The sequence below is a fragment of the Phocoena phocoena genome, chromosome 14 (genome assembly GCF_963924675.1).
Source record: "Phocoena phocoena chromosome 14, mPhoPho1.1, whole genome shotgun sequence".
Lineage (NCBI taxonomy): Eukaryota > Metazoa > Chordata > Mammalia > Artiodactyla > Phocoenidae > Phocoena > Phocoena phocoena.
The window spans coordinates 67631698-67703786 of record NC_089232.1 but is presented as its reverse complement, the minus strand read 5'-3'; positions in this window follow the sequence as shown (position 1 = coordinate 67703786).

Genomic DNA, 72089 nt, shown 5'->3' with positions numbered 1-72089 from the left:
AAATCACAGTTCTGTTTTGTTCAGGTTTCTAAAGCTAACCACCCCTTCCTCCAGCACACTCAAGAGGAGGGAGAAGGCCAGGGTCCCAATATGGAAGCAGAAAGCGCTGCTGGTGTTGCCATTGGCCCAGGTGAGCGAGGGTTGGACTGAGTTTCCCAAACAGTGTTCCAGGAGATGTTAACAAGTGTGTCAAGGCAAAAATAAAAGGGGGAAGGGTCCAAAATGTTTGGAAAATTCTGCTTTTAATAGTTCTCATCTGGAAATTCACATTGCATATTTGCATATTAAAGGTGCTGAGGACTCCTGTAATAAAGGAACCTGTATAGCTTCGTTTAATCCAGCATTTCCCATCTTTATTGAGCACAGACCCTTCTGTCTTGACACACTCAGAAGCATCCTATGGAGCAGTGTTCTGCAGACTGTCAGCTCGGGAAACACAGGGCTACAAAAATTGTCAGAGACATCCTTTGCACTCCACCTCCTGCTTCTCTTACTGCAGTCTACCGGCCTGCTTGCCTTCCGCCATGGATTCAGACCAACCTAAACACTTAAACCTAGTTTTGTCTTGGACAGGAAGTCTAAAAACGGCCTCTGCTTTATGCAACCCTAGTTAGAGTCGGTCTCGATGCTTGGTATTCTTGGTCTCTTGCCTAGACACTTTTTTTTTTTTTGCCCAGGCTGTTTGTTGCCAGACATGAGTCCTTGACAATTCTTCTTCAGAATTCTGGGCCTGGGCTCTGAAAACCCAGACTCTGGGCCTGATGTGCCTCCTGCCCCAGCTCTTCCAGACCTGAGCCTGGCCTGCTGGGTGGCACACCCCTGCCCGCTGCTCCCTACATCAGCTGTCTCTGGGCATGACCTTGGACCTGCTCTTTTCTAGTACCTATGCCCCTCCCTCTAGAAGCATTCCTGCCCCTCCCCTGGGTGTTCCATGTCCTGTTCTCATTCAGATGCCAACTCAGCTCCCAGAGCACTTTGGTTAATTTGCAGGTGTTTTTCTAAAGACTTGCATTTGGGGGTAATAAAATAAGGCATGACGGCTACTGGTAATAAATCCGCCAGGGCTTGGATGGAATGCCCCTCTGAAAGTTCTTTGCTGGTTGGTGACACCGTGCATTCAAGGCAGGTGACCACCATAGCATGTGCATGTGACCAAAGAGCACCAGAACTGGGGGCAGACAAGTTGCATTATGGACCTAGATCTGTGACCTTGAGCAAGTCCGTTAACCTCTCTGAGCCTCAGTTTTCCCATCTATAAAATGAGGTTAATAATACCTGTCCTGCCTAGCTTAAAAGGAGGCATCAGGAGGAGTAAGATGAAACAAAGTCTTACGGGCTAATCAGAAGGTGTACATCGCCATAACAATGTAAGGCATTCTTATCAGTGTTTTACAATTTAGCGTCTTCTGCCCACATCACAGGCTCAGGATGGGAGCAGGGTGAAGGGTGTTGTTGCTTTTTTTTTTTTTTTAGGTACAAATAAATGTCTTTCAAAGGTTGGCTCTACAAGCAGTCATGAAGTGACAGTGACATTGCTGACCACTTCCCCCTATCCACCCCACTGAAGTAAAAGTTTCAACGAAGTGACCATTCAGCTTGACGCTTTGGCACAGAAACATGGCCATAAATGAATGGGGTTGGCCACTGGACTCAGGGAGATTTCAGTTCCCTCTCTGGCTGGATAAGCACCATGCCCAGGGGAGGATGAATCTGTCCCTCTCCACGGAGCAGGCCCTCCCTGCCAGGGTAAAACCACCGATGAGACTGGAATAGACTGTACGGCCCCTTCGAGGAGACACTGGAAGAGTGGGTGATAACACTTGCTCTGGAATCAGATGACACTGATTTGTGTTCTAACCCTGCCACTTACTAGCTCTGAGACCTCAGACATAGAGTTTAGTTTCTTTTGCCCTTATACTTCTTTTAAATGGAGGTAACAGTGCCTACCACACAGGTTGATATGACAACACTGTGAAAACTACCAAAGCTCTATGTGAGGGCTTCTCTGGTAGCGCAGTGGTTGAGAATCCACCTGCCAATGCAAGGGACACAGGTTCGAGGCCTGGTCCGGGAGGATCCCACATGCCGCGGAGCAACTAAGCCAGTGCTCTACAACTACTGAGCCTGCACTCTAGAGCCCGCAAGCCACAACTGCTGAGCCCACATGCCACAGCTACTGAAGCCCCACACACCTAGAGCCCGTGCTCCGCAACAAGAGAAGCCACCGCAATGAGAAGCCCATGCACCACAATGAAGAGTAGCCCCTGCTCGCCGCAACTAGAGAAAGCCTGTGTGCAGCAACGAAGACCCAATGCAGCCAAAAACAAATAAAAAATTTTTTAAAAAGCTCTATGAGTGGAAGCTAGAGGCAGTGGAGGTGGAGATGATGGAGTTGGTGCCATGGTGCCAGTGATGGAGAGGCAGCAGCAGAAGTAGCAGAGGCAGTGATGGAAGTAACAAGTTGGCGGAAACAGAAGTGATGGTGGTTGTGTATAGCTGGATTGGATTCCAGAAGAAAAATGGGTCTGTCCAAAATCTCCGGGAGTAATGTCCATCCTAGAAAGAGAGCCTCAGAGATCCCAGAACAGACGAAGTGAGAGAGTGGCATGGACATATATACAGTACCAAATGTAAAATAGATAGCTAGTGGGAAGCAGCCGCATAGCACAGGGAGATCAGCTCGGTGCTTTGTGACCACCTAGAGGGGTGGGATAGAGAGGGTGGGAGGGAGATGCAAGAGGGAGGAGATATGGGGATATATGTATAGCTGATTCACTTCGTTATAAAGCAGAAACTAACACACCATTGTAAAGCAATTATACTCCAATAAAGATGTTAAAAAAAACAACAAAAAAGCTCCCAAAACAGAGAAAAGACACCTAACATACCCATGGGATCCTAACAACCACCTCCCTGGAGTTTAGGAAGGTTTTGGTCACAAGGGGTGCTCGGTGAGGCTGCAGGACACAAACCTCTCCACCGCAGGGATGTCCCAGGGGGCCAGCCGTGGGAAGAGGGGAAATGCTTGCACTCTCTTTCTGTCTGGTCCTGGGTCACTGGACCACAGAGTTCAGCAAGTTGCAGACAAGGCTGGGAACTAAGTTCTTTTTGAATTCCAAACTATAATCTTCCACTTTCTGGTGAAGGAGACTTCAGCCTTTCTAACCACTTCTCAGTGAGGCCCACGTGGGCCTCACTTCTGAGGTCAGGGGGATGCTAGATCAAATCAGTAGATGACTGACCAGCTTTTAGGAAAGATGAAGATCTCTGCTCAAAGAGTGGCCCACGGACCAGCAGTATCGGCATCATTTGGGAGCTTGTTAGAAATGCAGAGGCTCAGGCCCTGCTCCAGACCTACTTAATCAACATTTAAATAAGATTCTTTGGAGAGTAATTGTGTGTGTGTGTGTGTGTGTGAGCAAAACTGTATTCCTTCTGGAGGCTCTAGGTGGAGAATCCATTTCTTTTCATTTTCCAGCTTGTACAGGCCACCTGTATTCCTTCGCTGTAAGACCCCTTACTCCATCTTCAAAGACAGCAATACAATATTCAAAAAAAATTTAAGAAGCACTCATATAGTGAGCTATGTCTGGACTGAAGTCCTTCCTCAGTCTCTGGTGTCATTTTTTCACAGTATTCAATCAAATATTCATTCCTGTTCATTCAATAGATATTTACTATGCATCTACCTTGTGCCAAGCATTGCACCAGACCCTAGGGACAGGGCAGTAAACAACGCCAGTCTAGGTCCTGAAGAGCTTGTGGTGATGTCTTCCAAAGGAATGGAAACCAAGGCCATGGCCATAGCCAGTCCTCCAGGGCAGATGCTTCCCTGGCTGCATTCACGGAGATGTCCAGAGCGCTGGACATTCACTGTGACACATTCCCCTGTGGAAACCTCACCTTGCTGCTGACAGCACAGCACAGTGAGTGTTTATGGCTGCAGGTGCTGGCATTCGTACCTGGCATACAGTAGGGACATACTGTATGCACATAGAACTGGATCACTCACTTACGGCTGACTGCCTCTCCTCCGCCAGCCTTCTCTCTTCTCCCCTTTTCTTCATCCCCTCCGTCCCTTTCCTTCCTCCTCCAGAATTGTCTCCCAAAAGGCCTCCTTTATTCTTTCCTACCATTTTCCCCTACCTCTTCCAAAAATCTCCATGTGCATTTTACCAATCTGTGTAACAAAAACAGCTGGGGATCCAATGGCTCTCAAGAGTCTGTTTTAAGCCAGGATGACATACACATATCACGTACCCCCGACGCACAGCACTTAGGAACATCTATAGCTTTGTAACGTGACTCTTCCTTTTGAAGGCTCTTCAATTCAAATGCATAGTTGGGGCAAGCCAATCACCCGCCCACAGGCGCCAGGACGCTGGGGTGCCTCAGCTGTCCACTCCAGGAAGATTAGATGCAGCTGTAAGGCTCTGATATGCCAGGCGGCCCTGCCACCGGATAATATTTTGAAGGGCCAAGGGACCTCCCCTTTTTGGCTAATAGCAGCAAACACAGCTCAAACCCAAGGCGGCATTGGGGCATAGGCGGGGCACACAGCAAACAGGGCTGTTTGAAGTGGTATAATCCAAATTCACACCCTGGCTATGAGTCGGAATTTAGAAATTCATTCCTCCAGAGGGGAATGAAGTATTGGGCTGTTCCAAAGTGGTAGCATAGAGTAGATGGTCTAAGTGCCTGAGCCCACACCCCTTCCTGGTTCTCACCAACATGCAACCAGAGCTAGACTCCACATCCACAATCAACATCGTGGGTGAGGCCCAGACCTCGGCCTTCCCTGTAATTTCTATGGATATTGTGTGACTCCTTGCCCAGAGGACTGAACTTGATCTCTCGGACAGAATATCCAGCATAGATCCTCTCTTACGAAAAGGAAAGAAAAGGAAAGAAAATTGCCTCTGGCTTTCCAAGTGAAAGAAATAGATTCCCTCTCCCCAAGCCCCTGTTTACAGCAAAGCTGACACAGAGGGCTAACGTGTATTTATTCAAGGCAGTCACTCGGGTTTGCAAAATACAGAGGGCTCAAGTCCCCTGTACAGGATGTGGGCTGGGAGGGGGGAGAAGGGGCCTTCGTGATGAAGTAGGTGCTTGACCTCCCTCACCCTCATAACTGCACTATTTGTGAAGTAGGCATGAGGGATTCCATTTCAGAGATGAGAAAACTGAAACTCAGCGGGATGAAGAGAAATTCCCTCAAAATACCCAGATTCACAGAACAAAACCAGGGTTCAGAGGCTGGTTGGCCCGATTCCAAAGTGCTTTCCTCTACAACCCTCCGCATTCGCTCCAGAAACCTCCCCCAGGGAGGGCAGGGGCGGGGCGCACACGTGGAAGGTAGACTTGTAATTAAAGCTCGGAAAATCCATGACCTCCTTGGAAACTATCTAACTGATCATTCACTCCACGTTGTTTCCCAGCAGTGGAATTGGGGCTCAGGCATCAACAGTCCCACCTCCCTCAGCACCCCCCCCCCCCCGGCACCTTTGCTCGTCTGCAGCCAATCCTGGCAGGTGTACAACCTCTCACCCACCAGCCGTGTGAACTGGAGTCACCTTTCCAGGCACACAGCTGTTGCAACAGACACTCACATGTCCACTTACCTTCTCTGAACCGTCCAGTCACCACCGAGTTCTTGGGTAGCTCCTGTTTCTAGGCCTGGAGTCCCTGCCTCTTTGGCTGGTCCCTGCTATGAAGCCTTGCCCTTGGCCCACCCAGCTCTAAGCCCAATGGACTTTCAAGTGGCTACCTGTCTACTCTTGCTTCTCCCCAAGACCAAGAGACTCCCCCTTCCGTGCCCCACACTTGGACACTAGCAAACCCTTGTCATTTGTCAAACCCAATTACTGATGTAGACACAGTAAGTTTTTGGTCACCTCCCTCAGAATCCAATTCCCCAAATGTGTGCCTACCCCTTCCCCATGCCCAGCGTTAAGATCCTGGCATTCCTTCCAGCCCCGCCCACCTGAGCCACCACCTTCACAGGTGCAGACACAATGATGGTAATGTGACTGTGAGGACTGGTGCATTATTTACCCTCAATGTTTAAAACACATAGGCTAGAACTTTCACTGCCTGCTAGTAAACATGGAGTTACAGGATTGAATTACAGCACTGGGACAATTGATTTTTACCAATAACTTTTCATAATATGATTTATTGATTTTAATATGACACAACTAACTCAGGCACACCAGTTCCTGACTGCATGTAATACTGATATCCCATTCATCTTCCCGTCCCTGGAATGACAAAGCACTGGCAGGTAGAGATGTGAAACAAAAGCCTGAAACCCCAGTCAAGCCGACAGTACTCATGGCATAACATCCAAGTGCACCCCTTCCCACGGAGGTGCTGCCACACATCACCATGGCAAGGAGCTAGAGGGAGACGGGTAATGAGAAGTATGGGAGGTGCCGGGCATATTGTGAACAGTGGAGAATGCCAGTTGCTCATTGACAGTGTTTGCTCATGCAAGGCAACTAGGAAGGGTATTACCAAGTAATAGGGCACAAACTGATAACTCACTGACAACCAGGCAGCCTAGAATCTTTGGCCCGTACCCAAGAGCACAAGAGAAAGCTGTCCGAGAGACCAACATCCACTCTGGCCCGGCCTGCACGTTAGGCCCTGCTGTGCCTAACCGGACCTGCCTGTCCTCGCTGGCTGCCCACCCTCCTCCATGGCGGGGTCCCACCAGTTCCCTTACTTGTTGCCGCTGGCTGGCCATGGTTCCTCCTTTGGGATGCGCCTTCTCCTCTCAGGAAGCAGCACGCACTGGACAGACACCTCAGTGCCTCTTCAAAGCCAACACCCCAAACAGGCCAGGATATACCTGAGCAGCCTGCCGAGACGCTCACTGCAGCCCGAGGAGCCCGCCAGCTCTTGCTTCCAACACTTACAACTTTCACCTGGGTGCCTACTAGAGAACTGTTTCTCAGAATCACCTGGAGAGCTTAAAATTCAGATTGCTGCTAATTTAGTTAGCCTGGAGGGAGTCCAAGAATTTGCCTTGCTAACAATTCCCAGGTGAAACCGATGCTGCTGGGCCCAGGACCACTTTGGAGAGCCGACCACTGTGTGAGTGAAAGCCTGAGAGTGCTTTGAGTCAGTGGAAGGCACAGCTAGTGCTTCACTCTCTACCAAAACTTGTCCTGGGCCCAGGATGGAACTAGACAGGAAAGCACGTCAACAGCCCTCCTCTCTCGTCCAGTATGAGACGTGGTTCCCCCGAGCGAAGCCCGGCACTAATATTGTTCTTGAGTTCCGGTTTGGGGGCAATCAACAATTAAATGAGAACTTTATGGCACTTTCAGAACACACTGTGTGGGATGGACCCCAAGACAGACTTCTACTGAAGTCCAGGCAGCTGTAGATTACAGGTCCTGGGCCTCCCATGAATTTACAAGGCTGGTGATGGACAGAGGCCAGACAGCCTGGTGGGGTGTCCCCGTCTGGAGAAGGCACATTCTGAAGCTCCTCTCTGGGCCTCCCTGGAGCTGCTGCTTCGCTCTGAAGCAGGCCTCCAGGACTTCATTTATTTACAAAGCAAAAGGAATCTGGAGCTGGGGCACTGGAGGTAGGTGATTCAGCAGTCTGCTCTGGCCTCCCCATTCTAGGGAAGAGATCACTGGGCTTGGAGTGAAGGAATGCAGGCTCCAGGCCTCCTCAGCACTAAATGGATATGTGACTTCAAGCATCGTCTCAACATCACTGAATAGCTTATTTCTGCTCTTAGTGGGGGGAAAATATATCTGTCCTAATCACAAATGCATAATGATGTTCTAGGACATTATTTAATTTCATTAGTATTATTGTTATTTTTTCTAGGAGAGGATTATTTACCCCAAAGAAGCTTCTTCCTTGTTCAGGGACACTTTCCTGGCCCCTCCCTCCTGTATGATTTTTGCCTGTGTTTCGTCAAACACTTGTTGAGCCCCATCTCCTTGCCAAGCACTGCACCAAATACCAGAGCACAAAAATGAAGCAGACAAGATTCTCAGCCTCAAAGAGCTCTCAACCTAGTAGGAGTGACAGCAAGTGTCAAATAATCCCATTCCAATGGGATGTGTTGATACCAGGGTGTGCAGAGGGCACTCTGAAGCAGAAGAGAAGCCTAGTATTCCTACCTAATATTTAGTCCTCCATCTTCCTTAGTAACAGAACTCCCAGTTTTTAGTTTGATATGGGGTCACCCAAATAAAGATGATAGTTTCCATCCTCCCAGGTAGCTAGGTGTGATTATGTGACTAAGCTCTGGCCAATGAGATATAATTGCAAATGGCATGGGGATAATTCTAAGAAATGTCCTTAGACAACAATTAGCATGTGCCCTTTCTCCTTACCCCTTCCTCCATCTTGTTGCCTGGAATGCAGATGTGATGGCTGGAGCTCCAGCTGCATCTTGCACCATGAGGATAGAGATGTCCTTGAAATGATAGAGCAGTGAACTAGAAAGGAGTCTGGGTCTCTGACAGCTTTGTGTACCAGACCTGGGTTGCCTATCTCCAGCATTCATTTGCATGAGAGAAAGTAAATAAACTTCTATCTCATTTTTAAGCCACTATTATTTTGGCTTTTCTGACACATGCAACTGAGCCTAATCCCAACTAATTCAAAGCCAGGTTGTGAGTGGCTTGACGACTCTGGACTTCATCATATAGGCAATAAGGAGCTACAGACAGTTTATAAGCTGTGGAGTAACCTGAGGGGGAAAGATAAAGGGAGAAGGAAAAAAAAAGGACCCAAGATGTAAAGAGACTATGGAAATTTATTTCTGCTGATATTAGTGAGGAACCTCTGATTTGAAGGGAAGGTAGGTGAGCATGATCTTAGATTGTGGTCTTTGAGGGGACTGCAGTGATTCAATGTTAGAGAATCCAAAGGTAACTGCGGGTGTAGAAGTGAATCAGAAAAGAGAGGTAAGCACTGGATCTGTAGGAATTACTTGTATAAAAGTAATAGCTGACATACTACAACATGGATGAATTTTGAGGACATTATGCTGAGATAAGCCAGTCACAAAAGGACAAATACTGTTTGGTTTCACTTCCATGCGGTACCCAGAGTAGTCAGATTCATAGAGACAGAAAGTAGCACGATGGTTGCCAGGGGCTGGGAAGGTGAGAATAGGGAGTCAATGTTTAATGGAGACAGAGCTTCAGTTTTACGGGGTGAAAGGATCTCTGGAGCTGGATGGTGGTGAAGTTTGTACAGTATGAATATACTTAGAATATACTTAACACCACTGAAGTGTACACTTAAAAATGGCTAGGATTGTAAAAACATATACGTCTGTGTGTGTGTGTCTGTATGAATAAATAAATAAAGGAAATCTCTATTAACTTTTAAAAGTAATAGCCCAACCTCAAGAGGAGATGAGGTTTCCGGGGAAAGAGGGAAAAGTGAGCCAGAAGGGGTCACCTTTGGGAAACAGAAGAAGGAAGCTGGTCTAAAGAAAGAGAGACAGTTGGTCTGAGAGATGGAACGAGAGGGAGGAAAGGCTTTACGTCACAAAAGGCAAAGAGGGAGAGAATTTGTGACATGATTCAGAAACGTTTGGCAAGTAGCAGTGCCAGAGAGAGAGAGAGAGAGAGAGAGAGGGATTGTTCAGCAAAGTCTAACCAAATTGTTTTGGTAACAAAAGAGTCTGTGAGTTAGCATTGCATGCGAGACTGAAACTGCAGGTGGTGATCATCTAAATTGGATTTTTCAAAGGTGGTCAAAGAAAATGTCATGTACAGACAGACTGGGCCTGCGTGAAGAGCAACCCAGGCACCCATTCCATTGTAATTATTTTCGAAGTAAAAGGGCTGCCTGCATGAAGCGCAATGGAGAATCCATCCAATCAGGAGTCAGTTTCTGAGCTATGGTAGGAACCCGGAAATGCAGGGTAAAATGTGGCAGCAGCACCCTGGGGGAAATGCCCAGGAAGAGGGAAAAACATGGTCCCAGAGAGAAGAGAATTCTAGTAAAGAATCTTCACTGTCTTAAAACTGCTCCCTCCACTTTGAGTCGGTCTGGAGAGGTAACATTTAACACTTGATCCATCTGGGATCACGTTAAGAACCAAGGCCTGTGGAAAAATCCTTGGCTTAATGTCTGGTAACAGAATTCCGCTCAGGGAGGAGACCGTCTTCCCACAGGATAGTACCTATATCAGCCTTCAGATGGCAGGTGTGACTGGAAGCATAGGCTAGCAGGAGACAAGCTTATGAAGGAAAAGGTTAAATAGGGCTGCATCGGCGAAGGGATGGGAGAACAGAGTGGGGCACCAGCAGGAGTACAGAGTCCCCAAAGGACTTCTAAAAGTAGAGGGCTTGGGCTTCCCTGGTGGCGCAGTGGTTGAGAATCCACCTGCCAATGCAGGGGACACGGGTTCGAGCCCTGGTCCCAGAAGATCCCACATGCCGCGGAGCAACTAGGCCCGTGAGCCACAACTACTGAGCCTGCGCGTCTGGAGCCTGTGCTCCGCAACAAGAGAGGCCGCGACAGTGAGAGGCCCGCGCACCGCGATGAAGAGTGGCCGCTGCTCGCCGCAACTAGAGAAAGCCCTCGCACAGAAACGAAGACCGAACACGGCCAAAAATTTAAAAATAAAAAAAAATTTTTTTTACATGTAAAAGTTGAGGGCTATCACAGTCCACTGTTTGCAACTCTGTAATGAAAACGCACTCCTTCTGTCTCCTCAAACTTTATTGGAGTAGGGAGGTTTGGGTAAAAAGTATTACCGAGTAATAGGGCAGAAATCGATAACTCACTGACAACTAGGCAGCCTAGAATCTTTGGCCCGTACCCAAGAGCACAAGAGAAAGCTGTCTGAGAGACCAGCATCCACTCTGGCCCGGCCTGCACGTTAGGCCCTGCTGTGCCTAACCGGACCTGCCTGTCCTCGCTGGCTGCCCACCCTCCTCCATGGCGGGGTCCCACCAGTTCCCTTACTTGTTGCCGCTGGCTGGCCATGGTTCCTCCTTTGGGATGCGCCTTCTCCTCTCAGGAAGCAGCACGCACTGGACAGACACCTCAGTGCCTCTTCAAAGCCAACACCCCAAACAGGCCAGGATATACCTGAGCAGCCTGCCGAGACGCTCACTGCAGCCCGAGGAGCCCGCCAGCTCTTGCTTCCAACACTTACAACTTTCACCTGGGTGCCTACTAGAGCAGTGTTTCTCAGAATCACCTGGAGAGCTTAAAATTCAGATTGCTGCTAATTTAGTTAGCCTGGAGGGAGTCCAAGAATTTGCCTTGCTAACAATTCCCAGGTGAAACTGATGCTGCTGGGCCCAGGACCACTTTGGAGAGCCGACCACTGTGTGAGTGAAAGCCTGAGAGTGCTTTGAGTCAGTGGAAGGCACAGCTAGTGCTTCACTCTCTACCAAAACTTGTCCTGGGCCCAGGATGGAACTAGACAGGAAAGCACGTCAACAGCCCTCCTCTCTCGTCCAGTATGAGACGTGGTTCCCTCGAGCGAAGCCCGGCTCTAATATTGTTCTTGAGTTCCGGTTTGGGGGCAATCAACAATTAAATGAGAACTTTATGGCACTTTCAGAACACACTGTGTGGGATGGACCCCAAGATAGACTTCTACTGAAGTCCAGGCAGCTGTAGATTACAGGTCCTGGGCCTCCCATGAATTTACAAGGCTGGTGATGGACAGAGGCCAGACAGCCTGGTGGGGTGTCCCCGTCTGGAGAAGGCACATTCTGAAGCTCCTCTCTGGGCCTCCCTGGAGCTGCTGCTTCGCTCTGAAGCAGGCCTCCAGGACTTCATTTATTTACAAAGCAAAAGGAATCTGGAGCTGGGGCACTGGAGGTAGGTGATTCAGCAGTCTGCTCTGGCCTCCCCATTCTAGGGAAGAGATCACTGGGCTTGGAGTGAAGGAATGCAGGCTCCAGGCCTCCTCAGCACTAAATGGATATGTGACTTCAAGCATCGTCTCAACATCACTGAATAGCTTATTTCTGCTCTTAGTGGGGGGAAAATATATCTGTCCTAATCACAAATGCATAATGATGTTCTAGGACATTATTTAATTTCATTAGTATTATTGTTATTTTTTCTAGGAGAGGATTATTTACCCCAAAGAAGCTTCTTCCTTGTTCAGGGACACTTTCCTGGCCCCGCCCTCCTGTATGATTTTTGCCAGTGTCTCGTCAAACACTTGTTGAGCCCCATCTCCTTGCCAAGCACTGCACCAAACACCAGAGCACAAAAATGAAGCAGACAAGGTTCTCAGCCTCAAAGAGCTCTCAACCTAGTAGGAGTGACAGCAAGTGTCAAATAATCCCATTCCAATGGGATGTGTTGATACCAGGGTGTGCAGAGGGCACTCTGAAGCAGAAGAGAGGCCTAGTATTCCTACCTAATATTTACTCTTCCATCTTCCTTAGTAACAGAACTCCCAGTTTTTAGTTTGATATGGGCTCACCCAAATAAAGATGATAGTTTCCATCCTCCCAGGTAGCTAGGTGTGATTATGTGACTAAGTTCTGGCCAATGAGATATAATTGCAAATGGCATGGGGATAATTCTAAGAAATGTCCTTAGACAACAATTAGCATGTGCCCTTTCTCCTTACCCCTTCCTCCATCCTGTTGCCTGGAATGCAGATGTGATGGCTGGAGCTCCAGCTGCATCTTACACCATGAGGATAGAGATGTCCTTGAAATGATAGAGCAGTGAACTAGAAAGGAGTCTGGGTCTCTGACAGCTTTGTGTACCAGACCTGGGTTGCCTATCTCCAGCATTCATTTGCACGAGAGAAAGTAAATAAACTTCTATCTCATTTTTAAGCCACTATTATTTTGGCTTTTCTGACACATGCAACTGAGCCTAATCCCAACTAATTCAAAGCCAGGTTGTGAGTGGCTTGATGACTCTGGACTTCATCATATAGGCAATAAGGAGCTACAGACAGTTTATAAGCTGTGGAGTAACCTGAGGGGGAAAGATAAAGGGAGAAGGAAAAAAAAAGGACCCAAGATGTAAAGAGACTATGGAAATTTATTTCTGTTGATATTAGTGAGGAACCTCTGATTTGAAGGGAAGGTAGGTGAGCATGATCTTAGATTGTGGTCTTTGAGGGGACTGCAGTGATTCAATGTTAGAGAATCCAAAGGTAACTGCGGGTGTAGAAGTGAATCAGAAAAGAGAGGTAAGCACTGGATCTGTAGGAATTACTTGTATAAAAGTAATAGCTGACATACTACAACATGGATGAATTTTGAGGACATTATGCTGAGATAAGCCAGTCACAAAAGGACAAATACTGTTTGGTTTCACTTCCATGCGGTACCCAGAGTAGTCAGATTCACAGAGACAGAAAGTAGCACGATGGTTGCCAGGGGCTGGGAAGGTGAGAATAGGGAGTCAATGTTTAATGGAGACAGAGCTTCAGTTTTACGGGGTGAAAGGATCTCTGGAGCTGGATGGTGGTGAAGTTTGTACAGTATGAATATACTTAGAATATACTTAACACCACTGAAGTGTACACTTAAAAATGGCTAGGATTGTAAAAACATATACGTCTGTGTGTGTGTGTCTGTATGAATAAATAAATAAAGGAAATCTCTATTAACTTTTAAAAGTAATAGCCCAACCTCAAGAGGAGATGAGGTTTCCGGGGAAAGAGGGAAAAGTGAGCCAGAAGGGGTCACCTTTGGGAAACAGAAGAAGGAAGCTGGTCTAAAGAAAGAGAGACAGTTGGTCTGAGAGATGGAACGAGAGGGAGGAAAGGCTTTACGTCACAAAAGGCAAAGAGGGAGAGAATTTGTGACATGATTCAGAAACGTTTGGAAAGTAGCAGTGCCAGAGAGAGAGAGAGAGAGAGAGGGATTGTTCAGCAAAGTCTAACCAAATTGTTTTGGTAACAAAAGAGTCTGTGAGTTAGCATTGCATGCGAGACTGAAACTGCAGGTGGTGATCATCTAAATTGGATTTTTCAAAGGTGGTCAAAGAAAATGTCATGTACAGACAGACTGGGCCTGCGTGAAGAGCAACCCAGGCACCCATTCCATTGTAATTATTTTCGAAGTAAAAGGGCTGCCTGCATGAAGCGCAATGGAGAATCCATCCAATCAGGAGTCAGTTTCTGAGCTATGGTAGGAACCCGGAAATGCAGGGTAAAATGTGGCTGCAGCACCCTGGGGGAAATGCCCAGGAAGAGGGAAAAACATGGTCCCAGAGAGAAGAGAATTCTAGTAAAGAATCTTCACTGTCTTAAAACTGCTCCCTCCACTTTGAGTCGGTCTGGAGAGGTAACATTTAACACTTGATCCATCTGGGATCACGTTAAGAACCAAGGCCTGTGGAAAAGTCCTTGGCTTAATGTCTGGTAACAGAATTCCGCTCAGGGAGGAGACCGTCTTCCCACAGGATAGTAACTTTATCAGCCTTCAGATGGCAGGTGTGACTGGAAGCATAGGCTAGCAGGAGACAAGCTTATGAAGGAAAAGGTTAAATAGGGCTGCATCGGCGAAGGGATGGGAGAACAGAGTGGGGCACCAGCAGGAGTACAGAGTCCCCAAAGGACTTCTAAAAGTAGAGGGCTCGGGCTTCACTGGTGGCGCAGTGGTTGAGAATCCACCTGCCAATGCAGGGGACACGGGTTCGAGCCCTGGTCCCAGAAGATCCCACATGCCGCGGAGCAACTAGGCCCGTGAGCCACAACTACTGAGCCTGCGCGTCTGGAGCCTGTGCTCCGCAACAAGAGAGGCCGCGACAGTGAGAGGCCCGCGCACCGCGATGAAGAGTGGCCGCTGCTCGCCGCAACTAGAGAAAGCCCTCGCACAGAAACGAAGACCGAACACGGCCAAAAATTTAAAAATAAAAAAAAATTTTTTTTACATGTAAAAGTTGAGGGCTATCACAGTCCACTGTTTGCAACTCTGTAATGAAAACGCACTCCTTCTGTCTCCTCAAACTTTATTGGAGTAGGGAGGTTTGGGTAAAAAGTATTACCGAGTAATAGGGCAGAAATCGATAACTCACTGACAACCAGGCAGCCTAGAATCTTTGGCCCGTACCCAAGAGCACAAGAGAAAGCTGTCCGAGAGACCAGCATCCACTCTGGCCCGGCCTGCACGTTAGGCCCTGCTGTGCCTAACCGGACCTGCCTGTCCTCGCTGGCTGCCCACCCTCCTCCATGGCGGGGTCCCACCAGTTCCCTTACTTGTTGCCGCTGGCTGGCCATGGTTCCTCCTTTGGGATGCACCTTCTTCTCTCAGGAAGCAGCACGCACTGGACAGACACCTCAGTGCCTCTTCAAAGCCAACACCCCAAACAGGCCAGGATATACCTGAGCAGCCTGCCGAGACGCTCACTGCAGCCCGAGGAGCCCGCCAGCTCTTGCTTCCAACACTTACAACTTTCACCTGGGTGCCTACTAGAGCAGTGTTTCTCAGAATCACCTGGAGAGCTTAAAATTCAGATTGCTAATTTAGTTAGCCTGGAGGGAGTCCAAGAATTTGCCTTGCTAACAATTCCCAGGTGAAACTGATGCTGCTGGGCCCAGGACCACTTTGGAGAGCCGACCACTGTGTGAGTGAAAGCCTGAGAGTGCTTTGAGTCAGTGGAAGGCACAGCTAGTGCTTCACTCTCTACCAAAACTTGTCCTGAGCCCAGGATGGAACTAGACAGGAAAGCACGTCAACAGCCCTCCTCTCTCGTCCAGTATGAGACGTGGTTCCCTCGAGCGAAGCCCGGCTCTAATATTGTTCTTGAGTTCCGGTTTGGGGGCAATCAACAATTAAATGAGAACTTTATGGCACTTTCAGAACACACTGTGTGGGATGGACCCCAAGATAGACTTCTACTGAAGTCCAGGCAGCTGTAGATTACAGGTCCTGGGCCTCCCATGAATTTACAAGGCTGGTGATGGACAGAGGCCAGACAGCCTGGTGGGGTGTCCCCGTCTGGAGAAGGCACATTCTGAAGCTCCTCTCTGGGCCTCCCTGGAGCTGCTGCTTCGCTCTGAAGCAGGCCTCCAGGACTTCATTTATTTACAAAGCAAAAGGAATCTGGAGCTGGGGCACTGGAGGTAGGTGATTCAGCAGTCTGCTCTGGCCTCCCCATTCTAGGGAAGAGATCACTGGGCTTGGAGTGAAGGAATGCAGGCTCCAGGCCTCCTCAGCACTAAATGGATATGTGACTTCAAGCATCGTCTCAACATCACTGAATAGCTTATTTCTGCTCTTAGTGGGGGGAAAATATATCTGTCCTAATCACAAATGCATAATGATGTTCTAGGACATTATTTAATTTCATTAGTATTATTGTTATTTTTTCTAGGAGAGGATTATTTACCCCAAAGAAGCTTCTTCCTTGTTCAGGGACACTTTCCTGGCCCCGCCCTCCTGTATGATTTTTGCCAGTGTCTCGTCAAACACTTGTTGAGCCCCATCTCCTTGCCAAGCACTGCACCAAACACCAGAGCACAAAAATGAAGCAGACAAGGTTCTCAGCCTCAAAGAGCTCTCAACCTAGTAGGAGTGACAGCAAGTGTCAAATAATCCCATTCCAATGGGATGTGTTGATACCAGGGTGTGCAGAGGGCACTCTGAAGCAGAAGAGAGGCCTAGTATTCCTACCTAATATTTACTCTTCCATCTTCCTTAGTAACAGAACTCCCAGTTTTTAGTTTGATATGGGGTCACCCAAATAAAGATGATAGTTTCCATCCTCCCAGGTAGCTAGGTGTGATTATGTGACTAAGTTCTGGCCAATGAGATATAATTGCAAATGGTATGGGGATAATTCTAAGAAATGTCCTTAGACAACAATTAGCATGTGCCCTTTCTCCTTACCCCTTCCTCCATCCTGTTGCCTGGAATGCAGATGTGATGGCTGGAGCTCCAGCTGCATCTTGCACCATGAGGATAGAGATGTCCTTGAAATGATAGAGCAGTGAACTAGAAAGGAGTCTGGGTCTCTGACAGCTTTGTGTACCAGACCTGGGTTGCCTATCTCCAGCATTCATTTGCACGAGAGAAAGTAAATAAACTTCTATCTCATTTTTAAGCCACTATTATTTTGGCTTTTCTGACACATGCAACTGAGCCTAATCCCAACTAATTCAAAGCCAGGTTGTGAGTGGCTTGACGACTCTGGACTTCATCATATAGGCAATAAGGAGCTACAGACAGTTTATAAGCTGTGGAGTAACCTGAGGGGGAAAGATAAAGGGAGAAGGAAAAAAAAAGGACCCAAGATGTAAAGAGACTATGGAAATTTATTTCTGTTGATATTAGTGAGGAACCTCTGATTTGAAGGGAAGGTAGGTGAGCATGATCTTAGATTGTGGTCTTTGAGGGGACTGCAGTGATTCAATGTTAGAGAATCCAAAGGTAACTGCGGGTGTAGAAGTGAATCAGAAAAGAGAGGTAAGCACTGGATCTGTAGGAATTACTTGTATAAAAGTAATAGCTGACATACTACAACATGGATGAATTTTGAGGACATTATGCTGAGATAAGCCAGTCACAAAAGGACAAATACTGTTTGGTTTCACTTCCATGTGGTACCTAGAGTAGTCAGATTCATAGAGACAGAAAGTAGCACGATGGTTGCCAGGGGCTGGGAAGGTGAGAATAGGGAGTCAATGTTTAATGGAGACAGAGCTTCAGTTTTACGGGGTGAAAGGATCTCTGGAGCTGGATGGTGGTGAAGTTTGTACAGTATGAATATACTTAGAATATACTTAACACCACTGAAGTGTACACTTAAAAATGGCTAGGATTGTAAAAACATATACGTCTGTGTGTGTGTGTCTGTATGAATAAATAAATAAAGGAAATCTCTATTAACTTTTAAAAGTAATAGCCCAACCTCAAGAGGAGATGAGGTTTCCGGGGAAAGAGGGAAAAGTGAGCCAGAAGGGGTCACCTTTGGGAAACAGAAGAAGGAAGCTGGTCTAAAGAAAGAGAGACAGTTGGTCTGAGAGATGGAAGGAGAGGGAGGAAAGGCTTTACGTCACAAAAGGCAAAGAGGGAGAGAATTTGTGACATGATTCAGAAACGTTTGGAAAGTAGCAGTGCCAGAGAGAGAGAGAGAGAGAGAGGGATTGTTCAGCAAAGTCTAACCAAATTGTTTTGGTAACAAAAGAGTCTGTGAGTTAGCATTGCATGCGAGACTGAAACTGCAGGTGGTGATCATCTAAATTGGATTTTTCAAAGGTGGTCAAAGAAAATGTCATGTACAGACAGACTGGGCCTGCGTGAAGAGCAACCCAGGCACCCATTCCATTGTAATTATTTTCGAAGTAAAAGGGCTGCCTGCATGAAGCGCAATGGAGAATCCATCCAATCAGGAGTCAGTTTCTGAGCTATGGTAGGAACCCGGAAATGCAGGGTAAAATGTGGCTGCAGCACCCTGGGGGAAATGCCCAGGAAGAGGGAAAAACATGGTCCCAGAGAGAAGAGAATTCTAGTAAAGAATCTTCACTGTCTTAAAACTGCTCCCTCCACTTTGAGTCGGTCTGGAGAGGTAACATTTAACACTTGATCCATCTGGGATCACGTTAAGAACCAAGGCCTGTGGAAAAATCCTTGGCTTAATGTCTGGTAACAGAATTCCGCTCAGGGAGGAGACCGTCTTCCCACAGGATAGTAACTTTATCAGCCTTCAGATGGCAGGTGTGACTGGAAGCATAGGCTAGCAGGAGACAAGCTTATGAAGGAAAAGGTTAAATAGGGCTGCATCGGCGAAGGGATGGGAGAACAGAGTGGGGCACCAGCAGGAGTACAGAGTCCCCAAAGGACTTCTAAAAGTAGAGGGCTCGGGCTTCACTGGTGGCGCAGTGGTTGAGAATCCACCTGCCAATGCAGGGGACACGGGTTCGAGCCCTGGTCCCAGAAGATCCCACATGCCGCGGAGCAACTAGGCCCGTGAGCCACAACTACTGAGCCTGCGCGTCTGGAGCCTGTGCTCCGCAACAAGAGAGGCCGCGACAGTGAGAGGCCCGCGCACCGCGATGAAGAGTGGCCGCTGCTCGCCGCAACTAGAGAAAGCCCTCGCACAGAAACGAAGACCGAACACGGCCAAAAATTTAAAAATAAAAAAAAATTTTTTTTACATGTAAAAGTTGAGGGCTATCACAGTCCACTGTTTGCAACTCTGTAATGAAAACGCACTCCTTCTGTCTCCTCAAACTTTATTGGAGTAGGGAGGTTTGGGTAAAAAGTATTACCGAGTAATAGGGCAGAAATCGATAACTCACTGACAACCAGGCAGCCTAGAATCTTTGGCCCGTACCCAAGAGCACAAGAGAAAGCTGTCCGAGAGACCAGCATCCACTCTGGCCCGGCCTGCACGTTAGGCCCTGCTGTGCCTAACCGGACCTGCCTGTCCTCGCTGGCTGCCCACCCTCCTCCATGGCGGGGTCCCACCAGTTCCCTTACTTGTTGCCGCTGGCTGGCCATGGTTCCTCCTTTGGGATGCACCTTCTTCTCTCAGGAAGCAGCACGCACTGGACAGACACCTCAGTGCCTCTTCAAAGCCAACACCCCAAACAGGCCAGGATATACCTGAGCAGCCTGCCGAGACGCTCACTGCAGCCCGAGGAGCCCGCCAGCTCTTGCTTCCAACACTTACAACTTTCACCTGGGTGCCTACTAGAGCAGTGTTTCTCAGAATCACCTGGAGAGCTTAAAATTCAGATTGCTAATTTAGTTAGCCTGGAGGGAGTCCAAGAATTTGCCTTGCTAACAATTCCCAGGTGAAACTGATGCTGCTGGGCCCAGGACCACTTTGGAGAGCCGACCACTGTGTGAGTGAAAGCCTGAGAGTGCTTTGAGTCAGTGGAAGGCACAGCTAGTGCTTCACTCTCTACCAAAACTTGTCCTGAGCCCAGGATGGAACTAGACAGGAAAGCACGTCAACAGCCCTCCTCTCTCGTCCAGTATGAGACGTGGTTCCCTCGAGCGAAGCCCGGCTCTAATATTGTTCTTGAGTTCCGGTTTGGGGGCAATCAACAATTAAATGAGAACTTTATGGCACTTTCAGAACACACTGTGTGGGATGGACCCCAAGATAGACTTCTACTGAAGTCCAGGCAGCTGTAGATTACAGGTCCTGGGCCTCCCATGAATTTACAAGGCTGGTGATGGACAGAGGCCAGACAGCCTGGTGGGGTGTCCCCGTCTGGAGAAGGCACATTCTGAAGCTCCTCTCTGGGCCTCCCTGGAGCTGCTGCTTCGCTCTGAAGCAGGCCTCCAGGACTTCATTTATTTACAAAGCAAAAGGAATCTGGAGCTGGGGCACTGGAGGTAGGTGATTCAGCAGTCTGCTCTGGCCTCCCCATTCTAGGGAAGAGATCACTGGGCTTGGAGTGAAGGAATGCAGGCTCCAGGCCTCCTCAGCACTAAATGGATATGTGACTTCAAGCATCGTCTCAACATCACTGAATAGCTTATTTCTGCTCTTAGTGGGGGGAAAATATATCTGTCCTAATCACAAATGCATAATGATGTTCTAGGACATTATTTAATTTCATTAGTATTATTGTTATTTTTTCTAGGAGAGGATTATTTACCCCAAAGAAGCTTCTTCCTTGTTCAGGGACACTTTCCTGGCCCCGCCCTCCTGTATGATTTTTGCCAGTGTCTCGTCAAACACTTGTTGAGCCCCATCTCCTTGCCAAGCACTGCACCAAACACCAGAGCACAAAAATGAAGCAGACAAGGTTCTCAGCCTCAAAGAGCTCTCAACCTAGTAGGAGTGACAGCAAGTGTCAAATAATCCCATTCCAATGGGATGTGTTGATACCAGGGTGTGCAGAGGGCACTCTGAAGCAGAAGAGAGGCCTAGTATTCCTACCTAATATTTACTCTTCCATCTTCCTTAGTAACAGAACTCCCAGTTTTTAGTTTGATATGGGGTCACCCAAATAAAGATTATAGGTCCCATCCTCCCAGGTAGCTAGGTGTGATTATGTGACTAAGTTCTGGCCAATGAGATATAATTGCAAATGGTATGGGGATAATTCTAAGAAATGTCCTTAGACAACAATTAGCATGTGCCCTTTCTCCTTACCCCTTCCTCCATCCTGTTGCCTGGAATGCAGATGTGATGGCTGGAGCTCCAGCTGCATCTTGCACCATGAGGATAGAGATGTCCTTGAAATGATAGAGCAGTGAACTAGAAAGGAGTCTGGGTCTCTGACAGCTTTGTGTACCAGACCTGGGTTGCCTATCTCCAGCATTCATTTGCACGAGAGAAAGTAAATAAACTTCTATCTCATTTTTAAGCCACTATTATTTTGGCTTTTCTGACACATGCAACTGAGCCTAATCCCAACTAATTCAAAGCCAGGTTGTGAGTGGCTTGACGACTCTGGACTTCATCATATAGGCAATAAGGAGCTACAGACAGTTTATAAGCTGTGGAGTAACCTGAGGGGGAAAGATAAAGGGAGAAGGAAAAAAAAAGGACCCAAGATGTAAAGAGACTATGGAAATTTATTTCTGTTGATATTAGTGAGGAACCTCTGATTTGAAGGGAAGGTAGGTGAGCATGATCTTAGATTGTGGTCTTTGAGGGGACTGCAGTGATTCAATGTTAGAGAATCCAAAGGTAACTGCGGGTGTAGAAGTGAATCAGAAAAGAGAGGTAAGCACTGGATCTGTAGGAATTACTTGTATAAAAGTAATAGCTGACATACTACAACATGGATGAATTTTGAGGACATTATGCTGAGATAAGCCAGTCACAAAAGGACAAATACTGTTTGGTTTCACTTCCATGTGGTACCCAGAGTAGTCAGATTCACAGAGACAGAAAGTAGCACGATGGTTGCCAGGGGCTGGGAAGGTGAGAATAGGGAGTCAATGTTTAATGGAGACAGAGCTTCAGTTTTACGGGGTGAAAGGATCTCTGGAGCTGGATGGTGGTGAAGTTTGTACAGTATGAATATACTTAGAATATACTTAACACCACTGAAGTGTACACTTAAAAATGGCTAGGATTGTAAAAACATATACGTCTGTGTGTGTGTGTCTGTATGAATAAATAAATAAAGGAAATCTCTATTAACTTTTAAAAGTAATAGCCCAACCTCAAGAGGAGATGAGGTTTCCGGGGAAAGAGGGAAAAGTGAGCCAGAAGGGGTCACCTTTGGGAAACAGAAGAAGGAAGCTGGTCTAAAGAAAGAGAGACAGTTGGTCTGAGAGATGGAACGAGAGGGAGGAAAGGCTTTACGTCACAAAAGGCAAAGAGGGAGAGAATTTGTGACATGATTCAGAAACGTTTGGCAAGTAGCAGTGCCAGAGAGAGAGAGAGAGAGAGAGGGATTGTTCAGCAAAGTCTAACCAAATTGTTTTGGTAACAAAAGAGTCTGTGAGTTAGCATTGCATGCGAGACTGAAACTGCAGGTGGTGATCATCTAAATTGGATTTTTCAAAGGTGGTCAAAGAAAATGTCATGTACAGACAGACTGGGCCTGCGTGAAGAGCAACCCAGGCACCCATTCCATTGTAATTATTTTCGAAGTAAAAGGGCTGCCTGCATGAAGCGCAATGGAGAATCCATCCAATCAGGAGTCAGTTTCTGAGCTATGGTAGGAACCCGGAAATGCAGGGTAAAATGTGGCAGCAGCACCCTGGGGGAAATGCCCAGGAAGAGGGAAAAACATGGTCCCAGAGAGAAGAGAATTCTAGTAAAGAATCTTCACTGTCTTAAAACTGCTCCCTCCACTTTGAGTCGGTCTGGAGAGGTAACATTTAACACTTGATCCATCTGGGATCACGTTAAGAACCAAGGCCTGTGGAAAAATCCTTGGCTTAATGTCTGGTAACAGAATTCCTCTCAGGGAGGAGACCGTCTTCCCACAGGATAGTACCTTTACCAGCCTTCAGATGGCAGGTGTGACTGGAGGCATAGGCTAGCAGGAGACAAGCTTATGAAGGAAAAGGTTAAATAGGGCTGCATCGGCGAAGGGATGGGAGAACAGAGTGGGGCACCAGCAGGAGTACAGAGACCCCAAAGGACTTCTAAAAGTAGAGGGCTTGGGCTTCCCTGGTGGCGCAGTGGTTGAGAATCCACCTGCCAATGCAGGGGACACGGGTTCGAGCCCTGGTCCCAGAAGATCCCACATGCCGCGGAGCAACTAGGCCCGTGAGCCACAACTACTGAGCCTGTGCGTCTGGAGCCTGTGCTCCGCAACAAGAGATGCCGCGACAATGAGAGGCCCGCACACCGCGACAAAAAGTGGCCCCCGCTTGCCTCAACTAGAGAAAGCCCTCGCACAGAAAGGAAGACCGAACACAGCCATAAATAAATAAATAAATAAATTTTTAAAAATGTAAAAGTAGAGGGCTCTCACAGTTCACTGTTTGCAACTCTGTAATGAAAAGGCACTCCTGTCTCCTCAAACTTTATTGGAGTAGGGAGGTTTGGGTAAAAAGTAAGGAACAAAGGATGAATTCCCTGTTGGCACAAACACCAGGGTAGCAATAAAGGGAAAGGCCCAAGGCCAGAGCAGAGAACAAGAACTCGTTGGAGACGGGAAGCTGGAACCAGAGGTGACCTTGAGAATGAGACCAGGAAGCCCCCAGGCAACGAACGTCTGGGGTAGATTACCGTGAAGGTCTGGCGTCCTGAAGAGCCGTGCTGGGGCTTGCGGCTGTTGGAATAGCCAGTCAATCTTTTTAGCAATATATCACTTGTATCCTTAATCCGGCTCCATCCTGTCTCCTTCAATCCAACATAACAAGTTGCAAAGAGGAGGGGGTGGCTCATAATGTCACATGAAACTGAGAGATCAAAGAGAAGGAGAACTAAGGAAAGGTCATCAGATTTGATGACAGTGGAAAGGAATTTTTCCGCAGAAGTAAGGTCAGGGGTGCTACATGCAACCATGTGGATTGTGCACTGCACAAAGGCAGCCCATCTGCAAGGCATCCTCCCTTCCTGGTCATCACAGAGTGGATATTCATGACAATTTTCCAGCCAAAGGGAGAAAACTATCTTGAGGAATGGGTCCCTTTTCTTAATTGGCACAATGTGATGGGCCAGCAGCAGCCTTGGTGGAGACAGAAGGCAGCCGGCACAAATGTTATAAACAAATCAGTAGTGAAGAAATGAAAGCCATGCATTTGGAGCTCCTACATGGGTATATATACTATTTATCTACAGCTGCCTAACAAATTACTCCAAAATTTAGCAGCTTAAAACAACAAACATTTCACAGTTCTGTAAGTCAGGAATCCAGGAGCAGTTCAGCTGATTCTGGCTCAGGGTATCTCATAAACCTGCAGTAAAGCTGTCGGCTGGGGCTGCAGTGATTTCAACGCAACTGGGGCTGAAGGATCCACTTCAGAGATTTCTCATGGGGAAGCTGGCCGACTTCCGTTCCTCCCAGTCGTTGGGCTGAGGGGCTCAGTTCCTCACCACACCGCGTGGGCGTTTCCATAGAGTTGCCCAAAACATGGCAGTTTGCTTCCCCCAATGTGAATGATGCAAGAGAGAGAGATAATGGAGAGAAAGGGATGGGGTGAAGGAGAGGGAGGGGAGGAGAGAGGACAGGAAGATAGGAGAAAGGGAGAGGAGAGGGAAGCATGGATATATTTCCAGGGGAAAACAAGATGGGAGTAGGGGAGGGGAGGAGAGGGGAGGGAGGAGAGGAGAGGAAAAGAAAAATGTGGATACATTTCCAATACAGAAACCATAGTCATTTTATAACCTAATCTCACAAGTGACATCCCGTCCTTTTTGCTCCATTCTGTTCTTAGAATAGGTCAGTAAATCCAGCGCTCATTCAAAGGGAGACGAGTACCCTAGAGTGTGAATACTGGGAGATGGGGATCATTGGAGCCATCTTAGGGGCTGCCTGTCAGGATATCAAGTTTCAACCACTCTTCCAGTGAGGTCATTACTGGAGAGAGAAAACACAATCTTTCTCTCATCCTGGGGGTGAGATCGTTTAAGAGACAAACAGAACTTGGGAAAAGTTCTAAGCTCACTTTCAGCAGAAACCAGTGTGCCCCAGTTAGTGACACAGCGCCTGAGTTGAGCCTGATTGCAGAAATCATCGCCATTGGCTGCCCCTCAGCAGGGACCTGGTCATTTGCTTTACAGGGATTTAAGCTTTGGTGCCCAAGCAAGTTGACTGCATCTACCTCATGAAGAAAGTTCATGAATGCCAACAAAGGTTTCTAATTTGGAGGAACGGCCCAAGCAAACATCTAAAGAGGCATTCAAGGAAAACAAAGCACCTCACAGGCCGGCTTTGATTCTGCTTTCTGAGTAGGCAGACCTGTTATGGAGAAGTATGGAGGGAAGAAAAGGCTCACCAGATCAGCCAGTAACAGGCAGCACCTGTTTCCCACACCTCCAATATCCAGGGCTGGTCAGGCCCCCTAGAAGGCTGGGCTTGAGACTGCCAACTATACCCTAGAATAAAAGTCCTGTGTGGAGGGACTTCCCTGGTGGCGCAGTGGTTAAGAATCCGCCTGCCAATGCAGGGGACAGGGGTTCGATCCCTGGTCCAGGAAGATCCCATATGTCATGGAGCAGCTAAGCCCATGTGCCACAGCTACTGAGCCTGCGCTCTAGAGCCCATGAGCCACAACTACTGAAGCCCGTGCGCCCTAGAGCCCACATGCTGCAACTATTGAGTCTTCATGCTGCAACTACTGAAGCCCGCGCACCTAGAGCCTGTGCCCCGCAACAAGAGAAGCCACCGCAATGAGAAGCCCGTGCACCGCGACAAAGAGTGGCCCCTGCTTGCCACAACTAAAGAAAGCCCACGCGCAGCAATGAAGACCCAACGCAGCCAAAAAAAATGTCCTGTATGGAGAGTAGCCTCTTGTCTCATCCTGACTCACATCCCCTATGGGACTCTCTATGGAGACAGAGAGAAGCACAGGGATATTGGAACATACTGAAACAGGAGGGAAGGGGGCAGGGCAGAAACTTTAGAAGAATGACATAGCCTGAGGACAAGACATAAACTGATTAGAACCAAATGGGTCCAAGATGTTGCACAAGTTGACTTCCACTAGACCTTGAGCCTCAGTATACGCTCCCTGTAACACATCAGCAAGCTAAATGACACACCCACAGGCGCCATGACAGTTCCAAGGCTGACCATGGGAATCAAAAAGTGGGTGGTGGCCCAATTCCTGGAAATCCCCACCCCTTCCTGAATTAGCTGGAATACTCCTCCCACTCATTAGCCTATGAAATTACCCACCCCTATAAAAACTGACAATCCCATACCCTGGTGCCTTTCTCACCTTCTGAGATGGCCTGTACCTTGTCTGTGGAGTGTGTTTCTCTCCAAATAAATCCACTTCTTACCTATCACTTTGTCTCTCACTGAATTCTTTCTGCGATGAGACATCAAGAATCTGAGCTTCATTAAGTCCTGAAACCAGGCGTGTGATCTCAGTTGGAAGACCGTGGGTTTTGGCTAGGTTCGAGTCCCGGCCACGTGGATTCAAATCCCAATCTGAGTTTTGGCCAGGTTCGAGTCCTGGCCATGTGGGTTTGAGTCTCAGTCTGAGGCGCAAGGTTTCAGTACCATTAGATGACAGCCAACTCTTCCGGATTCTTTTAGAGGCACCTGTAATTTCTGAACCACTCTGGAGTTCACTGAATTCATAAATATTTATTGAGGGCCTGTTATAATGATGGGTCGGCTCCAGGCCATCGGCTGCCTCAGACGAAGTGGGTGAGGCACTAGGAGGTGGGCCAAGCTGGTGGGCATGGTGGCAGGAAGTTGTTGTGTCAGAGGTTACAGTTCAGGGTCCGTTCATTGGGCAAGGAGACGTGCAGTAACCATGAACCCAAACTTCAAAGTCAAGGGCAGAGACTGACAGGAGATCAAAGGCAAGACACACATAATACTGAATCTGTGTAAGAGAGCCAAGGCTTATGCTCAGCAGTTCCAAGTGAACAGGGAAAGCATGCATATCCCTGGCCAGAGAGTAGAGGCCAGGAGCCAGCATCCTTTCCTGAAAATAGGGCTCGCTCCTGACATGTTCAGCACCCTCTCCCCAGTATCTGGCATAGTGATCAATTCAGGTACTCAGGCCAGGCAGGAGAACACAGAGGTGTGGTCATCTCTGTAGATACCCATAGGTCAAGGTTTGGGGTCTAAGGTGGGCATCAGAAAACAATCAGGGAAAAGCGTCCAGACCCAGAGGCTAGGAAAGGTGGCTCAGGATCCAGAATAGGTGAGTGGGGTCACCTAACAGCCCAACCAAGGTATGAATGCTGATTCCAGGGAATTCTCAGGATTAATTGTATAATTAATTCCAGGATTAAATATTTTAAGCAGCCTTCTGCTTCTGCTGGACTGAGGACTGAAGCCATGTCTGTCTTTTATTGGTATCACCAGCCTAGCCCAGAGCCTGGCGTGAAATACATGCTCAGTAAGTGTGTGGAGGGAGCAACTGCTCCCAGAGAAAAGTGGGGATCTGCAGAGGATGGGGCCCAGGTCCAGGGCCCAGAGAGTCCTCACAGGTCAGTGCAGAGGTAGAAAGGTTTTTCTTCCAGGTTATAAGGAATCAGGTGAAGCCAACAGAGCCCAGATTTCAGACTGAGAGCAAGCAATAAGATGCCAACCTTCTATTTCATGTTCCTCACCCTGTCACCCTCCTGGGTCTCCTTCAGAATAGAGCAGAGGACTCCAACGACAGCAGCCATTCACCTTTCCCAGGGCCCAGTCTCCAAATGTTGGATCTGTGTAGGTGGAAGCCAAGCTAACAACTTCAACATGAGACTGTGAAGTATTCCCTATACCCATAACTAAATGGGTGGCCTTGAGCAAGTCATTTAACCTGTCTCTATTGTAGCCACAAACTCTTTCCTTATCCATACTAAGAAGCTTTTTAATTTGATGTAGTCCCACTTGTTTATTTTTGCTTTTGTTGCCTTTGCTTTTGGTGTCAAATTCAAAAAATCACTGCCAAGACCAATGTCAAAGAGCTTCATCTCTCTGGGTTTTCTTCCAAGAGTTTTACAGTTTCAGTTATTACATTCAAGTCTTTCATCCATTTTGAGTTGACTTTTATGTATGGTGTAAGATGGGGGTCCAATTTCATTCTTTTGCATGTGGCTGTCCATGTTTCCCCATTTATTTAAGAGACTATCCTTTCCCCATTGTATATTCTTGGCTCCTTTGTTGAAAATTAACTGACCATACATACACGGTTTTACTTCTAGGCTCTCTGTACTGTTCCACTGGTCTATGTATCTGTTTTTATGCCAGTACCACACTGTTTCGATTACTATTGCTTTGTAATATAGCTTGAAATCCAGAAATGTGATGCTTCCAGCTTTGCTTTGCTTTTCTCAAAACTGCTTTGACTATTTGGGGTCTTTTGTGTTTCCACAGATTTTAGGATTATTTTTTCTGTTTATGTGAAAGGTGCATTGGAATTTTTATAGAGATTGCATTGAATCTGTAGATTGCTTTGGGTAGTATGGACATTTTAACACTATTAATTCTTTCAATCCATGAGCACAGAATATCTAAAGGAAACCATCACAAAATAAAAAGGCAACCTATGGAATGGGAGAAAATATTTGCAAACCACTTATCTGATAAGGGATTAATATCCAAAATACATAAGGAGCACATATAACTCAGCAAAAAATCAAATAACCCAATTAAAAATGGGCAAAGGATCTGATTAGACATTTTCCCAAAGAAGACATATAAATGGTCAACAGGTATATGAAAGAGTGCTCAACATCACTAATTATCAGGAAAATGCAAATCAAAAAACCACAATCACTTCACACCTGTTAGGATGGCTATTATCAAAAAGACAATAAATGCTGGCTAGGATGTGGAGAAAAGGAAACGCTTGTACACTGTTGGTGGGAATATGAACTGGTACAGCCACTATGGAAAACAGTATGAATATTCCTCAAGAAATTAAAAATAGAACTACCATATGAACCAGCAATCCCACTTCGTAGTATATACCCCAGGGAAATGAAACTGTTACCTCCAAGAGATAGCTGTACTTCCACGTTCATGCCAGCAATATTCACAATAGTCAAGGTATTGAAACAACATAAATGTCCACTGAGGCATGAATGGATCAAGAAAATGTGGTAAAAAAAATACAATGGAATATTATTCAGCCTTAAAAAAGAAGTAAATCCTATCACTTGCAACAACATGGATGAAACTAGAGGGAATTATGGTTAGTGAAATAAGCCAGAAAGAGAAAGACAAATACTGCATGGTAGCACTTATTTGTAGAATCTTAGGGAAAAAACCCCACTTTTTAAAAAGGTCAAACTCATAGAAACAGAGAGTAGGAATGTGGTTGCTAGGAGCTGACAGGGGGAGAAATAGGTAGAAGTTGGTAAAATTCTACAAACTTTTAGTTACAAGATGAATACAGCCTGAGGATCTACTGTATAACATGGTGACTATAGTTGATAACACTATACTTGTATAATTGAAATTTGCTAAGAGAGTAGAACTTAAATGTTCTCAAACACACACCAAAAAAGGTGAACATGTGAGGTGATGGATGTGTTAATTAACTTGATGGGGGGAGTCCTTTCACAAGGCATAAGTGTTTCAAATCATCTCGTAATTCATATCTTACCATTTTATAAATTATACCTCAATAAATCTGAAAAACAAAACAAAAAACTATTTCCTCATCTGTAAAATGAAGGCATTTGACTAGAAGGGAGACTCGACGGTTCCCTTTCTTTTCTGATATTCTGTGACTCGATTTTTCTGGCTTTGAAGAGGATATGGATTAGGATTGACCTACCATGAAAATACGTGGTGGCTTATCAGCTTCTAACGGGAACTGGAGTGGGTCTAGAGGCGATGCATGGACATACCCTCTGCGTTCCGTTTCCATGAAGTTTGGTTCTGGAATGCCGTGTCTGTTAGGAAGGTGAAGCATATTTCCTGTAGGCAGTTTCTTATGCTTCCTAAGCTCTCTGGGGAAGATCCAGCATGACAAAGCTGAAAGCTTGTAGCCTTAAAAAGGAAGAGACCTGGATGCTGGTCCTGAACCAGGCGTGTGAGTCAGCAATTCACTCATCCTCTTTGGGTCTCCATTTGCTCATCTCTAACGGACAGAATGCCCACCCTGCCAGCCATACAAGACTGTTGGGAAAGGCCTCCCCCAAACATTAAGTGCTAAACAGATGTGTCATATTGTTAGCAGAATCCTGTCAAATGGCCGGTAGGACACTAGCGAATGTGTGGGGCAAATAGTCCATAGTTTGAAGGCACAAAGGACTCCTTAAAGATTTGTACATTCTGGAAAATTAAGATGAAAGCTGGACTTTGTGAGTCTGTCTGGTAGGAGGCAATGTGGCATAGCTGTCGATTCAGTAGAACTGGAGGATCATAATTCCAGCGTTGCCATTTACTAGCTGGGTGACTGCGTGCACACCACTTCACCTTCCTTTCTTTCTTTCTTTTCTTTTTTTTTAGTATTTATTTATTTAGTATCCACCAGGTCTTAGTTGCAGCACGTGGGATCTTTAGTTGTGGCATGCGAACACTTAGTTGCAGCGTGCGTGTGGGATCTAATTCCCTGACCAGGGAATCGAACCCGGGCCCCCTGCATTGGGAGCGCAGAGTCTTAGCCACCAGACCACCAGGGAAGTCCCCACTTTCCCTTTCTTGAGTCTCAGTTTTCTTATCTATAAAATGGATATAATCTTTGGCCCTGCCTATTTCCCAAAGTCATCACTGGGTCAAATAAAATCATTGTTTCTAAAAACGTGGTCCACTCTAAAGCCCATCACACACTGGGCATCAGTACTCCTGGGAGTGTCTGGCACTCAGCAGGGACTCCTAGGAATTAACCCGGCTGAGCCAGTGAGGTACATGCAGCCTATAGCACCAGCTCCAGCATCAGAGTAGGTGAAAGAGACGGGCACTACATGAGACGATTTGTGGGCAACTACAAGTCTTCATCTGCCTCCAAAACTTTCCCCTCCTCCCTAGCCTAGAACCCTTCCCATTAGGATTACTCCCATGGAGCACGTTCAGTTGAGAGAGAGCTCAGAGCCCAAGGGTATCCAGGCAAAGGGCAAGTAGGGACTAGAATCCACCCTCAATTCCACCTAGCAGGGCCTGTGCCTGCCCACAGGGAGGGGCGCTTTCCTCTAATTCTCATGGGCGGCCTGCCATATGGACCAGCACATCCCTCACCTGGAAGTTAGGAAACAAGTGATCAGGGTTTAAATGAACAAATGTTCCCTGAAATGTGAGGGTCACTCTTCTACTGCCTCCCATCAGTAAACAGAACTCTGGAGAAATAAAATGCCAACCAGTAAATTCTGTGTGTGTGTGTGTGTGTGTGTGTGTGTGTGTGTGTGTAAACCTTAGTCCTCAAGGGTGTGGCAGGAGAGGGTAGTATGATGGGACCCACCCAGGAAGCCCAGTGTAGGCCCTGGGAGCTGTGAGACGTGGGCCAATGCTGGATGAGACAACAGAGCAGCATGGCACCCATCTGGGTTCCAGGGGAAGAGCTAATGGAGGGTACTTTGACCAACACAAACTTGGCTGGCCTCAGAGCCTCATGCAAGATCGGTCCTTCCAGCTTAGGCTGTAGGGTACCTACAGTGTGTGATATTACATGAGGGGTCTCACCCCTCTGACCTCTCGGATGAGCCCTTAGCCTTCCACCAAAGTGCTTACTAGAGCGCTTCTACCCCCTCTTCATTTTGGCAACGCGGTTAGACCCTGAGCACTGCTGGGTGGCTTCAAGTCAACAAGAACAAGCAGTCAAGGCCACTCCGAGGTCACCTCATCCACATGGACTCTGGTGACTCCCGTGCCCCTCTCTTCTCTCCAGATGAGACACCTTATTGCCTGAGCCTTGCAAATCCTCCAGGGAGTTCTGGGAACCGGACTCTGCGCCAGACAGTAAACAGAGACCGTGGATCGTGCCATCAGGGAAGGGAAGGAGGTTTTCCTTCAGGGAGCGCAGCGTAATAGCCCAGGACGTAGCTCCCTATCAACCGTGGCAGTGCAGCCTCGCGGCCAAGGGCATGCTCGCCTCACAGCAAGAGGGGTGTCTGGAGCCAGGCATCTCCACCAGCTTTCTAGAAAAACAGAAGGGCCACAGAAAAGGGCTTTCCTTCCGGTGGAATGAAGGCTCTAACCTAACCCTTCCCCTTGGAGTCCATCCCCTCACTTTGGAGTCTGAGAAACTTATCTGTGGAGAGAAGGAAAAGGAAGAAGACGCACCTAGGGCAAATTGCACATCCTCCCCCGAACCTCTGGTTTTGAGGAACGGAGAATAAAGGGCTACTTATTATCAAAGGCCTTGCTGGTGTGGATGACGGCCTAGACATAAACCCTTCAAGGCATTTTCAAAGGTTCCTTCAGTTTTAATGCAAAACTAATCTGAAGGCCAAAGAGTCACCTTTTTTCAAGAATGGATATTATGTTAATACAATAATGCAACGGATTCTTCTTGCCCTCATTTACAGCGCATTCACATTTCTCATACCGTTGTCCGTGTCTTTCATATATTTGAACATCCACAGAGCATTAGGAAAAGCACTCAGCCATGCTCTCCCAGTCATCTCAGTGAGTGATGTGTTCTCTGTCTTTTTCACCAGGATTCCCCTTGGGGCTCTCATAACAGATCACTATGAAGCAGGCCACCCCTAACATCTGCAGGGCCCAGCACAAGAGTACAAATAGAGCCCCATTTACGTGGGGTCTAATATTTAAAGGTTATAGATCAAGCTAACAAATAAAGAAAATGTTATACCATCCTATCCTAATAAATACATATTCCCGATGACTTAGAAGCCCAGTTTCACATTTAGAGCTCTCACCCTCCTCAGAATTCTGCTGTACAGGGAGAGTCTGCCCCAATGCTTGGGCCTGGGCTCATGGACTTCTCTTCCCATCCGCCACCACCTGCCCGTATCCCAGCCCATATCCCCGAGCTCCCGCTATACACCCCACTAAGAGCCTCCCGTTTGCCCCCCTCTGTACAGACTGGCCCTACTGGCTGTGACCTCTGCCTTTAGTAGGATGAACCTGGAAAAGAGGCCTGAAGAAGGCTGGAAACGGGCTTGGGATCATTCAGGCAGGGAATTCAAGGTACCATAGAGAGTCTCTAGGTACGTAGAGAATATTCTAGAATTCTCTAGGTACCCAGAGAATGTTCTAGAGGAGGTACATGGGCTCCAGGTAGTCACATCTCCTTGGCCCTGCAGACTCCTTACCCATAGAGAGAGGCATAGCTGAAGGAGGTTCATAGTGGGGGTCCTGTAAAGCCCAGGGTCCAGAGTAAGAGAGGGCATCTAAGGGCATTATTATTATGTAAAATCTGAATCCAGGAACTCAGTGCTCACCCAGATCATTCCCCATGACTTTGGGCAATCCACTTCAACTCTCTGGGCAAACTTCTTCATTTATAAAATGTGGGGTTTGAGCCAAGAATTTTTAAGTGCCTTTACGGAACTGAAATCCAATGCTTCCACTCCAAATCAAATTCCAATAACACACATGGAGTACCTGCCATGGGTCAGGCACCATGATGAGTGCTTTTGCGTGCACAGTCTTATTCAATCCATGATTCCCTCGCTGCACACTCACTTCCCAGCCAGACAAGTTTATGGAGCTGTGCTCAGGCTAGACATCCCAAAGGCATCCAGGGATGGACACTAAAGATGATACAATGCTAAGAGCATCCAGGAGCGAACATCCGTTATCCAAACAAACCCACAGTCCACCTACAGCAGCAACCGTGAGGGGCTGGCAGGGAGGTGGGCACTATGAAACAGACCCGGGGGGGAATGGGTGCCTCCTGCCTAGCCTTTGGGTGGGGAGGGAGCTGTTTAGGGCTGCAGTGCACACACTATTTCATACTCACAAAAAGCAATAAAGCTCCTGGGTCATTCTCTTTGCTCTTAAAGGGACAGGTCTGGGCCAGGCAAAGAGAACAGTACTGGGAGAAGGGAAGCTAAAATCGAAGGAGGCATTAAGGTCAATTCCACGATTTGTGCTAAGACTTGAGGCGGGTCTGCGGGCGGGTCTGCGGGTGTTTGGGAACACGGCTTCCCATCCTTTTTCTGTTTCCCCAAGATTCTCTGAGCTTCACAGCCCCCAGTTGGTGAAAACATCTTTCCTAAAGGCCCCCGTTCTTGAGGTCAAGTTGACTCATGTACCTCTTTGCCTTGGTTAGCTGGCCCTCCTCAGGTCACAACTTACTATTTGACCTTGAGGGAGTATCTTCATTCTCTAGGCCTCAGTGTTCTTAACTGTAAGGTGAGCCTTCTGAGGACTACAAGAGATAACACCTGTTACGTGCCTGGCACAGGATAAGCAGTCAGCAATTGCTAGATATGAGTATCATTGTGCTTTCCAGTGGGAGAGCAAGAAAAAGGGAGAAGATATTTGGAGCCAGATCAGCCCTGCTGTCCTCCCTAGAGGACAATGTGCCCCTTCTTCCCTGAGGACATTGCTCTTTGACCTGTCACAGTCAGCCACAGGACAGCTTGTAGTCACACTGCAGAGTGGATCAGCCAACCACACCGCACCCCCGGGCCTCATCAAATATTGATAGAGTGTATAATGTCTTCCGAACACAATACACCACTTCTCAAACATGAGCCTGACCTTCTCTGACCCCAGAGGAGGGTGAGGGCTTCCACATCCCTTAAGTGGCTGCATATCTAGTAAATCTTGCTCCGGTCAGGGGCAAACATCACAGGGCGTGCCATCCTTTTCATGGCAGGATGAAAGCTCCCACTGCCTGCTTTTAGGTTTTTCCTTCTAAGCCAGCTCCTCAAGAAGGGAAAGGATGGAGATGAAAACAAATGTTGGAAGCACATCTTCGGTGCCAAGCGTTGGACAGAGGGCTGTACGTGCATGATCCGATTTAATCCCAACAGGAACCCAATAACATGGGTGGTACTGGCTAGAGTTTATGGATGAGGGCACTGAGACACAAGGCAATTCATTAGGTAACTCAAGCAAGATCACAACATTTGTCCAGGGTGGAGTTGATATGTAGACTTATGTCTAAAATCAGCGTGCTTCTGCTGACAGTACACAGGAAGTGAGAACTGAGAAAGATGGAAAAACCCCACCACCCAGATAGATCTATTCCTGGGACCACTGCCTGAGCTCAGGCACATTCACCTGTGCTGCCTTTCTCAGAGGCTAATCACAGAATGAAGCAAAGTCAAAACTGTAGTTCTACAACCTAGTGCCTACCAGTGGGGAGAAGGAAGCGGGGAGGCACAATACAGGGGTAGAAGAGTAAGAGGTACAAACTATTAGGTATAAAATAAACTGCAGGGAATTCCCTGGCGGTCCAGTGGTTAAGACTCTGTGTTTCCACTGCAGGGGGCACGGGTTCAATCCCTGGTTGGGGAACTGAGATCCCACACGCTGTGCGGTGCGGCCAAAAATAAATAAATAAAATAAACTACAAGGATATATTGTACAACATGGGGAATATAGCCAATATCTTATGATAACTATATGCTTTAAAAATTGTGAATCACTGGACTTCCCTGGTGGCGCAGTGGTTAAGAACCCGCCTGCCAATGCAGGGGACACGAGCTCGAGCCCTGGTCCCATAAGATCCCACATGCCGCGGAGCAACTAAGCCCGTGTGCCACAACTACTGAGCCCGTGTGCCACAACTACTGAAGCCTGCGCTTAGAGCCGGTGCTCCGCAACAAGAGAAGCCACCGCAACGAGAAGCCCGCACACCGCAACAAAGAGTAGCCCCCCTTCACCGCAACTAGAGAAAGGCCGTGCGCAGCAATGACGACCCAAAGCAGCCAAAAATAAATTTAAAAAAAAAATAAATTCTTTTTAAAAAGGAAAAGTACGTTCCTTTAAAAACAAAATTGTGACTTACTATTTGCACACCTGTGACTTATGTAATATTGTGCAGCAACTATACTTCAATTAAAAAAATAAACAAACAATTCTAAGTTCTATGGGCCACTGCCAAGCAAATCCTGACCCGCTCACATCTCCTGACCCTCTGAACCAAACCTTGTTTTCAGATTCTTTGTAAATAAAGTTGCATCTATTCCTTCAGAATCCTCAATAGTAATAGATATTTATCGAATGTCCCTGAGATTGGGCCCTGCACTACGTTGGGGCAGGATGGGACAAAGGTGTGGCACATCCATTTCTTAGCATAGCTTAAATCAGTATTTGCCCTCAAGTTATTTGTAATCTACTTGCAAGTCACAAGGGTCATCCTAATAATCAATGGTATTTATAAAATGCATGAGAATTCAGAAATTAACTGCATATTAGGGCACCACCAAAGGAAGACCATATGTCTCCTGGGATCTACATGACAGCCCAGTGAGGTCAGTAGGGACTATTTTGAGAAAACTTGGTCGCAAAGTGTTCAATGACTGTCGCAGAGTCACAGAGCTAGTTAATGCTGAGCCAGGACTGGAACCCGGGACTGTCTTATAAATGATACGAACCCGCCATTGTAGAGCGAGCCATTTTATAGATTACAAACAAACAAACAAAAACAAACAAACAGGGACTTCCCTGGTGGCGCAGTGGATAAGACTCCACGCTCCCAGTGCAGGAGGCCCATGTTCGATCCCTGGTCGGGGAACTAGATCCCACATGCATGCCGCAACTAAGAGTTTGCATGCCACAACTAAGGAGCCAGCCTGCCACAGCTAAGACTCGACACAGCCAAACAGATAGATAAATAAACAAAACAAAATAAAACAAACAAACAAACAAAAACTGGGGCAAAACAGAGAGAAGTAAAGTGGAATGGCTTGCCTCAGCTCACACAGCTAGCCGGGATCTGAACCTAAGCAGCCTGGCTCCAGAGTCTGGTACTTAACCATTATAACTTCCTCTGTAACAACTTAATTTCTACACCACATTCCCCATCCACTGGGGAGGCAGGAAGCTAAGTTCTGTGATTTTGTGATTCTTCTTCCCTTTTCTCTGAAATGTGTTCAAGTTCCAGTGGCGGGGGTGGGGTGAGGATGGGATTTGCAAAATGCCAAAGGGGCATCTCATCCAGAGGTGGTCCAGGCTTCACTGACCCATCTGGGCCTCAGTAATCATGTCCCACGTGGGTGGCCCTCACTGTCCCCTGTTCCTGTCCTCCAGCGGGGTGCCATGCTCAGGGCAGGGGACTCACTCCCCTACTGTGTGCCATGCTGGCCCTAGGAAGTTCTGTGAGGCTGGCCAAGGCCTGATAGGCCACGGTTTACCATGCGGCCAACGCCTCTGTGGTCTGGCTACCTCCCCAGGGCTCCACTGCAGGAAGCTGACAGCCTCTCAGCCCCTCTCTTGCCCCCCAGTTTCAGTTCTCTTGTGTTTCCCCCAAACTTTCTGTCTACGCCCATAGTCCCCTCTGGTCTCCTAAAGATAAATTTATGGGGCCCCAAAGATGGGAAGATGCCTTTGTTTCTTCCTCTGCCCTGTCACATCCCACCCCTGAGGTGACAGGTTTAGAAAGGCCTGGCTGCTTGTGGCGGAGGGTCGGTTACGGCAGGGAAGCGAAATACTTGGGGAGAAAGAAAACAAGAAACTTTGATTAGGACAATAGCAGATAACTATCTACATACATATTGAGGGGGATTTGAGAGCGGAGTTAGTAAGGCTTCACAGAATACCTGTATTTGAGGGGGATCGTACAGCAAGTAAACACTGATCAACCAAGAGGAGAGAAAAGGCAAGTGTTTCTACCCAGCCAGCCCAGGGATAATTACACCACCCTTCACAACGCCAGAGGAACTGAGGGGAGAAGATTGCGAGTTGTTTCCTTCACGCTTGAATTAGAGTAAAGGTGAGACAATTAAGTCCATTCATTCTTGAGCACCTGTTATGTGCCTGGTACGGGTACCTGGTACCAGCACCTGGTACTGGGGATTCAGCTGAGAACAAAACTGACACAGAAGATGTGCAGCAGGTCCAGGGCCGATGAGAGGCCATGAAGTCCAGCATTCCAGGTGGATGCCACGGCCACGCGTCCTTAAGAGCCATGGGCTCCCAGGGTGGGGGTGGACACAAGGTCACAGATGACAGCTCTTGGCAGAGGGCTTGATCACGGTGATCACCCAGCAAACGCAGCTGCTGTACCGATTATCATTGTGAGTCTCCCCCAGCCAGGAGCCACATCACTGTTTGGACTCCCATGGGCATCTCCACTGCAGGCAAAGGAAGCCGGGGAGCCAGGAAATCTACATCACGTTCCGTGGCCCCAGGGACCTGTGTCTCCCAGCGTTGGAAACACAGCCCCAGACATTAGCTTTGGTACAAGCCCTCCAGGCCCCCAAGCCTAGAGAGAAACCTGCTTCCCAGCACGACTCCCTCATTCCTTCTGGGTGCACTGCCTTTATTTGGCCAAGTCCCGTGGGCAGGGATTTAATTAACTCTTTACATGCCTTTGCGAAACTCAGCATGGGAGAACAATTCCTCCTCTCTCCACGGAAAATGCTGATGCCAAGGGAATGTTTTTATTTGGTTATTATCCTGTCTCCTCTTGATATAGTGCCAGTTAACCAGGGCAGGGATCTGTCTGAGCACCTCAGAGACTGGACTGAAAAATTCTTGGGGGAGTGGGAAGTGTTTGTCTAGTTGGGTTTGAAGGTTGGCAAGTATGTTGCATGCCTACTACCTGCAAAGCATGGTGTGAGATATACAAAGGTAGAAAAGAAGTAACTCTTTGTTTTCAGGATAGTCCCTGATACAAGAGAGTAAATAAATTGTGGTGGAAAACAGGAACAAGTAATCTGAAAGGAGGGTGACCCCCAAGACCATCAACGGCTCAAAACCCTGAGTTTTGATGCAGAGGTCTGACGGGAAAGGGAAGGGCCAGAGCAGCTATTTGATCCTCCCCCAGCCCCACCCAAAGTGACTGGATAAGGTCAGGCTGTGAGAGAGGATCCCCACTTATCTGTGACACACCCACCGAGCTGGCCTATGTAACCTGGTCGCCTTATCAGGAGCCCTGTCTCAAACAGCCAGAGGGTCAGCAGAGCAAGGAGGGCGGCAAGGTGGTTCCAGGTCCCCATGTGGAAAATGAAGCAGCTCAGGCTCCCGCCGCAAGTTCCACTAAGCTGTAGAACAGCCTTCTAGAAGGTCCCCTTGGCACCAGGTACTCCCTGTATCAACCCATGGCAGGTGGGACTTCCATTCCGAACTCTCTGAAAGCCAGTCTGAATCATATCTCGGTCGTCTGTTCCTTGCCCTAAACCTCCAGGGGCTGCTTTCTGCTGCCAAGCTCCTATGTCAGCTCCTCAGCCCAGCATCCTGTCCCCTAACTCCCGTCATCAGACGGCAGGTACCCTTCCAGCATCACCCCGGTACTCATGCTGGTCGCCCACCTAGAACACTCTCCCCTGGCTTCATCTGTTGAAATCCTGTCCCCTCTCTCTCAGGGCGGCCTCAAATGCCCTTTCCCTCACCGAGGCTTCCCTGTTCCCCCAAACCCCCGTTCCTGCCAGCCCCCGCAATACACACACTCCTGAAACGACCTTGCATTTCATACCTGACAGGTGTCACTTGTCACACTTCACCCAGGATGGGCCTCTCTCACTCCATTAACTTGGCAGCTCCCTGAAATCAGTCCCCGTCCTGTCCCCTCTGTCCCCCTTCACCAGAGTCCCACACAGTAAAGGAGCTCTCTGTGCTCCTATGCCCTCCGTGTTGCCCACTGTCCCTGCTCCCCTGCACGAGTCACACCTGCTCCCTCTCATGAGGGGATGGTCAGGGCCACTAGAAGCCTGCTGGGGAGACCCTTTGCTGTTCAGCTTTGGCATTCATTCACATAGAATTAAATTGCTATGAAGTCCTAATGGAACTCTCCCATCTCTCCTTTCCTTGAAACACTTGCTCCGACATTTTTTTTTAATTTGTATTGGAATATAGTTGATTTACAATGTTGTATTAGTTTCAGGTGAACAGCAAAGTGAATCAGTTATACATACACATATATCCACTCTTTTTTAGATTCTTTTCCCATATAGGTCATTGCAGAGTATTGAGTAGATTTCCCTGTGCTATACAGTAGGTCCTTATTAGTTATCTATTTTATATACACTAGTGTGGGTATGTCAATCTCAATCTCCCAATTTATCCCTGCCCCCCCCCAGTAACCATAAGTTTGTTTTCTACATCTGTGACTCTATTTCTGTTTTGTAAATAAGTTCATCTGTATCCTTTTTTTTTTAGATTCCGCATATAAGCGATATCATATGGTATTTGTTTTTCTCTGCCTGACTTAACTTCACTTAGTATGATAATCTCTAGGCCCATCCATGTTGCTGCAAATGGCAATATTTCATTCTTTTTATGGCTAATATTCCATTGTGTATATGTACCAAAAGAGAATTGACTAGAGAGCCTCCGTGCACATTCCTTTGACCCTGACTTTTTACTCAGAACTTTCCAGAGGAAAGAGGCCCACTCCTGAACTGAGGAAGCTTCGCCTTGCCTGGCTTTTCTTGCGAGGCACTGCCTCCGGTTCTCGTCCTACCTCTCTGATTATTCTGACTTCTCTTTCTCCAGCCCCTCAGTCCCGTTGGTCCCCAGCCCTCTTCCCTCCTTGATGGTCCCTCCCTCAGAGGATGGGCCCACTGCTATAGCTCCTGCTACCTCTTCAAAGTTGTTGACATGAAAACTCCAATCCTCAGGTTCCTATCTCCCAACAGCCCTCTGGGCACTGGTGCCTGTACAATACATGCAGTTAGGGTTTGCAAATTAAATCCCCAAGTGCAAACTTTGTCCTCCTCCTGGACTTCCCTGTTTCTGCCAACACCACCATCCAGTGCAAGTGGGGCCTTCAAAACCCCACTCTGGCCCCGAAATGCTCAGACTCGCTCTCAGAAATGGGCACTCTCAGAATTCATTCCTGAACTGCCCTTTCCCCCAACCCATGCCTGTTTCCCCCGGCCTTGCTGCTGCCGCCCATCCCTCTTTTTCAGGCTGCCCCTCCAGCACCAGGCACAGATCGACCTTCCCTGGCTGGGAAGCTTCTTGCTGTTTCCCAGCCTCAGACTAGGGTTCCCTCCTTTACCAAGATGGAGTAACAGACCCCCCCGCCTCCAGCCAGGTCCCGTGTCCACACATTCTCTGCTCATGGCAGCTCCCAGGTACCCGGCTCGTGTACCTTTCAGACAAATGCCATCAGTTGTCCAGGCTAGAACGCCCAGAATCAGCTTTAACTCCTTGTCCTTCAGTGCCCAGATCCACTCACTCCTCTGGTATAATGACTCTGGAATCTCTCTCTTTAGTTCCTTTACCCTTGTTTGTCATCACCCTCAAATATACCGATTACTCACTCCCTCCACGGGCTCCCCTGAACTGTGGTCCTACTTCCATTCCAGTGCCGAGCACTTGGCCGTGAGTCTGTCTCCTACCACACTGTGAGCCTGGAGTTGGGGCTCATCAAGCCTGTACCCCTAGTGGTGAGCAAAGGCCTCTTTATATCATAGGCGCTCAATAAATGAAGAACTGAATGAGTGCCTGCCTGCCAAGTGCAAAATCTGATGTGAAGTGCTAGGTGGACCCTGAACTTGACCCTTGGGAACGGTTGGATATGGACGTACAAGATGGATAACGGCAGCAGGACACCAAGGGAGAGGTCCAGACTGAGTGCTGCAAGACTTCTAAGAAAGAAGAGGTGACCAGAGGCTGGGGCTTCAAAGGCATTCAGTAAAACACGCAGACTTAGATAAGTAGAAAGAGTGTGAGGTTAATGCAGGGAAGAGAAGGAGAACAGAGAGGAGGGTTCAAGAGGCAAGATGGCGCTTGGCTTATAAGAGACAGTAAGTAGACCTGTTTGGGGAGGCCAGGCTGGAAAAATGGGCTGGAGGCCAATTGCAGGGTCAGAAAAATACCAGGCTAATGGCAATAATTTAGCTAACTTTTATTGAGCACCTACTAGATACCAGACACTAATCTATGCTTCATTTGTGAATTATCTTGCTTATTCCTTACAAACTTCTGAGGTAATTACTGTGATTACAGCCATTTTATAGATGAGGAAACTAAGACACAGGGTGGTTATATTACTTGTCCAGGGTCACACAGTGATCAAGCAGTAGAGCAGGGCTCAAACCCAGAAAGTTTGATGCCAGGTCTCACACTCCTATCCACTATCCACAGCAGCCTCTCAGGCTAAGGCTTGGCCTTTATCCTGAAGGAAGCAAGGAGATATTAAGAGTGGGGGGTGGGGGACAGGGAGAGGAGAGGGAGAAGAGTGTCATGAAACCACCGGGCCTTGGGGAATATTCATCTATGAGCACTCTTTAAGGTGGATCGGAAATGGAAAACCTGGAGTCTGCAGGGTTAATTCAGAGGAAAGGGACAAAACAGTGCTCTGGGTTTGAACTCCATATCAATACTTATTAGGCACCTTGGTCCTTTCTTGGGGACTCAAGTTTTCCCATCTGTAAATTGATAGGAAGGACAGGGGTCCCTTCCGGCTCTGAGGTTCTATGGTTTTATGAGGATTTTGTGATATGAGGAGATGGCTGCCTGAATTCATCCATGGCATAGAATCAGCCAGGCCTCAGCTCCAGCCCCACACTCTTTATGGAGCCTTCCTGATACAGCCTCTGACTCGCGTGCCCTTGTTGTCAGCACCACACACTGGTCACTTGACGTGAACAGCCTCAAACCATGAGGGGACTCTGAGGGTTGTCCTCAACTGAACCCACAGCTCTCGGAGGTCAGCACAGGCTCACCTTATACTTCCCTGGGCTTTTCTCTCAGCATCTGACTCTGTGCACAAACACCACAGATCTTAAAGATATCCTGGGGCTTCCCTGGTGGTGCAGTGGTTGAGGGTCCGCCTGCCGATGCAGGGGACATGGGTTCGTGCCCCGGTCCGGAAAGATCCCACATGCCGTGGAGCGGCTGGGCCCGTGAGCCATGGCCACTGAGCCTGCGTGTCCGGAGCCTGTGCTCCGCAACGGGAGAGGCCACAACAGTGAGAGGCCCGCGTACCGCAAAAAAAAAAAAAAAAAAGATATCCTGAATTTTGAATAACCCCCAGCTGTGCAGGCCCAAGGTTACCTTGCCTGTGTCTTTAGGGCGTCATTTACGTCATACATCAGGTAACCGGGACATATTCCTATGACAGAGTTCCCACCTGTGCTGGCGTTGTACCCTTGTCATAGGCCCCTTCCTTGCATTCAAGGCACCGCACTGCTACTTCTTGGCTGAGTGATCCTTATTCTTTTTAGTGTCCCTTATCTGTAAAATCAGACTAGACATACCTACTTCCTAATGTGACTGTGGGGATTAAATCAGACAGTATGTGTTGATGCATTTTACAAAATGCTATCTAACTATAAAGCAATGTACAATAAATCCTACAAGGCACTGAACTAGGTTTAAGTTCTGACTCCAAAGTGAACTAGCCATTTAATTTCTAGTCTCTTCCATCCTCATATGCACGATCTCCCTTTAAAATCCCTGCGGTCATCTTGACCTGCCTATTCTCACCCCTCCCCACTCCCAGGTGCGTGCGATGAATTTCCTTCTCCGCCTTCAAGGCCTGAATTAAAACCCTAATGCCCACTCCAGTCAGAATTGATTCTCTCTTTTTCTGGGCCATCAGTTTAGATAATTTACACTCTCCTGCAACTGGCTTCATCCTGATTATATATCCATCTTCCTCTCTAGGGTCAAGGGTCAGCAAACCTTTTCTATAAAGATCGAGATGATAAATATTTTGGACTTTGTAGGTTATATGGTTGCAACAACCTGATTCCACTACTGTAGCATGAAAGCAGTCATAGACACTGTGTAACTGAATGGACTTGGCTGTGTTCTAATTAAGCTTTGTTCACAAAAACAGGCACTAGACCAGAACTGACCCAAGGGCCATACTTTGGTCACCCTGCTCTAGACTGTCAGTTCCCTAAAGTACTGACGAGCTTTTTATTCTTCTCTGTGGCTTCCCATGTAGCCTCAAGGCCAAGCACAGAGTTCAGCCCCCAGAGGTCTCAAATAATTTATAAATTAATAAAGAGCAGTAATAATAAGAGTGTCCTTTTCCTGAAGCCTTATCAGGTGCAAAATACCTGGAACTCTGTAACAAAGGTATTTATTATTTCATTTTACAGATGAGGAAAATGAGAGATTAAGGACTTTGCCTGCAGAGCTGGTAATAGCAGAGTCACACCCAGGTCTGTGCAGATCAAACCTGCCGTGCCATGCCACGCCACGTGTGTTTGCAGATGTTAACTGGAATGCATTGGAGTGGTGTGGTCGAACCAGGTGTCCTCTAGTTTCCCTGGCAGAGTCAGCAGAAGATTCTTTACGGCCCAGCTCAGCTTCTCACGCAGTCACGGGCTGCCCCACCGGGCTGTGGGGAAGCACCACCTGACATGCTCATCTGTCTCCTCCTCACTTGCCCAGTGCCAGTCCCCACATCTGCTTGGGCACACAGCTCAGCAGCGGGCACCGTAAGACTTCTGTGAGCGTGAACAAAGCCTGCCTTGGGGGGCTGGGCCCCTCTGTGCACCAAGAGCCTGCCGCATCCTATCCTCCACATTCTCTCTCAGGAGCCCAGGGTGTGAGAACCATCGCAGTGACCTCCTGGCTGCTGGAGCAGGACTGTCATCCCAGGCTCTTCAAGAGACAAAGGGAATTTATGGGAGGAGGGAGAGCAGGAGGTGGGGCTGAGGGCCAGATCTGAGTTTCATTATCTAACTTTCTGTTCCCTAGGCCTGCCTCAAATCCCTTAGAATCCCAGGCCTTAAAAGGACAGAGAGAGAGAGAGAGAGAGGAAGCAGGTCATTTATAAATAAATAGTCCTCCCAGACATTCCAGGAGTGGGGAACAACGTGAAGAGTCCAGGCTGAAAGCAGGTAGTAGAAGATGGTGCTTGGAAGTACAAAACAGAATTTAATCTCTACGCTTCTAGGAGCCACTAAAGCATTGGCTCAAGCAACTGAGATTGTGATTTTGGAAAAGTCCCTGAAGCAGTGGTCAGGGAGAGTGGAGGAAACCCGTTAGGGAGCTGCTGTCGTAGGTGAACTGTTCAGAGGCTCTGAAGTAGGGTGACGACGCAGTGGGAATGGGGACTGAGCTCCCCTTGTTCTTTGCTAGTACTACCCGTGCACCCCACCTGTTCCTTCTACTTCTTCTGATCTTTCATTCGTTCAACAAATATCAGTTGAGCCCTACTACGTGCAGACACTGTGATAAACAGGGATACACCTGTTCCATTCTCTCTCTTCCCCATCTTTTCCCTTTCCTTTCCTTCCTTCTTCATGCCTCGCAGTCTCTCTTTCCTTTCACCAGCTCCTTGCTTCCCCGACATCCTCCTTTATGCTACTTTTCCAACTGGAACTCAGGGGCAGAGGCCCAACCCCCATCTCCTCCCCAGGGGCAGGGGGCTGGGTGGAACCACTGGATGGAGACCATGCACAGGGGGCCCTCAGAGCTCAAAGTGAGCAGCAGTGTGGTCTGGAGACCAAACAACAGCATCCGACCCCCCCACCCATCCGGTTTAAACATACACACCGCATACCCTTACCCCATCATAAACCAGAAAAAAGACAGAAATATACCACCCCCTCCAAGGTACGCATCAGTGACCTATCAGTTTAGTGGGGTCACTAAACTCAGCTGGTATATTAGTTAGGGTCCAACCAAAAACCAGAAAGCACTGAATACTCACGACGAAGGGGATTTAATGCATGGAATTAGTTACACGCGTGACAGAGGGGCTGGTAAATCTATCAGGGGATGATGAGGCCACCCTGAGCGGCTGGAAGCAACCATCACTCCCAAGGACTAGAGGGACGAGGAGAGAGAGAGAGGCAGCGTTACCTGAGCCCAGGGGCGAGGGTCACCTGCCAAACGCTGGAATAGTAGCAGACCTATCTGGCCGGTACCAGAGACCCAAAAAGAGTCACTGCCCAAAATGCCCTAGCTTCCCACCAACACCTCTGATTGGTCAGACCCAGCCAGAAGCCACTGACACGGAGCCTCTAGTGGTCAGCCTCCCTGTGATTCAGAGCAGAGCAAGAGATCCGGAAGCAAATGGGCTCAACTGGTGTGGCTTTGCATTTTCTCTTACCATGTACCTGTGCCAGGCCTCCAGAAGCCCACCTTGCTTTGCCTTTGATCCACAAGTTTTAGTCCCAGGAATCAAAGAGAAGCCGCTTTCGTCCTGGTGGCCAGGCGTCACTCTGGGCTCCATTTCCCTACACCCTTGCATCTTGCCTACTGGATGTTCAAACTCGCTTGTTTCCATGACATCTTCCTCCCTTCCTTCCTCCCTTCCTTCCTCCCTTCCTTCCTCCTCCCTTCCTTCTTTTCTTCCTTCCTTCCAGTATCCCTCATTCACACATCTGATTATGTGTGGATCACCCTCTATGCATCAGGCACTGTGCTGGGCACTGGCCACATTTTGGAGGATGAGAAATACTCCCTGCCCTCCAGGAGCTCACAGTCTAGTGGCAATTCCATGTATAACCCTCAGAAGTAAAGGCAGGGGTGGTCACTTCTGCCTGGGGAGTGGTCAGGGAAGGCTCACAGAGGCACCAATGTTTAAGTTGAATCTTGAAGAACATTTCACAGCTAAGTAAGAAGAAGGAGGGTTTTAACAGCATTTTCAAAGATCTGGAGGCAAGGAAGAGTTATAATCCAGGGGGGCAGAGGGTGTGAAGGTGTGACAGACAATGGGTAACATCTAATAGACAGGCAGGGTTCATTGCTGAAGGGCCATTGGGAATATTTCTCCTGGGAGCTACCACAGGGTTTTAAACAAGAGAGGAAGCTTATCAGAACTGAACTTTAGAAAGATCAATCTGGCTACAGCATGGAGGCGGACTGGGGTGAGACCTGACGCTGGAAGACCAGGAAGGAAACTGGTGTCTGTGCAGGAGTCCAGGCAAGCCAGGCAAGGTGAAAACAGCATCTCTGGGAGAAATCCACAAGGACCTGGTCATAGTCAAGGTTTGGTTATTTGAAAAGAAGGACAAGAAAAGAGAAGGAAAGGAAAAAGAAAGCCTGCTGGGAGAAAGTCAAGCTTTTTTCAGTAAATCAGTTGTCAGGGGCTCGGGTTGCTAAGCTACAGGGAAAATGGAACAGCCCGCTCTAAAAGGAGCTTTGGGGGAGGTGGGTGTAATCAGTCAGGTTGCTCCCTCCTCCAGGCCCAGAGGAGAGGAGGGTGGGTTCTCCAGGAAGGACCCACAGGGTGCAAATGGCAGTAGCACAGCAGCGAGAGAAGGCTCAGGGCCTTGGCTGTGTCTGAGATGCGAGCTGGGTGTGCATCTCATCAGCTGCTCACCACGGCTGCTGTGCACAACGCTCCCAGGCCAGTGAGCACAGGGCGCTTCCACTACGTAGGGTCACAAGCTCCCATCAGTCTTTTCATCTGTTTTTAGGCGATGGAGGTATAGGTTTTTCTGCATCTCTACTCTTCCAGGTTTGCCCTGTGTAACCAAAGAGGCTTTTTTTAAATCAATTTCATCATCCAGTGACTTAACTACTATCACCTGTAGCTTCTTAAACAAAATTCAGAGAGTGGGGGTGGAGAGAGTTGCACCCCAGCAAGAAGGCCATCAGTGGAGGCTCGATTTACTTTCCAGCATCTTAAATTGACGGATTTGCCCCTGGATCTCAAACTTGAAGCAACAAGGCCTGGGGTCTTATAGGGGGCTCATCATCAGGTCTGGTCACACTGTTTGTGGCCAGGAGCTCCAGGTGCACATTCCTGGGACTCTTTGCCCTATCCAGGCCCAGCACACACCAGCTTTGCCTTTATAATAGTTGCTCGGAGACAAAGTATAATACTCTTCAAGGTCCATCATGTCCCACCTCCCTCCTTCTCTGACATGCAGATCAGAGAACATCCCCCTGGATGTTCTCATCCCCCTGGACCACATCCCCCTGGACCAAGTGCTCCTGGAGGTAACTGTTTAGGGAGCTGAAGCCAGTGTAATCTGCCTCCCAGGATCAGACCCCGAGAAGTGAACACAGTGATGGGGTGCCTGGAAATAGAGAAACCTGAGGAGCAAAAGACAGGAAACTGGGAGTCTGTTGACATGTGGCGGTGGGGATTGGTGACAGATGATGGAATCAAGACCTGACTGAGGAGAGAAAGCCTGGCACAAGAGGTGAACTGGATCACAAGGCCTGCAGCTGAAAACGAGCAAGAAGGAAATCAAGGCTGGAGACAGAGAGAGAAGCTTCCGGAGGAGACGACCAGGACAGGGAGGACCTAGACGAAGAAACTGATCATTGTCAGCACTACCTGTTGAGCTCCCACCTGTTGAGCAAAGACTGTGCAGGGCCCAGTGGTGGCACAAGGCCAGCTCTTCCCCCAATCCTTGCAAATCTACACTACCCAGGCCCCAGGGGTTTATCTGTGCCTCTCTTTCCCGCTCACTACCTAGGGGGCCTTGGGCAACTTACTTAACTTCACAGTGCGTCAGTTTCCTCATCTGTCAAATGGGAATCAAATCATCTCTACCTAACAGAGTTGTTGTAAGGATTACATATGTTAATACATGGCGGGTGCCTAGAACAGTGTGCGGCACAAAATGATTACTCAATAAACGTAAACTATTATAATGTACATCATTATTGTCATCACCTGCATTTAAGTGTGAAATGAATGGCTTCTAAAACACGGAAGAGGGGGGGACTCTCACCCCTGTTCTGCAACTAGGGGGAAAGAAGGCTGAGAAGGTCAAACACTTTCCGAGGTCACACAACAAATGAGTGCTCAGACCTACTAGAGAATGGACTTGAGGATATGGGGAGGGGGAAGGGTAAGCTGTGACAAAGCGAAAGAGAGGCATGGACATATATACACTACCAAAGTAAGGTAGGTAGCTAGTGGGAAGCAGCCGCATAGCACAGGGAGATGAGCTCCGTGCTTTCTGACCGCCTGGAGGGGTGGGATAGGGAGGGTGGGAGGGAGGGAGACGCAAGCGGGAAGAGATATGGGAACATATGTGTATATATATAACTGATTCATTTTGTTGTAAAGCAGAAACTAACACACCATTGTAAAGCAATTATACTCCAATAAAGATGTTAAAATAAAATTAAATTAAATTAAAAAAACTAATGAGTGCTGGAGCCAAGATTCAAACTCAGATATGGCACTCCTACTCTCCAAACCTCAACTTCCCCGTGTAAAATGAGTAACGCCACTTTGCAGGGGTGTTGTGAGGAAAGTAAAGGCTATCACGGTGAAAAGGACGACACACAGCATTTTGTGTGTCTTGTCACCAACAATCAAAAAGCATGAGATGGTTCTATATCTCCTTCCCACCACACGTGGATCTCCTACTGTTGTTTCCTGGCTCCCTCTCTTTACCCCCTGCCCTAGGAAATCCTTTTGACCTCGATTTCTGAAATACCTTTCTGCCCTTTGCTCACTCTTTGTGCTTATATTTTCTTTCCCTGGAAGTTTCCATCTACTTCCAAGCCTCCAGTCCCTGTTTGCAGTTAGTGCCTGTACCTGGGCCTTTAGCTGGAGAATTAAAATACTGTTTCATTCCAAGGACCAACCCCAAGCAAAACATGGGATTGGGTAGAGCTAGTCTTGGACTTCACTGCTTTTGTATGCACCCCCCTCTTGCCAGCCCCTGGCACCTGAGGTCCTTTGGTTTTCTCTTCCTCTAACCAAAACTGATCTCTGGACAGAATTGGAAATTCCTTCCCACTCAGGTGAAAGTAACAGATAATCACTAATACCTCCAAAGAGCATTTCTATTTTAATGAGAGTGAGAACCTTCTGCCCAAGCACTGAAATCTCCCTACAGAGAATTTCGCTTTGGTGCATCTCCAAAGTATAGGGCCTTCCCTATACCATGCAAGCTGTTGGAACACACCTATGCATCAGCCAGGCCCATGTGATGTCTCTGGACTGTTTCCTTGCTTTGGGAGCAGTATGTCACGCCTATGACAGCTCTTATCTTTGTATCTTAAAGAGCTCTGGGAATGTTAATTAATGCAAGACAGAGTCTAAAAAAGCAGACTTGCAGGCGGCAACTTCCAGCTACAACTGCAGTTCCTTTTACGCTTATAAGTCTCCATTAAGAAAGAAATTCAAGGTTTCTAAAGACCATGTCAGCCCTTGTTCCAGCAAGGAACATGCCTCCAGTGTTTTGGACGTATTTTAGTTCCATTCCTAGCTGATTTCTAAAAAGTATTTCATTATTATTATTCCATTTGTATCAGGTACTGACATCAGTGTACAGGTTCAAGTTCTAGCTCTGAATCCCAACTTCATGACCCTGGGCAAGTCTTTTGAGGCTTCTATCTCAATTTCCTCATCTATAAAATGAGATAATAGTACCTAACTCTGGAGATTGTTGTGAGCCTTAAATGAGATAATATCTGCAAAGTACCCACTCCAGTGCCTGGTACTTAGAGGCACTCGGTGAAAGTCAGTTCCTTTCTTTCTTCTTCCCCCACATTCTCACTCCTTTGCTATACAACACTGTAGAGAAATAAACAGAAAGATACATTCAAGGTTCATCCAGCACCATGTGTTCTAAAAGGACATACATTTGAGTATTAAAAACTTCAGATACATGTTGCTTTTGTTTAAAGACTTTTAAGGGAGGGATTAATTAGGAGTTTGGGATTAAAATATACACACTACTATATATAAAATAGATAACCAACAAGGACCTACTGTACAGCACAGGTATACAGCATACAAGATATACTCAATATCTTGTAATAACCTATAATTGAAGAGACTCTAAAAAAGAATAGATATATGTATATAGGTATAACTGAATCACTTTGCTGTACACCTGAAACTAAAACATTGTAAATCAACTATATTTCAATAAAATTTTTTAAAGACTTTTCAAATATTCTCTCTCACCTTTTCTACCCTATCCCAGGAAACAGAAGAAAGAGTAAAAGATGAACTGAAGAGAAAGTTGTGGAGAGCCGTGTATGCTGATCATTGGGTTAGACACACCAAAATAAACAGATTGCTTTGAACAAAGAGATTATTTACAGTCTACAAAGTAGAATTATGAACCTGGCCCAAGCTGCAACGTATAAGAAAGAAGCCAGCCAAGTGTTCCCTCCTTTGGAAGCACCGTGACAATTAAACTGTCAGCTGGTGTGGCTGGCATTCATCTCAAGATCACAATAACAGAAATCTTGTCCAGTTCATCATGGCTTTCTTCAACCTACTCTGGGTGCCCTCACTGTGCTAGATCCAGGTAGGTGGGGCAGGTCGATAACTGCAAATTGCTAACAGCTTTTTGATTTGGGATCAGAGCCAGGAGATCAAAAGCAGTGGTAAAAATCCAAGAACAAATGGGAAGTTATACTCAGGAGGCAAAGCAGGATGTTAAGAGACCAGGCCAGAAAATAGAATCACACACTGTGGATGAGTCCACGATGAGGTGCTGGATAATGGAGCAGTTGGCATCAGCTGATCCAAAACTGCCACCCTGGGCCGGGCATACAGCAGGAGCCAAGTGCCAACCCTGGAAAATGAAAGGAGTAGATGGAAGAGGAGCGAGGACCAGGAAATAACCAAAGCTGAAAACAAGTAGAACAGGTTAAAGTCAGAACGCTGCAATCCCACGGCTAAATCCAAGTGTGAGTGACAGCAAGAACAGAGGCTAAGACACAGGCTGAGGGCTGGTGCATTTCCACCGGACCAGGACCGGAACGCTGTGATGGCAGGGATCCCCCAGCCCCGTTCACTGCCTTGTGCTCAGAACCTGGAGCAGAGTTTGGCAAACCCACAATAAGAACAGCATAAATACTGGCCATTGTCAAAACCAGCAGAAACTCCCCTGGTGGCGCAGTGGTTGAGAGTCCGCCTGCCGATGCAGGGGATGCGGGTTCGTGTCCCGGTCCGGGAGGATCCCACATGCCGCGGAGCGGCCGGGCCCGTGAGCCATGGCCGCTGAGCCTGCGCGTCCGGAGCCTGTGCTCCGCAGTGGGAGAGGCCCGCGTATCGCAAAAAAAAAAAAAAAAAAAAAAAAACCAGCAGAAGTCAATGAGTGAGCAAGATGAGGGAAACCGGGGGTTCGACCAAACGGAGGACACAACACCTGAAAGTGGGCTTTTCTCAGTGAGTGTCTCTCCCTGCCTCAAAGCGCTGGTAGCCAACACCTTCAGTGGTACACACCTCAGACCTTCCCCTCACCTTCCTAAGTTCTGCCTTAATTTCCTGTGGTTACCATAAGGAATTATGACAAATTTGGTGGCTTAAAACAGCAGAAATTTATTATCTCACAGTTCTGGAGACCAGAAGTCCAAAATCAGTATCAATGGGCCAAAATCAAAGTGTCAGCAGGACCACACTCCCTCCAGAGGCTCTAGGGGAAAATCTTCTCCTTGCCCCTTCCAGCTTCTGGTGGCTGTTGACATTCCTTGGTTCATGGCTGCATTACTGCAATCTTTGCCTCTGTTTTCACATGGCCTTCTCCTGTGTGTGTGTTTGTGCGTGTGTGTGAGAGAGAGAGAGAGAGAGAGAAATAGAGAGAGAAATCTCCTTCTGTTTCTCTCTTACAGGTACACTTGCAGTGCCATTACAGTCCACTTAGATAACCCAGGATAATCTCTCCATCTCAAGATCCTTCATTAAATCACATCTGAAAAGAGTCTTTTTTTTTTTAAATAAGGTAACACTTGCAGGTTCTAGGAATTAGGACCTGAGGTCCTTGGGGAGCCATGATTCTGCCTACATAGGGTTTAAGGCATCAGTGGTTGGGACAGGATTCCAGTTTGCCTTTCCCTGGAGTGATGTGGCAGGGCCAAGAGGGGAGGAGAGCTGTCACCAGGACAGAGGCAAGACAAAGCAGGGCAGAGCAGGGATGTGGGAGAGGCTGGTTGCAGACCACATGGCAACAGGCAGGGTGACATCAGTGAGGCTGTGGGGCAGAGTGGAGCTCAGCACCAGCAACTGGGCAGGGACATGTTAACGGCCTCCAGGAAAAGGCGTGAGTCACTTGAACACCTGGCCAGGGGAAGGAAGAGACCAAGAGTCCAAGGTCTAGCTGATTGCATTGCTTGGGTTCAGAGCCTTGGTGAGCCTCAGACCTCAGAGCCTGTGCCCGACCTCCCTAAAGTGGGCCCAGCTGGGCCACAATGAACAGGACCCAATCCCTGTCCTTGGTGAGTTCACATCCTAGTGGGGGAGGCAGGCATAGCTCCCTCTTCACAGGGCTGTCTTCCTCTGTGTCTCTTATAAGGACACTTGTCCTTGGATTGAGGACCCACCTGGATAATTGTGATGATCTCATCTCTACATCCTTAACTTGATTACGTTTGTAGGGACTCTTTTTCCAAATAAAGTTACACCCACAGGTTCCAGGATGTGGGCGTGTCTTTTGGAAGCCACCATTCAACCCACTCCACCTCCCCTGTCAAAATTTACCTGTCCCGTGCTTAATTCCTTCAGGTCCCAATGCTGATGTTAAATATTGTCAGCAAAACTGTTAATGATTTAATGTGTTACCTCTCTGTTTTATCAAAGAACTCCTAGAGACTTAATGTCTTTGCCAAGAGACAAAGGCTCTCTAGGAATTTCAGGCTCTCTGAAAAAAGATAGCTTTGGGGAAAGGCTCTTTTATCAGCAGCCTCCTATCAGATCACAATTTGCTGTGGATTTGCTCCGGTGACCCAACCACTGGAAATCATGGGAGAGTTTGAAAATGCTGATTTCACCATTTCATCTCCTGTCTTTCTAAATAACTTTTGCTTCTTTTTATTCCTAATCTTTCCCTTTCAGACCAATTAATAGTAACCCTGCACTGTGCTAAGTAATTTACAAGTACCTCGTTTCATCCTTGGAACATTTCTATGAGATGGGAACTATCTCATACCATGTGTATTTATTAGTGCCCCCATTGAAACAGGAGGGAAGGGGGCAGGGCACAACCTTTGAAAGAATGACATAGCCATAGGACATGACAAAAACTGGTTAGAACCAACCAGGTCCAAGATGGTGGAAGATTTGACCTCCAGTGGACCTTGAGCCTCATTATAAGCTCACTGTAATAACATAAGCATAAGCTAAGTGACACACCCACCCGTGCCATGACAGTTCCCAGGCTGACCATCAAATAGCAAAAAAGTGGGTGGTGGGGCTTCCCTGGTGGCGCAGTGGTTGAGAGTCCGCCTGCCGATGCAGGGGACACGGGCTCGTGCCCCGGTCCGGGAAGATCCCACATGCCGCGGAGCGGCTGGGCCCGTGAGCCATGGCCGCTGAGCCTGCGCGTCCGGAGCCTGTGCTCCACAACGGGAGAGGCCACAACAGTGAGAGGCCCGCGTACCGCAAAAAAAAAAAAAAAAAAAAAAAAGTGGGTGGTGGCCCAATTCCTGGAAATCTCCACCCCTTCCAAAATAGTTGGAATAATCCTCCCACTCATTAGCCTATGAAATGACCCAGCCCATAAAAACTAACCACTCCGTATTTTGGGGCTTCTCGCCTTCTGAGATGGCCCACACTCGGTGAAGTGTGCTTCTCTCTAAATAAATCCACTTCTTACATATCACTTTGTCTCTTGCTGAATTCTTTCTGCAATGAGACATCAAGAACCTGAGTTTTATTAAGTCCTGAGACCAGGTGAGTGATTCTAATTAAAAGACCATGAATTCAAGCCCCAATCTGGGTTTTGGCCAGGTTCGAGTCCCAGTGCATGGGTTCAAGTCCCAATCTGAGTTGCACAGTTTCACCATGACTGAGAGACCCCCTTCTATTTAGGAGTATGGAGTCTCAAACTGGCGATATCGAGAGACACAAACGTGCAAAAGGACCAGACAGAATCCTTCTGCGTGTTTACCTGTGAGCATAGAGGGAGGAAAGAATGAGGAAGAAAATACAATTGAGAAAACAAACAAGTCTAATTTCTGGTAAGGTGAGATGCCTTTAACACCCATAAAGGTATTCGGTAATACTATTGGCCCATCCCCAGCAGGGAGAGCCTTTGCCCCATATATGGTCTGTCAGACTAAGCTGCCTTACCTCTCAGGAAGGAGGGAAACTAACATTTATGTAGTTAATGTAGTTAATGTAGATTTTTAGACCATTTCCCTCGCATTACTTTACTTAATGCTAAAAACTGTCCTCTGAGGAAGATGTTACTACCCTCACTTTACACATAGGGCACCGGAGCTCAGAAGGCCTTTGTGGTTTGCCCAAAGTCACTCAGCTGGGCAAGGAAAAGCCATGACTTGAGCTTACATGTTCTAACTCCAGTTTTGGAGTTCTGTTTTTTGTGTTGCTGTTTTTTTTTTTTTTGCGGTACACGGGCCTCTCACCGCTGTGGCCTCTCCCATTGCGGAGCACAGGCTCCGGACGTGCAGGCTCAACGGCCATGGCCCACGGGCCCAGCCGCTCCACGGCATGTGGGATCTTCCCGGACCGGGGCACGAACCCGTGTCCCCCGCATCGGCAGGCGGACTCCCAACCACTGCGCCACCAGGGAAGCCCTGGAGTTCTGTTTTATATTGCAGCTCCGAGTTGAAGATAAATCCTGGTGATGCTCTGTTGCCTGTTTAGATTTGAAAAAGGATCCATGTGTCTCAGGCAGGTGGAATCCGGAAACCTGCAGAGTCACAGCTGGTGTCCCCAGCCCCACGTGTCTCCTTATCTGTCAAGCAGACTTTGCCTACCTCTGCCTAGAAAACTTCTTGAACTTGAAGACTCACCTCAAATGTCTCTTTGAAAGCTTCTAGATCCACCACCCTCTAGCTCCAGGTAGAATAACTATTCTCAGACCCATAGAGATACGTACATTACTAATAGAGCACTTTGAATACGCCTGCCTCCCCCAACAGCATGTGATCTCTCCAAGGACAGGGATTGGGTCCTGTTCACTGCGGCCCAGCTGGGCCCAGTTTAGTGAGGTCAGGCACCGGCTCTTGGGTCTGAAGCTCCCAATACAGCCCACCAAGGCTCTGAACCCAGGCGGTGCAATCAGCCACGCCTTGGTCTCTTCCTTCCCCTGGCCAGGTGTTTAAGTGACTCACGCCTTTTCCTGGAGGCCGTTAACATGTCCCTGCCCAGACGCTGGTGCTGAGCTCCACTCTGCCCCACGGCCTCACTGATGTCACCCTGCCTGTTGCCATGTGGTCTGTACCTGTCTCTCCCACATCCCTGCTCTGCCCTGCTTTGTCTTGCCTCTGTCCTGGTGACAGCTCTCCTCCCCTCCTGGCCCTGCCACATCACTCCAGGGAAAGGCAAACTGGAATCCTGTCCCAACCACTGATGCCTTAAACCCTGTGTAGGCAGAATCATGGCTCCCCAAAGACCTCAGGTCCTAATTTCTAGAACCTATGAGTGTTACCTTATAAGAAAAAAGGGTCTTTTCAGATGTGATTTAATGAAGGATCTTGAGATGGAGAGATTATCCTGCATTATCTAAGTGGACCCTAATGGCACTGCAAGTGTCCCTATAAGAGAGAAACAGAGGGAGATTTCTCTCTCTCTCTCTCTCTCTCTCATACACACACACACACACACACACATGCACACGTGCACGCGCACACACACACACACACACACACACACACACCCCGGAGAAGGCCATGTGAAATCAGAGGCAAAGATTGCAGTAATGCAGCCATGAACCAAGCATTGTCAACAGTCACCAGAAGCTGGAAGAAGGAAGGAACGGATTCTCCCTTAGAGCTTTTGGAGGGAGTGTGGCCCTGCTGACACCTTGGTTTCAGCCCATTGATACTGATTTTGGACTTCTGGTCTCCAGAACTGTGAGAGAATAAATTTCTACTGTTTTAAGCTGCCAAGTTTATGGTAATCTGTTATGGCAACCACAGGAAACTAACGTGGGCCCCAAAGGGTTTAACTTTGCTTTTCTAGGTTCTTTCAACCCCCATAGTTGACCAGCTGTCTTAGCTGCCTCACTCCTCCAGTTTATTGCAGCCCCTTTCTCTGAGAACCTAGAACGGTAACCACCGTTTCCTGCGCACTACTGCATGTGGTAAGCCAGGGCCTTCACATGAGCTGCATCCCTAATCCATGCAATAACCCTATGAGATAGGTATTGAGGCCCAAAGAAGTTAGGTTACTCACCCAGGATCACTCAGCTAGAAAATGCTGGAGCTGGGATCTAAAGCCAGCCGTGTCTGACTTCAAATCTTGTGGCCATAGCCCTGGTTCCTCACTGCCCAAGTAGGGACCTTGTCTAGTTGACTGTCAGCTCTTCAGAAGCCTATCGGGATCTCATACAAATAACAAGAGCTTATTATGTGCCAGGCATTGTGCTCAGCACTTTCCATACATCATTTTATTTTTTATCATTGAAGCAACTCCATGAGGTAGGAGCTATTAAGAACCCTTTCCACAGACAAGAAAGCTACCACTAGTGGTAGAGCCAGCACTGAGCCCTGGGTCTCCTAGGGGTCCTGGACCAGGGTCATTTCCTCTGATTCTCTCTGCTTCTCATTTGCACTAGCACACTAGGCTGTAATTTGACTTGGATGCAGTTCAGACTTCTCAAAGGCTTCTGTGTTGTCCACAGTCTGGAGGACTTCCATCAAGTGTATGTGTGGAGCTTGCTTATTAGTTTCCAGAGAGTTCAAAACACCCACCGTGCCACAAAATATTCCACTGCCCAGACATTCACAAACACCCTGCCCACATTTTCAAAAGTCTCTCTACCTAGTCCTATCTGCACCCTCCTCCCCCTTCTCATTAGAAAACTTGAGAAACTTACAGGGCAAAATTAATATACTAAAAAATCTGCAAAATATATATTGTTACAACATTGGTCATTATAACAATGATCATATAAAACCATAGGAAATAAAAAATGTGAAGGATTTCACCAGAATTTGTATCCCAAGAGAAGTCTTTAAAAAAAAAAGTATCTTAACAGAGGCAGGCAGAGGGAAGAAAGCCAGGGGAGAGATAGGATGAGACAGAAAGCAAAATTCTTTATATTTATAAACCCTGAATATCTAAATTGATTTATTTACAATCAGTGGTAATTTGTACGCTCTCATACGGAATGTTGAACAACTTAATTGAACCAGCAAGCCACACAACATGGCCAACAGACAACAAACTGGCTTTGGAAGTGAATTATGATTTCCTTGATCATTTTGGCTCTTTGGGGGGTTTGGGAAAAAAAGAAGAGTTGAACGAAAGGGAGAAGAAAACTGTCTATGTTTGTCAACAGAAGTAGAATAATGAAAAGAGAACAGAACCAGAGCTGAAAACCTAATTTCATTCTTAGCTCTGCCACTCATTTGCTGTGCGACCTTAGACAAAGCACTTGCCTTCTCTGGGCTTCAGCTTTTCACATCTGCAGATGATTTCTATGGTGCCTTCAAATTCTGTAACTATATATATTTTTTTTTTTTTTTTTTAATTTTTAATTTTTTTTTTTTTGCGGTACGCGGGCCTCTCACTGTTGTGGCCTCTCCCACTGCGGAGCACAGGCTCCGGTCGTGCAGGCTCAGCAGCCATGGCTCACGGGCCCAGCCGCTCCGCGGCGTGTGGGATCTTCCCGGACTGGGGCACAAACCCGTGTCCCCTGCATCGGCAGGCATCTCAACCACTGCGCCACCAGGGAAGCCCTGTAACAATATTTTTAAGTAATATAGAATCACAACGATGTTTTTTGTTTTGTTTTGCTTTACTTCTCAGAGTTGCATAATCAAGTAAAAGAATGAGATGTTGTTGCTGCCAAACACACACATTTATCCAGAGGGCAAAACCACACAGATGTTTGATTAAAAATCTTCAGACAAAAGCTGTGCCTCACATCCAAATCCCAAGCTCAGTGGAACTGCCCTCGAGATGCCAGCCGGAGCAGCCTTGCTAGAGAGGAGGTCCTTGTAGGCCTCTGAATCTCTTTCATTGCAACACTCCCAGAAAGCCAGCCCTGTTATTAGCCTGCAAAGTAAACACCATCCTCAGCAAAAGCCCAGTCAGAGTCACCTAGAGTCAACCTCTCTCTTTTAAAAAGAGAGCTTTCACCATTCATCTCTCCACCAGTCCCTGCTTTAAAACATGAAAACAAACATGGGGCTCCCCTAGGAAATCACCCTTGCCTTTCTTCCAAAATCACTGAAGGCTGTGGGTAGGACTCGGAATTATGTTTCACTGGCTGGTCCAGATCACACTTTGTCAGGGAAGAGAAATCGAGAGAGGGGACAGAGAGGCAGGGCTCTGGGGCTGGGGGTAAGAAAAGGGCCTCTCTGCTGTGATGCCACAGAGCTATGGGTGGTATTAACACACTCAGAACATTTTACCCAGAGTCCAGAATTTAGACTTATTAATAAGCATTTCTTTATACTGAGTTTTTACCACATCATTTTGTTCTTGTCAATTAAGATTCTGCTCCATTACATTAAAGCTGCATCTTGTGTTATGTTTTGAATCCCCACCTAGGTAGCAAATTGTTCAAGGGCAAAGGAAGTTCCAGTTGTTTGGTTTCTAAGCCCAACAAGGAGCCCTGTGCAGAACTGAGCCAAGACAGGCAGACTCCCTTCGCCAGGAAGTCAACAGCAGCTCTTTAATGTGCGCCAAAGCCATTTTCCCACCAGTTCACCCCCATCCATTTCTGTGACCCACAAAGTACTACTTCCTCCCCCAGGTCTGAGAAGACTAAGGAGGGCATTGAGGAAAGTGTTATTAGGTTCCTACACAGCCCAGACTAGTCTATACCACATCTGGGACTTTCTGAATAATGATTAAAAATAATAATAATAACTGCTAACATTTACTGAGTACTTACTATGTGCTAAGTGCTTTATTTTGCAACACAATTCATAACAACCTTATGAGATAGCTACTTTATCATCCCCATTTTGCAGATGAAAAAACTGAGACCCAAGGTACACACCTGGGATATAGATCAGGGCTGGCTAACTTGAATCCTGTGTTTTAACATCTCAGATATACTGCTTGCTGAACAAGTTTTTATATGCCTTAAGAGAAGAGATTCTATCTTTTTCTTTTCTGGACTGTCACAGAGCCTAGAGGAATTCTGAGCAATAAATAGCAGACTCTTGGCATCTGCCTGTTAACTGACTGATTGATGGAAGACCCTTGCCCAGGGTGGTCAAATGCCATACACAAGGTGACAAAAGGATAGAGAGGGATCCTGCAGAGAGTTTGGAGAGCTGCTTAAAGCCAGGCCAATTTAGGGTAAGGTAGTGCAGCCACAGAGACCCCTTCTAGGCAATACTCAGAAACTTCCAGAAAGCCCTGAGAAAAAAGATAGTCTTCTCTCCTCTGAGAAACACTCTCCAAGGAATAATAAGGCATCCAGATACAGCAAGGGAACAGGGGTGGCTATTCGACCAAATCTAATTCACTGTCCCCATCATTGGTGGTCACTAAGGAGCCAGCGTTGCTTTTCGCAAGAAACTGCTCATCTGTTGTCCTGGCTGACATCCAGTTTAGAGAAAGGTACAGTGCTCAACTGTTCCTACACTTTGGGTGGTCTGCAGAATTTTTCTTCCTTTTCCTACACTAAAGATGTGAAGGGGGTATTCCCTGGCAGTCCAGTTGTTAGGACTCCACACTTCCCTGGTCGGGGAACTAAGGTCCTGCAAGCTGTGCGGCGTGGTCAAAAAAAAAAAAAAAAAGATGTGAAGGATTGCAGCCCCATTTTCCTAATGGTTTATATTTCAATATTTTATTTGCAAATCAATTATTTGGAACTGTGAACACATTTCCCATTGGGAAACATATTATTTAAAGAGGTTAGGATCTCAGGTAGGTCCTAAAGGTCTTATTTTATCCATTGTTAATAGTACTGAGCTCATTGGTACATATCAGCTACAAATAATCATGTTTGTATAGGAAAATGCAATCTCAATTCTATATCAGCATTTCAGGACAGGATTCCCCCTAGCCCTTGGAGTAAGGATTCCTGAAAATGAGAGGATTGGCAACTGTGTGGTGTCTGATAGCTTTCTAACTGGATTTGGAGGGGAGATCAGGATTTGAGGGCATGAAATCAGGCTAGCCTTATTAAGGAGGTCACATTTGCTGAAACAAAGAGTTTATCAACAGCCTTGATGTCTGCTAACTCAGGACGGCACACATGAGGGTATAAGTCATACTCCTGACATCCTTCGGGGCATTTTAAAGTTCAAAGGGATTTCCACCATACTCAGCCTGTTAAATCCGAGAGGCAAAGAGACCATCTAGTTTCAGCTCCTATCCTCCACCTATTATTCCGAGTTGAGGGACAAAGACTTGAAGAAGGAATGCCTCCAAGAAGCTCCTTATTTTTAAAAAATAATAATCATTATAATAGCTACTACTCCTTTTAGTACCATTTTATGCCAGAGACCTTATAATTTATTGTGTTTTAATTTATTAAATTCTCACAACTCTATGTATAGATTTATCATTAACCTCACTTAGAGTATGAGGAGACTGAGGTTTAGCTTGCTTAAGTAATTTGCCTTAGATCACATGGCTAGTACATGGAAGAATCAGGATTCAAATCCCAGTCTGTATCAAACCCCAAATTCTAGACTATTAACTGCTTTGCTATACTTGTTTTTCCCAATTAAAAAATTTCCAGAAAAGACACCACAAAGTAAAACTTGCTTCAAGTATGTTAAAAAATATATGTATTTTTTTTAAGTGATAATCTTAAAAATAGATATAAGCATATTCTGGATCGTCGGGCAGTCCAATTATAACTGAGTCCTGTTGCAATTTAATGGCTCACTATGCTTTGTTTGTGATTTATTTCTAGCCAAGAGAGGCCAAATATGATAATGACACACCAAGTGAATGAGGGTTTTACAAGTGATTGAACAGAAACAAATCATAGGAGGCTCGCCTCCTCACGCAGTCTCAGCACACAGCAGTATAGGTATGCCAGACACACAAGGATTTTCCCCTTAGGTACCATCCTCACAATACTTTACACAGATTCCACCTTTCTTTATCCAACATTGCACACTGTTGACTCATCGTTTCGAAAACTAGCTACTTGGCTGCTAAACTGCTTTAGTCCCCAGTGCAAATTGTTAAGGACTAAAGATTTTCACCAAGTCTCCTCATAGCTATTCTTCTTTCCTGATGATGCAATGAGTAGTTATAAACATCCACTAGAATCTTCTCATTTGCCTTCTTAGAAGAAACTCAGATAGCTAGTGGGAAGCAGATGCATCACACGGGGAGATCAGCTGGGTGCTTTGTGACTACCTAGAGGGGTGCGATAGGGAGGGTGGGAGGGAGACGCAAGAGGGAGGAGATATGGGGATATATGTATACATATAGCTGATTCACTTTGTTATAAAGCAGAAACTAACACACCACTGTAAAGCAATTATACTCCAATAAAGATGTTAAAAAAAGAAAAAGAAACTCGAAGAAACAAGACAGAAACCTACTGGTTCAATCACGTATGGGTAGCCCATCAAACGTGTTTGTGAAAAAGGAAGAATCACAAAGTTTAACATTTGGAAAAGTGGGAGAGAAGAAAGCAGTGAAAAAGCAGTACAAATAGGAAGCACAAAATGAGATTATAGAAATAAATCCAAATATATCAGTAATTGCAATAAATGTAAATGGATTAAACCGACCTATTAAAAATAGGGAAAATATTAGATTGAAAAATATTATAAATCCAAATATATTTTTATAAAAGACTTGTTAAACTGTAAGGATTCAGAAGGACAGAAAAGAGTATGAAAAAATATAAAGCTGTCAAACACTCACCAAAATAAATAAATAAATAAAAGCTAATATGGCTATTATATCATACACATGAGTTTAAGACAAAAAGTATTATTAGGGATAAAGTGAGTCACTACATTTTGATAAAAGTCTTAATTCATCAGGTAGATGTAACAACTCTAAATATGTATGTACTTAAAATTTACCTAGAAGGAGTCATTTGAAATGGTCTTAAAGGAGTTTACCAGAAAGACAAGGGGAGAGGGCCAGGGAGAAGAACATACCAGACAGAGGAAACAATACTTACTTACATGGGGGATGGAAGGAGTAAAAAGAATGAATGGTTTCATTTTCCCTGGCAAATCCTGCACTGCAGATTTGCAAAGTCCCAGAGTAATTCACTCTGGTGATGTCATTTTAGCCTTGGATGATGGCACATCCTGAACAATCATGTGGATAACACCCTTCAGCTGTGACTGAATGGTCTAAACAAGATCAGCAGCATTGCTCAGCCTCAGAGTGCTAGCAGGCTGCCTTAGTTCCTCACTTTCAAGATTACAATCTGACTTGTTACACATAATAAAAAGAGAGTAAGAATGGAGAAAGAAAAACAAGGGTGGAAACGATTTCATATTAATGTCATGACCTAATGCATCCATTTGATCTCAGTTGGCAAAGGAAGCAGAAGGTCCAGTTTGACCAAAAAAAATCCAGAATAGTTGCACAATGGGGTTCTGAGTTGGGAACGTCCTTTATATACTGTCAGTTTCTTTATATGTTGTCAGCCAATCATGAGCAAAACACCTTAAAGAGTAGCCAAAAAGTTTCAGGAAATGATGTGCGCTTTAGAAGGAACTGCTTTTTAAAATTTCATATAATTCAGAGGATTTGTGTCCTTTGAATTTGGACCCCATTTTTTTTGCTGATGTTCTTAACTAAGGAATTATCTAATATGTGGTGAGAATTGACACTTATATACCCATTTTTAATTTTGGTGATGAAAACTGGAAAATCAGGAGAGGCAAGAGGGATGTGGGGAGGGATTGTTTCCTTTTCTGGTTCCTTCAAAAATGTCCTTTTCTGCAAGCTAAGCCTTGCTTTTGCTTTAATCATAGCAGAAAGCATTCTCCACATCAGAGAAAGTGAAGAATAGGCCTTGAACCCTGTGCCCTATTTTCTCTCCAGCTATCCAGGTTTGTCCACTGCCCTATAAGGAGCTATTTTCCCCCCTTCTCTTGTTGGTTCCTCCTTTCTTTGTTCAGTCCTCGGTTTCTTTCTTGCCCAACACAGGAAGGCAGAATTTATGCAACCTAGTACTTTATGTAGAAGCTACTTCATTCTAATAACTCAGCAAGTATTTATCAAGTGGCCGCTGTCTGCCAGCACTGTTCTGGGTGCCGGGAATACTGCAGTGAACAAAGCAGAAGAAATCCTTTCTGTCACCGAGTTCCCTCTGAGGCCTGCCAGAGAAGGTGGCTCAGAGGAAGTGTTATCTGAGCTGACATCAGAATCATGAAAAGGAGTGAGCCCAGGGGAGAACACTTGGAAGAGTGCTCCTACCAGAGGGACCAGCCCAAAGCAAAGCCTTTGAGAGGAGCATGAGCTCTGTGCATCCCAGGAAAAGAAAGGAATTCAGTGAACTATTCCTGGGATCCAGTCACCCACCCATGAAGGCCACTTGTAGCTGCTAGGTCGCTGGGCTGGAGCCATGCCAAGAGAGAAAGACGTGCCCCCTGCCGAAGGTGAGAAGTTCAGATTTTGAAAGGCCTCTAATTCCATTCCAAGCTATGGAGGGGAGGGTGGGGATCCTGTGCTTCCAGAAATCAGTGTGGCAGCTGTAGGCAATGGCAGAGTAGAAAGACTAGACAGAGAAGGCAGGCCAGTGCATCAGTCCAGGCTCCAGAGGTGGTAGCAGAGAGCAAGAGAAAGATGAGGTCTCTTTAAGAAAGGGAGAAAGGGGCACAGTGTCTTCCAGAGAAAAATCATCAGTTTGGATGAGGAAGAATGGGGGATTAGGAATATGAAATAAGAGAAATTAGCTTAGGACATTTTGCCCACAGAGTTCCAGAGTCTGAGCAAACACAGGAGAGAGAATCCTTGAGAGGTCTAAAGAGAGAGAACTAAAGACGTGATGAATCGGAGAGGGAAGACCAGGTTCCCAGCAGACCTGGAGCTAACACACGGACACACGGACAGGTACACACACTTACAGTCACACACTCATGCAGCAATCACAGCTGCCTTTTCATTGTGTGCCAGGTTGAGGGAAATGAGCTCACAGTATCTTTTTTTATACAGAAGGCAGGAGGACCAGTCTGTTTGTATAGACTGCATCCTCAACACCTTTTAACCTTTGTTCCCTCTCAGTAAACATAAAAATCACATACCCCCTCTTAAAGTTATTTGAAACTTCAAAATAAAAATAGTAACTAAAAACAAAGCAAGGTGATTTCAGAATGTTTCTTCGAGTTACATATGCCCCCCTGCCCAGATTTTGGTCTGTACCCTTCTGACCTGAGGGCTCTCCATGAGGATCCCTGCTGAGTTGTCTGAGCCTGAAAGGGTGGCCACATCTGCAACAGCAGCCTCAGGCTGCGTTCATTAACCCAAAAGGGAAAAGGAAAAGGCAACAACTTAGTGGACTGCCAAAGCCTGTCTTTAAAAATATGTAGATGGGTTTAGTCAAATGAAGGAGATGGATCCTGGGGTGAAGACAGAGCTTACCTTGCTTCAGAGAGCAAAGCTAGGCCCAGAAACTAAAATTTTCAGAAAAAAAAGTTTCAGATTAAAAAAAGAAGATCTCACTAAAGATGCTAAAGATCAGAACTTTCTGACAGTGGAAGAACCACAGGTGAGCTGGGTTGCAAAACAGGAGCCTGCCCTGGGTCTAAGGTCCCTTCTAACACTTTCATTCTATGATTTGGTTTATATCTAAACACCATGAGCGTGGCACTGAGGAGGCTGTTTACAAAGAGTTTTGTTTTCTCTCTCTTCAGGAATAGCCAATTAAAAAGAAATATCAACATCATTAGCCATTAGAGAAATACAAAGCAAAATCACAGTGAGGTACCAATTCCCACTCACTAGCATGGCTGTAACAAAAAAGATAGACACTAATGAGTGTTGACAAGGATGTGGAGAAATCAGAACCTTCATATATTGCTGGTGGGAATTTAAGATGGTATAGCCTCTTTGGAAAGCAGTCTGGCAATTCCTCAAAATGTTAAACATAGAGTTACCATATGACTCAGCAATTTCACTCCTAGGTATATACCCAAGAGAAATGAAAACATATGTCCACACAAAAACTTGGACATGAATGTTCATAGCAGCATTATTCATAATAACCAAAAGCTCAAATGTTCATTGGAAACGATTCAAATGTCCATCAACTGATGAATGGCTAAATAAAACGTAGTGGGACTTCCCTTGCGGTCCAGTGGTTAAGACTCCACGTTTCCACTGCAGGGGGTGCGGGTTTGATCCCTGGTCAGGGAACTAAGATCCTGCATGCCTCCTGGTGCGGCCAAAAAAAAAAAAAAAGTGATATATACATACAATGGGATGTTATTCAGCAGCAAAAGGGAATGAAGTCCTAAGACATGTTACAACACGGGTGAACCTTGAAAACCCTGTAAGTGAAAGAAGCCAGTCACAAAAGACCACATATTGTGGGATGCCAACTATATGAAATGTCCAGAATAGGCACATCTATAGAGACAGATAGTAGATTTGTGGTTATCTAGGGCTGGGGAGGGGATGGAAGGGAGAAGGATGGGAGAGGAGTCTGGGGGGAAATAGGAAGTGACTGCTAATGGCTACACAGTTTCTTTCTGGGATAACGAAAATGTACTAAAGTTGACTGTGGTGATGGTTGAGCAACTCTGAATATAAACCAAAAAAACCTGACATCTAACACAACATTGTAAATTAACTATACTTCAATTAAAAAATCACATGGCGTTAAAGAAAGAAATTGATAAATTTTTAAAAATTGACATGTACCCTTAAAATGGATAAAAATGTATGGTATGTGAATTATATCTCAGTAAGACTGCTAAAAAACAGAATTCCGGCACCAAGTTCAGAATGCAAATTGACTTATGTAGCCCAGACCAGTTTAGATTTGTGCTGTCAATACATAGGGGGCAGCGGGAGAGAAAGAAAGAGAGAAGGAAAGAAAGAAGGGAGAGCAAGGAGGAAGGAAGAAAAGAAAAAGAAAAAACTATTCTCACAGCAAAACGGGAAGTAGATTTTTGGCATAAATGTTATTTGTAATTTGCTAATTAAAGAAGGCTCTCTATCACGTAAATATGCGCTTCCGAATTCTGACACCAGAGGTGTTTTTTAGGACGATTGCTCCTGAATTTCCCCGATACCCAGACAGCAGAGCCCCCTGACCTGCACCCAGTATGTAACACACACACACACACACACAGACACACACAGAGTAACTTGATTAAAGGCCTCTGGCCCCAGAGATGCAGCACTTCATGCTGGTTCAAATGTGACCCATTACCCTAAATATTTCTTCTTGAGATAACACCATCCTGAACTCACAGGAGCAGTTCTGTACCTCTTTTGCCCTATGTCTTCAAAACAAAAGGTTTGTGGGTTGTGTTGCTGCCCATATTAGAAATAAAAACTACTTTGGAAAGATTTGAGTGACAGAAGCTCTTAGATAAGAAAAGACAAATGAATTAAGTTGTCAAATCTTTCTTTTCAAAGAGTATGAACGCAATAGGTTCTTGCCTAACAAAGTCTCATTAGCCAGGAGTGCTGAGAATCCCTTTTCTTTCTTCTCTTTGTGTTCCATCTCATAGTCCTGGAGGCACTTGAGAATTAGATGCATTTGCAATAATTGCACAGGTGACTGAGGATATTTCACAACAGCAAACCATTCATATTACTTCTAACATGTAAATATGTGTATGTAGCATGCATGGAACATAATACTGATTCTCTATTGATGACTAGATAGATATTAAACACGAGAACTGCAATAATTTAATTTTATAAATATACTTATAAGATTTAATCAAATATTCAGAGTTAAATTTAAAGTTCAGCTATATTTAAATAATCTTTATTTAAAATGTTGGTGTATTCGTGTATTTGTTTATTTTTGTTTGTTTGTTTGTTTTTTGCGGTACGCGGGCCTCTCACTGTTGTGGCTTCTCCCGTTGCGGAGCACAGGCTCCGGACGCGCAGGCTCAGCAGCCATGGCTCACGGGCCCAGCCGCTCCGCGGCATGTGGGATCTTCCCGGACTGGGGCACGAACCCGTGTCCCCTGCATCGGCAGGCGGACTCTCAACCACTGCGCCACCAGGGAAGCCCCATATATTTGTTTTTATTTTGCCTTTAATTTTAATAGATAATACAAATATTTTAAAGCAATAACTTTTTGAAAATATTCAAAGTAATTATAATTTAAAATGTACATTCACTTAACTTACATTTTGATAAAAATATACTCAAATTTTAAACATTTTGAATATAATTACTTTATATTTACTTTGTTATTACTGTCAATTGAATATATTACATGAAAATCTTTAAGAACATAATCAGTGATTTTGCTGAAATGAAGGAAATGTTGTGGAATAAATGATTTATGAATTATTTAAGTCTTTTGTCACTCATACAAAATATCATTAGCTCATCCAAACATGTGCAACAATTAAATTCAGCCAGCTTGGATATTTTGCTAACTTTCATCATATTGAGACTATAGCTTTATCAGTGTTTTGGGATTTTGTCATTGATTTGTCAAGACAGAAGGATAGGATAATCTTATTTAACAGTTTTTAGCCTTTTTTTTTTTTTACAGCTTTTAAATATGTGGACATAAGGTACATGGGTCTCCATTGGTGCCCTTGCCCAGTCTACTTCCTTTCCTTGACCCTACCAGGCACTAGCCTTTACAGTCACTTAGAATTTTTCAGGACTTTGGGTGGGTAGTCTCTCTATAAATCCAAATTACTAGGCTTTATTAAACGTTTTACATGCCAAAGCAGACAAACAACATACATTTTTTAAACACCCACATTTGAAAATTCTTCTAGGTATAATCCGTTGTAATGTACAGCCAGCAAAGCAACCGTGACATTCCCTCATTTTCCTGACTAAATTTAGAAGCAAATATTTTCAGAATACGAAATTAAATTACAAAGGTCATAGGACAATGAATAATATGCCATGTGTGGTTAATTACACTTACTTCTTTAAAAAAAGAAAGTCATCTTAGCCTCTGTATAAAAACTGTGTGTATGGTTATTTCACTTTGAAATGTCAAAGGGTTACTTGGTTTCAAAAAGAAAATGGAAAAGCACAAAGATATTTATGTAATACTGAAAGAAAGTCTTTCTTAAGAGAATGTAATGTTTAATTCTTTATGGCTTCCCTTTGTCCTGTGGCTAGCTTACAAATATGCAGTGCACAATACTTTGTGCCATTGAAATTAAGGGTTCATGTATTTTTAGTCTTTTCAGAGAAAAGAACCAAATAATTAAGATACAGAAAAGATATGATTGTTTCCCTACAGTTACTAAATCTGATGAACCATTATAATCATAAGGTACATAGAATTACATTTAATCTTTTTCCATGAGGAGATAACCTGTACTTTTAACTTCAAACGAGAGGCTGTTTTTTTCTACCCTTAATACTTCAGACTTCAAAAGTAAAACAGTTCTGAGATACTTGAATCAAAGGCAATTGTCTGCCTAATTTTTATTTCTGCCATAATTAAAGCAGGGAACTTAATTGTCAGTGAACTCATTCTAATACTCCAATAAGACAAAATAAGCAAGCCATGTTGTTAACGGCAATGATGGAAGTGATAGCTCTGGGCAGTCTAGCAAATGCTTACCTGTGACTTGGGGTGTTCACCTAAAAAAAGACACACTGAGGTCACGCTCACTTTTGGTTTTTTGGGTAATTTTGCCCTGCCATGCCCTGGGAGATCAGAGAAAAATTTTTCCTCTCAATTTTTTTTTCTTTCCTCTGTTGCCCTAGGACTTATACTCTTGTTTATTCTGATTGGTTTAACAAGTATCAGTGGACACTTACTGTCAGACACTGTGCTTGATGTTAGGAATTCAAAGATGAAGAATACAGTCTTTGGGGTCAAGAAGCCCAGTCTGGAGAATTCAGACAACGGGAATACCGTGTGATATATGCTCTCTGCTAGAGGCATGCATGAGGTTCCTGTTCCAGCCCAGCCCACGGATTTTGAGTCCAGAGGAGATTCAGTTTCTTCATCTGAATAACTTCTCTATGGTCCATTCAAACTGTAAAATGTACGTGATTCTAGTTTTTTTCTGTTGCTGTTGGAGTATAGTTGACTTACAATGTTGTGTTAGTTTCAGGTATACAGCAAAGTGAATCAGTTATACATATACATATATCCACTCTTTTTCAGATTTTCTTTCCCCTATAGCCCATGACAGAGTATTGAGCAGAGTTCCCTGTGCTATACAGTAGGTCCTTATTAGTTATCTATTTAATATATAGTAGTGTGTATATGTCAATCCCAATCTCTCAAATATACCTCCTCCGCTGCCCCTTTACTACCCACCCCCCGCCCGGTAACCATAAATTTGTTTTCTACATCTGGCTGATGACTCTAGGTTTCATATTATTTCAGATGAAGTGTTTAACAGCTACACTGATGCAGCTATAGACTTTCTCCAATGCTGATGCCAGGATCAGTCTGTCTCTTCCAGGCTTCTCTTAATGTTTTCCTTATGTTATTAACCTTCGTAAAGTCCCACAGTTACATTTTATCCATGGGGGCTGGGGGGTTGGTATGGGTGTGTTTTGAAAGTGCAGTACCCCTTCAATTCACCCTCATTTGGTGGAGAATGGTTTTGTCATCTTACTCAAGTTACTTTCCACAGATTCAAATTCTAAAAGAATTTGTCTTTGATCCTTTTGAAACTAATACAAGTCTGAGACATACTCCTCTCTTCTGTTTTGGAAAAGAGAGGCCTTAAAATGGCTGTATCTCGTGATTTATTGCCAGTGTACAAGGCTGATCCCAGGCACAGGCTCTTGGCTTGTATCATCCAAGCTCATAGGGTTTTGCTGATTCAGGAATCATTCTGTTCTTTACAGCTCTTCTCCTGGCCACTTCTAAATAAGGAGAACCATCTTCCAGCTTGAGTTGTAAAACTCATGTTTTGTTTTGCTTTTTTGAAGAGGTTTCAAGAAGACCCAAGGTAAAATGAGATGAATTGTAGATCAGTGAATTTCAAGTGGGAGGGATAAGAGCTTTTTCAAACTACACAGTGCCCCTCTGCCCATCCCTATCCATCACAGCATTTGAGAATCACTGCTGTAGGGAGTCTCAATAGGAGATTAGAACATGGAGACCAAGCTCCACTTACTTTTCTGTCACCAGCTCCCCAGCTGTTCTGTGATCCTGGTTCACCTTCTAGTCAACACACTAATCTGTTCATCTGTATACTTTGAATTTAAATACATAAAAATTTAAAGTGATTTAAATCCCAAAGAATGAAATATATAATGAAAAAGCTATCATACAAAAAAATATATTTAGACTGCCTACTATACTTACCCCAAAACAGCAAAGTTGGTTAAACTGGGTTCTTTCAGTAAGTCTTGTTTACCCCTCAACGGAACAGACATTCAATTGTAGCTAAAGGATCCAGTTTCAAAATGATGCCCGTTCATTCCCTGGGATGCAATTTAGGTATATTATCCAAACTCCAGGGGCAGATCCCTTTATCTAGACGAATGATAGAGCGCTGACAGGACCCAGCAGAGCCAGGCAGTTACAGACCCACCGGGGGTAAGTATGTAGCTTGGAGATCTGTATGAGATGTCTCAGAGAGCCCTTGGATTTGGTACTTCCCACCGGTTACCTGAGCTCATCTCATTCCTGGCTAAAGGCATTTTCTCCTTAGCTTTCTCTAAAAGTCTCACCTTGCCCTGCCTCCCCCTCTGCTTTAGTTCTAAAAACCCCTGTTCTCCCAAGTGCCCTAGGAGGCAATAGCTCCTGTCTGGCCCCTCCAGTCCCTGTTCCCCTCTTGGACTTACCTATCTCTGTGGTTAGCAAAACCTAATGTATTTATTATCTGGCCATTTACAGAAAACATCTGTCAAACCGTGGACTAAAGTACCCATGGCTCCTCTGTTGGGGATGCGTCCACCATAATCACTCCTGGCCTCTCATCTTCCCCTCACTCAACATCCCCTCAGGAAGTCATGTGAATTATACGACTGTTGAACTTGGGAGAAGGAACTGAGCTTAGATCAGCCCTTATCTTCTCAGAGCTAGCCTGTGTGGTCCACTCTCTGCCATGCAGTACGGAGCCAACAAGTCACTCTGCTCTAGAACTTTATCTCAGGGGTAGACTCACACTAACCCAAGCTCGCAGAGACGGCCATATAGCCAGAATACTAATTTATTCCATTTTAATGATAAATGCAACCAGCTAGCCAGTGGGCCCTCACATCAGCAGATCAGGGCATTTGCTCCCTGTAGACAG